Source organism: Manis javanica, chromosome 3, assembly GCF_040802235.1.
Source record: "Manis javanica isolate MJ-LG chromosome 3, MJ_LKY, whole genome shotgun sequence".
In the NCBI taxonomy this organism is placed as follows: Eukaryota; Metazoa; Chordata; class Mammalia; order Pholidota; family Manidae; genus Manis; species Manis javanica.
In genome coordinates, this window is record NC_133158.1 from 134,653,806 (window position 1) to 134,725,894 (window position 72,089).

Below are 72,089 nucleotides of genomic sequence, written 5' to 3' on the forward strand. Positions count from 1 at the left end.
AAAGTAGCCTCTGAGAAAAATGCAGTCCCCTGAGATTATTCTGAGATGTGGGCAGATAACTGAAAAACCGTAAGCAGAGTTCATTCTTTGGGATACCATATCTTGAAAAAGACTAGATAACAAGAAAGCCATATTCTTGTCTCTTGGTCTCCTGGATGTTGCTTTTGGGATCAAGCCACCATGCAGTAAGGAAGCCCAAACAATCTCAGGCAGAGAGACCACACTGGGATCCACATACAGGTATTCTGGCCCACTGAACCGAGCTGAGGCCCTAATCAACAGCATCAACTGCCAGACATGTTGAGTGGAGACACCTCAGATGATTCCAGAGCCTGACCATTGAGTCCTTCCAGCTAAGAAGCCCCAGACATGCAGGGGCAGAAACAAGCTGTCCTTGCCATGCACTGTTTGAAATAATTAGCTCATAGAATCTCTATGCATAATAAAAATGGTTGCTCTATCCTATTAAGGTTTTGTGGTTTTTTTGGGGGGGTGAGTGCAGTAAGTAATTATGCAGCAGTAGTAATTGCAATAGTCAGAATTGAAGTCCCTCAGCACAGACCATCTGTAATAGTTATAGTATCCAGAGACGAAATCTTCAGTCTTCATCGAAGATGGAGAAGAGCAAATACTAAACATTTGGATTTGGGGAGAGGATGTCAGGATCTAATTGCTTCTTTAATATACTTTCAGTCCACCTTGTTGTCTTTAATCATACTCCCACTTCTAGAGGTTATGGTGCCATCAAAACTGCCCCTCTGAGTGTTCTGCTTGGGTGTTTTTTTCTCAGCTTTTCCTTCTTCCATCTCAGGTTTCAGCTTTTTCTGGACTGCTAATGTCAGCTGTCACTCATTCCTCTACTATCCCAGTTTCCATAATTTTGTTGCTTTGGTCTTTTCTTACATTTCTTTCCCTAGTAAGTTTATACTTCTAAAAATTTCTTAAATCTTATTGACGTTTTAGTGGCATTTTCAGAGGAAATGTAATTAAACACATTATGTTCAATTTAACATCTCTAACTGGAATATTACCTAGAATTTTTATACCTTTTCTGAATATGCCAACTCCTTTTCTTTTTATTTACTTAATTAAAATAAATTACTCAAGAGTACTGAATAAAAAGGTCTTGTGCTCTATTGGAAAACAGCAATAACAATAACATCAATAACAAAACCCTCTGAGATTTGTCCAGATGCATGTTAGTCTGAAGGCTCTCCTTTCTCTAGCTCCAAGCCTCATTATCAAGGAGCTTTCCTGTATGGTCTATGTTGCATTTTCATAGGAATTATAAAAACAGAGGCTTATCCCTGCAGAAGAAGACAATCTAAGCATAGAAAACAATGTAGAGAAAACACAAAGATCGCCAAAGAACATGCCATGGTTGTAAATAAGTAGATTGGGTAAAATATTTACAGAATGAATGGGCCCGGGGTTGAGGACACCAGTAGGTGTTTGGGGCCATGAAGTCAAGAGAGTTTGATGTTTTTGCTGTGGTCATTACTTTTACCACTTATGACCACCAACATGCTCCTTCCTGCCCTGCAGATGGGGTATTGGGGATGTTGTTTCCACTGTTGGACTCTCTGGAAAAAAGAGAGCCTCCCTTTTCTATTTCTTTTTGCTCTAGCAGAAATGAAAACCCTTTCCTACAGGATGTTCTTCTCTAGCCTTTCATTTCTGAGTCACAGCTTTTTGTTCCCTGCTGCAAGTCTTCCTCAGTGTCTCTGCTGGATGGCCCCAAAGGGCTAACAGGGAAGCCATTCTCCATACACCACATTAACTAGCACCTCTGTTCCCCACTTCTTGATATCCTAGTGTTGGACAGCCATTTTGCTAGACTTCTGCCACACAGTGACCCATTCCAAACTCCAATTTTTCTCTACTATGAAACTTCTATCTCATTAAAAAATAATAACACACACACACATACACACACACACACACATACACACACACACACCTACACACACACACAGAAGCAGAAGCAGAAGCAAAACAGAGGCCTCCCAAAGATGTCTACATTATAATCTGTGCAAATGTTAGGTTATATAGCAAAGGGAAATTAAGGTTACTAATCAGATGATTTTAAAATAGAGATTATCCTTTATCTAGGTGCACCCAGTATAATTACAAGGGCCCTTACACATGGAAGAAGGAGGCAGAAGGGGTCAGTGAAATTAGATGTGAGGAAGACTCAACCTGCCATTGCTGGGTTTGAAGATGGAAGGGGGCTGGGAGCAAGGAATACAGACAGCCTTTTTAAGCTGGAAATGATAGGAAAATGAATTCTCCCTTAGAGCCTTCACAAGGGAACACAAACCTACCAACACCTTCATTTTAGCCCAGTGAGATTTATTTAGAACGTCCAGCCCCCAGAATAGTAAGATAATAAATTTGCATTGATAGGAAACTAATACACAGACATTGGGAATTCCTCAATAAATGGCCCACCCAGCTCACTCAACAGGGAAATTCAGAGTCAACAAGCCTTACACACACAGTTTCCAATCAGCTCTTTCCTCTACCCATAGTCATGAGCACATAGACAAGAATCTGCAGACATCTGATGAGCCTCACAAGGGAAGATAAGAGAACAAAACAGCTTTAAAAAATTCTTGATGTAGTCACATCTGTTCATCTTCTAGATGCTGTGAATTGCAAAGCAAAGCCTGCCCTCTTTTCCCATCAAGATGTTAAAATTCATTTCCTAAATTTTCTTCCAATTCATGTGATGTTTTAGTTTTTACAGTTTTAGTTCTTGGATTCTCTCCTTTCTACTTATAATGAGCCCAGTCTGATAGTTTTAGCCTTCTAGAGCACAGAGTATCAGTGCCATTATATCATTGTCTCCCCGTCCCTGAATAGTTCCAGCCCTCAAGGTTTTGTAAGAACAAGTGTATAAATAATTACAAAAGTAATTTGTAAAAACAACTTTTAAAAATATTTTTTAGGGGCGGAGCCAAGATGGCGGCGTGAGTAGAGCAGTGGAAATCTCCTCCCAAAAACACATAGAGCTATGAAAATATAACAAAGAAAAATCTTCCTAAAATAGAGACCACAGGACACAGGACAACATCCAGACCACATCCACACCTGCAAGAACCCAGCGCCTTGTGAAGGGGGTAAGATACAAGCCCCAGCCCGGCGGGACCCGAGCGCCTCTCCCCCCGGCTCCCGGCGGGTGGAGAGAAACCGGAGCAGTTTTTTTTTTGGCGAGCGCTTTTTGGAAGCCTTAGAGGGACGGGCCCCCGTTGCTGGGGAGGCAGGGTGGCGGGACCGCTGAGGAGGTGCCTGGGAACGGTGCCGGAGGACAAACAATATCCCGCGTTTCTCCCTGCGAGACCTGGGGGCGGGTGCCTGAGACCGGTGCCTGAGGACGGAGGAGGTCGCGCGTTTTTCCCCTTTTTTTTTTTTTTTTTCTCTTTTGGGCGAGCGCTTTTTGGAAGCCTTGAAGGGACGGGGACCCCAGTGCTAGGGAGGCACGGTGGCAGGACTGGTGAGCGGGTGGCTGGGACCGGCGCCTGAGGACAAAGATTATCCCCCGTTTTTCCCTGCGGGACCGGTGGGCAGGTGCCTGAGACCGGCACTTGAGGACAGAGGAAATCGCGCGTTTTTCCCCTTTTTTTTTTCTCTTTTCTGCGAGTGCTTTTTGGAAGCCTAAAAGGGACAGGGACCCCGGTGCTAGGGAGGCAGGGCGGCGGGACTGGTGAGCGGGTGCCTGGGACCGGCACCTGAGGACAAAGAATATCCCGCATTTTTCCCTGTGGGACCGGTGGGTGGGTGCCTGAGACCAGCACCTGAGGACGGAAGAAATCGCGCGTTTTTCCCCTTTTTTTTCTCTCTTTTTGCCGAGTGCTTTTTGGAAGCCTTGAAGGGACAGGGACCCCGGTGCTAGGGAGGCAGGGTGGCGGGACTGGTGAGCGGGTGCGTGGGACCAGTGCCTGAGGACAAAGAATATTGAGCGTTCCTTCCCTGCCGGACCGGTGGGTGGGTGCTTTTTGGAAGCCTTGAAAGGACAGGGACCCTGGTGCTAGGGAGACAGGGCAGCAGGACCAGTGAGCGGGTGCCTGGGACCGGCACCTGAGGACAAAAAAAAAAAAAAAAAAAAAATCGCTTGTTTGTTCCTTTTTTTTCCTTTTTTTTTTCTCTTTCTTTCTGTTCCCTCTCTCATTGTTGCTGTTGTTGTTTTGGTTTGGAGAGTGCTTTTTGGAAATCTTAAAGGGGCAGGACAGGTCACTTAGACCAGAAGCAGGGAATCTGGGGATCTCTGGGCACTCTAACCCCCTGGGCAGCAGGGAGCACAGAGGCCCCTTACGGAGATAAATAGTCTCCTGGCTGCTCCCCCTCCAACGGGGCTCCACCATTTTGGAGGAACAGCCCCAGCCAGGCCAAGCCCACAGCAACAGCGGAGATAAACCCCAAAGCAACTGGGCAGGAAGCAGAAGCCCTGTCTGCACACAGCTGCCCAGCACAAGCCACTAGAGGTCGCTATTCTCCCAGGAAAAGGCTACAAACCAACAAGAAGGGAAGCTCTTCCAGCGGTCACTTGTACCAGCTCTGCAAACTATCTCTATCACCATGAAAAGGCAAAACTACAGGCAGACAAAGATCACAGAGACAACACCTGAGAAGGAGACAGACCTAACTAGTCCTCCTGAAAAAGAATTCAAAATAAAAATCATGAACATGCTGACAGAGATGCAGAAAAAAATGCAAGAGCAATGGGATGAGATGCAGAGAAAAATGCAAGAGCAGTGGGATGAGATGCAGAGAAAAATGCAAGAGCAGTGGGATGAAGTCCGGAAGGAGATCACAGATGTCAGGAAAGAGATCACAGAAGTGAAACAATCCCTGGAAGGATTTATAAGCAGAATGGATAAGATGCAAGAGGCCATTGAAGGAATAGAAGCCAGAGAACAGGAACGTATAGAAGCTGACAGAGAGAGAGATAAAAGGATCTCCAGGAATGAAACAACACTAAGAGAAATATGTGACCAATACAAAAGGAAAAACATTCGTATTATAGGGATACCAGAAGAGGAAGAAAGAGGAAAAGGGATAGAAAGTGTCTTTGAAGAAATAATTGCTGAAAACTTCCCCAAACTGGGGGAGGAAATAATCGAACAGACCATGGAATTATACAGAACCCCCAACAGAAAGGATCCAAGGAGGACAACACCAAGACACATAATAATTAAAATGGCAAGGATCAAGGACAAGGAAAGAGTTTTAAAGGCAGCTAGAGAGAAAAAGGTCACCTATAAAGGAAAACCAATCAGGCTAACATCAGACTTCTCAACAGAAACCCTACAGGCCAGAAGAGAATGGCATGATATACTTAATGCAATGAAACAGAAGGGCCTTGAACCAAGGATACTGTATCCAGCACGACTATCATTTAAATATGATGGTGGGATCAAACAATTCCCAGACAAGCAAAAGCTGAGGGAATTTGCTTCCCACAAACCACCTCTACAGGGCATCCTACAGGGACTGCTCTAGATGGGAGAACCCCTAAAAAGAGCACAGAACAAAACACACAACATATGAAGAATGGAGGAGGAGGAATAAGAAGGGAGAGAAGAAAAGACTCTCCAGACAGTGTATATAACAGCTCAATAAGCGAGCTAAGTTAGGCAGTAAGATACTAAAGAAGCTAACCTTGAACCTTTGGTAACCACGAATCTAAAGCCTGCAATGGCAATAAATACATATCTTTCAATAGTCACCCTAAATGTAAATGGACTTAATGCACCAATCAAAAGACATAGAGTAATAGAATGGATAAAAAAGCAAGACCCATCTATATGCTGCTTACAAGAAACTCACCTTAAACCCAAAGATAAGCATAGACTAAAAGTCAAGGGATGGAAAAACATATTTCAGGCAAACAACAGTGAGAAGAAAGCAGGGGTTGCAGTACTAATATCAGACAAAATAGACTTCAAAACAAAGAAAGTAACAAGAGATAAAGAAGGCCACTACATAATGATAAAGGGCTTAGTCCAACAAGAGGATATAACCATTCTAAATATGTATGCACCCAATACAGGAGCACCAGCATATGTGAAGCAAATACTAACAGAACTAAAGAGGGAAATAGACTGCAATGCATTCATTGTAGGAGACTTCAACACACCACTCACCCCAAAGGATAGATCCACCGGGCAGAAAATAAGTAAAGACACACAGGCACTGAACAACACACTAGAACAGATGGACCTAATAGACATCTATAGAACTTTACATCCAAAAGCAACAGGATATACATTCTTCTCAAGTGCACATGGAACATTCTCCAGAATAGACCACATACTAGCTCACAAAAAGAGCCTCAGTAAATTCCACAATATTGAAATTCTACCAACCAATTTTTCAGACCACAAAGGTATGAAAGTAGAAATAAATTCTACAAAGAAAACGAAAAGGCTCACAAACACATGGAGGCTTAACAACATGCTACTAAATAATCAATGGATCAATGAACAAATCAAAATAGAGATCAAGGAATATATAGAAACAAATGACAACAACAACACTAAGCCCCAACTTCTGTGGGATGCAGCGAAAGCAGTCTTAAGAGGAAAGTATATAGCAATCCAGGCACACTTGAAGAAGGAAGAACAATCCCAAATGAATAGTCTAACATCACAATTATTAAAACTGGAAAAAGAAGAACAAATGAGGCCTAAAGTCAGCAGAAGGAGGGACATAATAAAGATCAGAGAAGAAATAAACAAAATTGAGAAGAATAAAACAATAGCAAAAATCAACGAAACCAAGAGCTGGTTCTTTGAGAAAATAAACAAAATAGATAAGCCTCTAGCCCAACTTATTAAGAGAAAAAGAGAGTCAACACAAATCAACATAATCAGAAATGAGAATGGAAAAATCACGACAGACTCCACAGAAATACAAAGAATTATTAAAGACTACTATGAAAACCTATATGCCAACAAGCTGGAAAACCTAGAAGAAATGGACAACTTCCTAGAAAAATACAACCTCCCAAGACTGACCAAGGAAGAAACACAAAAGTTAAACAAACCAATTACAAGCAAAGAAATTGAAACAGTAATCAAAAAACTACCCAAGAACAAAACCCCGGGGCCGGACGGATTTACCTCGGAATTTTATCAGACACACAGAGAAGACATAATACCCATTCTCCTTAAAGTGTTCCACAAAATAGAAGAAGAGGGAATACTCCCAAACTCATTCTATGAAGCCAACATCACCCTAATACCAAAACCAGGCAAAGACCCCACCAAAAAAGAAAATTACAGACCAATATCCCTGATGAATGTAGATGCAAAAATACTCAATAAAATATTAGCAAACAGAATTCAACAGTATATCAAAAGGATCATACACCATGACCAAGTGGGGTTCATCCCAGGGATGCAAGGATGGTACAACATTCGAAAATCCATCAACATCATCCACCACATCAACAAAAAGAAAGACAAAAACCACATGACCATCTCCATAGATGCTGAAAAAGCATTTGACAAAATTCAACATCCATTCATGATAAAAACTCTCAGCAAAATGGGAATAGAGGGCAAGTACCTCAACATAATAAAGGCCATCTATGATAAACCCACAGCCAGCATTATACTGAACAGCGAGAAGCTGAAAGCATTTCCACTGAGATCGGGAACCAGACAGGGATGCCCACTCTCCCCACTGTTATTTAACATAGTACTGGAGGTCCTAGCCACGGCAATCAGACAAAACAAAGAAATACAAGGAATCCAGATTGGTAAAGAAGAAGTTAAACTGTCACTATTTGCAGATGATATGATACTGTACATAAAAAACCCTAAAGACTCCACTCCAAAACTACTAGAACTGATATCGGAATACAGCAAAGTTGCAGGATACAAAATCAACACACAGAAATCTGTAGCTTTCCTATACACTAACAACGAATCAATAGAAAGAGAAATCAGGAAAACAATTCCATTCACCATTGCATCAAAAAGAATAAAATACCTAGGAATAAACCTAACCAAGGAAGTGAAAGACTTATACTCTGAAAACTACAAGTCACTCTTAAGAGAAATTAAAGGGGACACTAATAAATGGAAACTCATCCCATGCTCATGGCTAGGAAGAATTAATGTCGTCAAAATGGCCATCCTGCCGAAAGCAATATACAAATTTGATGCAATCCCTCTCAAATTACCAGCAACATTCTTCAATGAATTGGAACAAATAATTCAAAAATTCATATGGAAACACCAAAGACCCCGAATAGCCAAAGCAATCCTGAAAAAGAAGAAGAAAGTAGGGGGGATCTCACTCCCCAACTTCAAGCTCTACTACAAAGCCATAGTAATCAAGACAATTTGGTACTGGCACAAGAACAGAGCCACAGACCAGTGGAACAGATTAGAGACCCCAGAAATTAACCCAAACATATATGGTCAATTAATATTTGATAAAGGAGCCATGGACATACAATGGCAAAATGACAGTCTCTTCAACAGATGGTGCTGGCAAAACTGGACAGCTACATGTAGGAGAATGAAACTGGACCATTGTCTAACCCCATATACAAAGGTAAACTCAAAATGGATCAAAGACCTGAATGTAAGTCACGAAACCATTAAACTCTTGGAAAAAAACATAGGCAAAAACCTCTTAGACATAAACATGAGTGATCTCTTCTTGAACATATCTCCCCGGGCAAGGAAAACAACAGCAAAAATGAGCAAGTGGGACTACATTAAGCTGAAAAGCTTCTGTACAGCGAAAGACACCATCAATAGAACAAAAAGGAACCCTACAGTATGGGAGAATATATTCATAAATGACAGATCTGATAAAGGCTTGACGTCCAGAATATATAAAGAGCTCACACGCCTCAACAAACAAAAAACAAATAACCCAATTAAAAAATGGGCAGAGGAACTGAACAGTTCTCCAAAAAAGAAATACAGATGGCCAAGAGACACATGAAAAGATGCTCCACATCGCTAATTATCAGAGAAATGCAAATTAAAACTACAATGAGGTATCACCTCACACCAGTAAGGATGGCTGCCATCCAAAAGACAAACAACAACAAATGTTGGCGAGGCTGTGGAGAAAGGGGAACCCTCCTACACTGCTGGTGGGAATGTAAATTAGTTCAGCCATTGTGGAAAGCAGTATGGAGGTGCATCAAAATGCTCAAAACAGACCTACCATTTGACCCAGGAATTCCACTCCTAGGAATTTACCCTAAGAACGCAGCAATCAAGTTTGAGAAAGACAGATGCACTCCTATGTTTATCGCAGCACTATTTACAATAGCCAAGAATTGGAAGCAACCTAAATGTCCATCTGTAGATGAATGGATAAAGAAGATGTGGTACATATACACAATGGAATACTACTCAGCCATAAGAAGTGGAAAAATCCAACCATTTGCAGCAACATGGATGGAGCTGGAGAGTATTATGCTCAGTGAAATAAGCCAAGCGGAGAAAGAGAAATACCAAATGATTTCACTCATCTGAGGAGTATAGGAACAAAGGAAAAACTGAAGGAACAAAGCAGCAGCAGAATTACAGAACCCAAAAATGGACTAACAGGTACCAAAGGGAAAGGGACTGGGGAGGATGGGTGGGCAGGGAGGGATAAGGGGGGGGAAGAAGAAGGAGGGTATTAAGATTAGCATGCATGGGGGGGAGGGAGAAAGGGGAGGGTGGGCTGCACAACACAGAGAGGACAAGTAGTGACTCTACCACATTTTGCTAAGCTGATGGACAGTAACCGTAATGTGGTTGTTAGGGGGGACCTGATATAGGGGAGAGCATAGTAAACAGTATTCTTCATGTAAGGGTAGATTAAAAATTAAAAAAAAAAAAAAAAAAGAAAGAAAGAAAGAAAAGGGGGATTACTCGTTAACAGGATAAAACTATTGGTAAATCAAAGATCAACGCATGCTTTAAATATCCTTAATGTTGATCACTTAAAGGGTGTCAGATGATCAGCTATGGAGGTACTCTTTTATGATAATATTCCTTTCTCTTAATTAAAAAAAAAAAAAAAAAAAAAAAAAAAAAAGCAGTTACTGTGTGCTGACCTCCAATGAGTTCTGCACAGTGGTATAGAGGGCATGTCAAAGTGTGGGCAAAGGGTCTGTTTGTTTCTACGCAGAAGATCAAGGCCTAGCTTGGATACCCAGAAAATGAAATAAGATACGATATGAGGAGGAGCTTCCGGCATCAGCACTCTCTGGAGGACTCGTGCCGGGGGATGATCATCAAAAAGCCTCCCCAGGGATCCGGACGATGCTGCGGTTGTGGCTGCATCCAGCCCACCGTCTCCTGGACTTGCCATAAGAAGGAGGAGGGAGATGTCTAGGCTGGCATGTGCATACAGTGAGACAACGAATTTGACTGGATCTGTACTGTTGGAACTCAACCAGGAGTTGGGAGGGGTGCAAGTTGTAGCACCCCAAAATCTCATGACTATAGACTATCTATGGTTAAAAGAACATATGGGATGTGAACAGATCCCAGAAATGGGCTGCTTTAATTTGTCTGATGGTTCAAGTACAGTTGGAAAATATCCATCATATTATAGATAAATTTTCACAAATGCCTAGGGTGCCTAAATGGTTTTCTTGGCTTCACTGGAGATGGCTGGTAATTATAGATTTGCTTTGTTTATGTCACCGTATTCCTATTATGTTAATATGTGTGTGCAAATTAGTTAGTAGTTTAAAACCTATACATACTTAAGGTACTATACAAGAAGATATGTCAAAGAAATAATCAATCCTCCCAAGTTTCCTTCATATGCTACATCTATAGCTTTTCTTCTTCCTTCCTTATTACAAACCTTAAATAGAATTCGTGCCTCATATCGAATTTACCGAGTATCATAATTCCTCCAGGTGGTAAAGATACCTCGAGACAAGTGCTGGGCATAGAAGCCATAGGGCATAAATCTGCAAAGAAGTAAAAAGCTAACCTTTGCAAACAATATGGCTTCTCTCTCACTTACCAACTTTACATTTCCCTGTATGGCCCCGGAAGATGACTGGTTAGCCAGAGACGGGTAAGATTCCTCAAGGGAGGAACAACCTAAGACAGGCACAGTCGCAGGGGGGCCATCAGGTGAGAATTTGGGGATCAACAGAGGTGAGGCTCAGAACCTTACCCCCCCTGCTTTGAGAGAAATCTTCTGCATCCGTGGATGTCTTGCTGCCCTTGTCTAGCCTGGATTAATACTTAGTCCATAGGCACACACCTGATCATCTGATCATCTACATTTGCCTTCTTACAGCACTAAACTATGTTTTCTACCTTTATCTTGCATCTACCTACCACTTCAGCATTTTATTAAAAATAAAAATAATAATAATAATAGGAGAAATGTGGGATCAACATATAAATCAAGTACAAAAATCAAATGAATATTCATATTTGACCTGATGGTTTATAGGTCATATTGCATGATCAAAACCGAAAGTTTCTGTGATGAATGCCCTTGTACTGTTCACCATGTAAGAATTTATTCACTCTGTAAGAATTCGTTCACCATGTAAGAACTTGTTCGTTATGCTTCAGAAGATTGGAGACTGACGAGAATTAGGCTTGAGATGGATTAATGATTGTACATTGAGCATTGACCCCCCTATACTGAATTTTATTGTTGTTAACAACCATTTGATCAATAAATATGAGAGATGCCCTCTCAAAAAAAAAAAAAATATTTTTTAAAAAACGACTCAAATGTAAAGTTCTAGGATGATGATGATGGTCTATACTTCCAACAGCTCTAATCTTCCCCAGTTATCTGTAGGTACTTCTTCCCCATCATCCCATCTCTGTATTTCTGACTTTGCTTTTATTACCCCCTCATCTCTCAAGCCCCCAGAATCCCAGTGTAGAATTCTGCACTGCCTGGGAAGACTAACTTTGCATTATTAGAAACAGGCCTGGGCAGAAATCTTTAGATTTCCAGTCATGTCTCCAGTGTTACCATTTGGAACAACTTTGATAGAAGCAGCTGCTCCACATAGACACAAACAGTTCATCTTCTGACTCAACACTGCTGGAGTTTATATACCAGGCTAGTATTCCAAACAGAAGCTCCATTCACTTCACCTCTCTTTCAGGGTCCAGAGGGTGGCAGACACACCCTAGGCCCTGCTTGATCCTGGGTAATCAAAGTTCCTTTGCTTCATCTAACAACAGGGGCGTGTTGACTGAAACTCCCCAAGTCAAGTGTTGGCTCTGCCTCCTTGAAAGGAAAGCAGTGACACAGGAAAGGCATCCAACCGAGATAAAAGCTGAGCTAACAAATGATAGCATTTCCAAAACAAATCATTGGGCTTCAGTGCCCTGGCATGAAATAGAAAAGGAGGGAGTGTCAAGAGGAGAGCACAGGCTGAACTGAACCCTCTGATCTGCAGAAAGCAGGGGGCTGACAGATGACCTTGGTGTATGAGCGCATTTCTGACAGTTTTTCCAAGAGCCCACCCTGCCTATATTATTCTGTTCTTTCTGTTTTCCCAAAATTTCCTGTCTTCTTCACAAGGTGCATGCTGAGAGGACATGTTAGGCTGTCATTCTGTGCTTAAAATTATTTTCACTGTTTTTGTCTAAGAGAACAGTCTATTGGAGAGAAACACGGAACTGGTTGAGAAGAAATAGCCTCATCATTTTAGTACAGACAAAAAGTGGTGTGATATGTGGACCAAATATGACAATGGAAAGAGCTGTTTAATAGTAGAGCCAAAATCAAGCCCAGGCCTCTTAGGTCACACACTGTTCCTATATCCTGGTCACGCTTCCACTACAAATAAACAGATAAGATACACATATAGGTGATCTCTGAATCAGAAGAAATACAGGTGGGCCACATGGTTTGCTGCAGGAAATCATACCAACATATGATTTCTGTGCCAGGCACTGTAGTGAGTTGGAAGGAGCATAAAGATAACCAAGACACTATTGTGCCCCACAGGCACATCATCCAGCAGAAGAAATGGAAAAGCAGGAGCACATGACCCTGTCAAGGAACATTTCAACAAGATATGATGACTGTCTTCCTTAAAACTCTTTTGGTTTCACGGATGAACTTGAACTAGCCTTCAAGTGAGGACGGATTTTATTGGTGTGTATAATAGAAAAACCAAGTATTGAAGGGCAGAGATGTAGTGGAATCTCAGAGTCAACTGGAACCAGGGACTTAAGGCTGCTAAGAAATCTTTTTCCACCTCAAGCAACCGCATCCTTCTTTTGCTCTTTCTCTGTTGACCATCCTTTGCTTCTCTAGTAGAGTATTCAACGGCATTCAGCTATTGGAGAGAGACAGTTTGTGTCCTTTCTTGATTTCAAGTCTGAACATGCTGGGAAGGGTCTCACTGAGCCATCTTGCTTCGTGCTCCCCCGTCTGACCAGTCCATTGAGGTGAGAGAGCAGATCTAAATAAGAGCACAGAAGCTCCAGGGAAAACCTTACAGCTGTCCTCTTCACCTTGGTAAATAAACGCCTCTAAGCTTTGCCTCGCACACTTGCTTGGTTTCTCTTGGTTATCTAGTTTTTCTGTTTTTCTCATATAGTCTTGTACCCAGATTTTCCTTCTCTACCCAGTTCTTTCAAAATGATGAGCAATTTGAATTATCTGTGTGGTTTGAACAGCTTCTCTGCAAGACATTGTCTCATGGGTCTCCCACCTCAGCTCCATGAACACTGACCATAGGCTCATGATGTACATCCACCTCAGACTCCCAGATTTCAGACACACTTACCTAGATAGTGAAATTATAATGTCCATCAAATGACCACATGGAGCTTTCCAGAGACTGTTAAAACGTGGGTCTGGGGCTCAAAGAAGCATTAGAATTGAAGGCATTGATTTGGGGGAATCATCTGCCTGAAGATGACTTCTGAAGTTGTGGAAATGTATAAGATTACAAAAGAAGAAAATGGTGTGTGAGAAGACAGAACCTGTAGTAACCTATAGATAAGGGGTAGGCAAAGAATAAGGAGTCTTCAGGTAAGAGAAAGGCAAAATGAAGAAAAGGATGGGAATTTGACTTAGATCATCAACATGGCAAACAATTCTTAACTATCCAGTGGTTAGCATGTGGTAGACTTTCCAGGTCCATGATTTTTCCCTATTTTTCTATTTCTAGTCCTCTATTTCACTTCTGGGCAACATTACCCCTTCAGGACTGAGAAAGAAGGTGGATCAATCTCATTCTATTTCCAAGCACCAGGCCTGATAAAAAGGATTGACCGGGTAGAAATGGCTAAAGTGCAAAATAAAGATGTTTATTTTCTTATTTATGAATTTTTATTCATCCCTCAAAAAATAATAAAATTGTACGTAATTCCATAGTCGCTAGGGTTCTAAGCAACAAAGTGACAGATTTCCAAGTTTAGGAGACCAAGATATGTAAGACTGCTTATTATTCTCTAGAAAGATCCCTTTTTTATGTCTTTCTGTTGTCCTTTTATTTACACACTTGGCATTTAAACCATAGCAGGAAATCAACAATTCCACTGAAAAAATACACATCTGTGTTTGTAGCATTCATTGCCTAACTGCTTTGGTTAAATTCCAAGCTTCTGAGTATATGTCTAAGATGGTTGTGCCTAGCAACTGTGAAAAGATGTAATCATAAATTAACATAGACATTAGAGGTCATCAATGATTTATATAAGAAGTTCCTCTCTCATTAATTACATAAAATCTGCCTACAGGCTTTGAAAATCAAATCCTGTGCGTCAGATTATGGTTTTTTGCTAGACAATGTCCATGTCCATGATGTGTTTTAATGAACAGCTCGTACCAATTTTCTGCAAAAGCCATTCATTATCAACTTCCGAAATTAGCTATAAAGAATAATTTCCTGTCCCTTCTAAAGGTTCCTTTCTTTTAATACTTCTGAGACAGAGCAGAGAAATGGGACAAAGGTCATGCCATTGTAAAATCTATTTAGCCTTTGAAAAAGGCCCAGATTATTTTTTAATTTTATCTATATGCTGTTCTTCCTCTTCTTTCAACCTCTTAATCAATTAAGTAACTTTGTAACTGGACGAGAGACAGACCTCAGGAGTGTAAATGAACAGGAGTATAAATGAACCTGCTGAGATCCGATCAACACAGTCACCTAAATAAACCTATTCTTTAAATAAAACCTCAGAGGAATTAATAATCACCTGTATATATATATATGCCCTATGCCAAACCCTACCCAAAGGCCTTGTAAACCCTAAACCCTTATGCACATCCTCTCTGAGGTCACCCCCAGCCCCGTCTGTGTAAGGTCTTGTCAAACACTTTCTTATTGCATAAGCCTACTGCACTTGTCTCTGAACTCTTTTTCATGATAAAGACACGAACTAGCCAACCTCCACTTCTGGTGGTAAATGTCTTAGTCACTTTGCTATTTCACTCAGCCTTCTAGTCTCAATACAATCCTTTTTCTCTCTCTTTCTGTTTTATTTCAGACCAGTAGGGAAGTGGAAGTTCTCAGAATATACTCTCAGCTATCCAGTGCTCTGTGACTCCCCCAAACCTGGGGTGGTAGGGATATAATTCCCACACCGTGCAGATCAAGCAGACACTGGACACCAGGTGACCCTGGCTTTAGGAGTCAGCAAGGGATTTGCTCTATGCCAAAAAGAGTTCAATGAAATCCCCTTTCTCCCTCTGTTCTTCCTTGCTGTCTACTGCCTGTATGGCTGCTGACATTCACTTCTACTCTTGCTTTAATGAATTCCTTTCGTGTTGGCACTTCTTCAACCTGATAGAGAATTCTTTCTAGATCAGAGTCAACAGTCCTCCCCCATCGAGGCTGGGGTTTCACCTAGTGCACAGGGGCCTCCCCAGAAGCAACTGCCCCAGCAACACTTCGGACAACTGAATGAAATCAGCCAACTGAATGAAATTCAGAATGAACCAACTTACTGAAATCCGAAGAATCAAAGTAAGTCAAAGTAGCAATTTTACCAGAGCTCTTGTGACTGACACCTTTTTATATATTTATATTATTATAAACAAACATAATACAATTTAAAATAAATATCTAAGTATAACATATATAAAAACATTATCTTCATCTACCTCTAAAGAATCCAGGAGAAGTCACATGACCCACCTCTGGCCCTCACGCACACATGCAGTACTCCCAACACCCTCCTCACACTGCCGCTAGGGGGAGTGGGCACCTGTACTTCTTGAGGTGGGGTGTTCATTCTCTATGGAGATTTAAAACTCCCTGTTTAATCTGTTTTACACTTGTTCCACTCTCCTCCTGTCCTCTGAGCCCAGAGTAATGGGGAAATGGAGACATTCAGAAATGGCGTTCTTTCTAACATGGTGGTTCTCACTCTGCCCCCTTCCAGCCTCCCCAACCAGGGGCTCTGGCTCACTTGGTCTAGGCCAGGCCGTGATCTAGGCACCAGGAGTTTGAAAGCTCACCCACGAGATTTCAATGTGCAGCCAAAAGCAAGAATCTCCGCTCTAATAACAACTCCCCTGCTCATCCCCACACCTGGGCCAACCTTTCCCAAATTGCTCTCCCCTTGAGGCTTCATTCAGGAGAAAGACATCCTTGGGCATTGTTTCAGCAGCATTGGACAAGTCTGCACTGCTACTGCAGATGCAGTAATGGTGAACTTGGACTTAAGGCAGGGTCAAGGAGCCCATAATATGCTCTCTTTTTCCCAGTTTGCTTGTTATTAATACCATTTTGGGTACAGATTAAAAAAATAAATATAAAAATAGCTTACTATGAGGGCTGGAACTTTAATACCTAAATCATCTCACTATTTTAAAGACACAACTTCAGGCAATAGTTTAGATCAAGACTAAAAAAATATTTAAGCAAGATTTTAAGTACCAAAATTTTAATGCTTATTCTTAATAAGTATTTGTCTTTTCATTTGTACAGAAGTCTTTTGCATATGAATCTGAAGGTACTCAGCTCCTTTTTTTTCCCAGAAAGGATGTAAGGAACACTGAAGTGTGTACTGAGTTCTCTGGAATCCTCATCCTGATCGCCTGCCCTCAGGCCAAAGAGGCAAGTCCCAGAGGAGCTGTCCAACCTCTGAGAGAAACCTGGTCCTGATGCTGACAGCCTGGCATCACACACTGGCTGATGGGTTCAAGTGCCCTGTATTCTTTTGCAGGACTGTACTTTTTCTATTTGCCAGAAGACATTGAAGAAGAACCCAGAAGAGAATTTAAAAACAAAAATGAGTAGGAATGCTGCCGTTAATGGTCTTTGCCTCTACGTGCAGAACAAAGAAAGTTAACCCAAAGGACAAAAAAGGGGGAGGCAGGGTAGATGACAAGGAAGGGATCAAGAGTCATTGCAATCATAATATAAGACCATCCAAAGAGCTGTTTTTAAATTTACAATGGCATTTGCTCTTTGACTAGCCTGAGGCTGAGAAACAAGTCATTTTCCACTTCACTGGTGATAAGTCGATATTTTTACTCCAAAGAATGACCGCTTTCAACTTTTTCTTTTACCTAAGTGAATTCCTAGACTGATTAGTTTTTGGTAGTGTAAAACATTCAAACAGAGATGTTGGGAGAGCATCTCTTATTTAGCTCAGAACAGCATTTTCTCAAGAATGTGTTGGCTCAGCCTAGAAGTCCTTCCACGGCATGGGCACCTTGCTGCTGCAGTTGGAGGCCAGCCTTCACCCATTACAGATGACTCGAGAAGAGTCTCTCAGAAGCTTTCTGAAGGAGAGAAGGGAGGAAGCTTGCCAAATACTCTAAATATAACCTCAGAACAACTCTGGAAGTTGTAACTATTTCCATTTCACAGACTGGCATGGCAGGCCAATGAACAAAAGCAGGTAGAAAGGCAAAGGGCCATGAACACTGAGCACATCCCTGTCATAGGAAAATGGATGGGCTAGGCTTTCAATAGAGCTTTAATAAGTCTGTTTAAGTTTGAATTCTACTTCTCTGGAGGGTGGTTTGGAACACTCTATGGTAATGTGACTTGCCTGCCCCATGATAGGGCAGCCCCACGTCCTGGGATGTAGCACGTAGGTACACGCATGCCTGAGAAATGTGTATGTGCATAATATTTATTTCAGCCATGTTGAAATAGCAAAAGCTTGGAAGCAAGCTAAATGTTCATTGATAGAAGGCCAGTTAAATCAATTTCTGGTACATCCATCGGTAAAATATTGTGCAGTCATTAAAAGGGTGGCCACTGTTTTGGAGGTGGGAGGATTTTCAAGATTTATTAGGTCAAAAAAGAAGACACAGAACAATGTGAACGTTTGTATAGAATCATTCATATTCATATATATTACATATTTATAGGATTTCTCTGGAAGGATGCACAAGAACCTGGTAACAGGGGCTGCCTCTGTGAGGGGAGCTCAGTGGCTTCAGCAACAAGTAGGGGAGATTTACTTTTCACTCTGTACCTTTTGAATGTTGCACGATGTGCGTGAATCACCTATGAAAACAATTGGTTTTAATAATTCAAAGAGGTTCTCTAGCCCTCAGTTGAGGCTCAAGGCAGTAAGGCCACTAGCCCAAGGTCATACAAGGTTGAAAGAAATGAAGCCAAATTTGACCCAGTTTATCTCATTCTTTGTCCACTGGCTCTCCTGCCACTAGACTGCTCTTTGTCTTGTTCTCCTCTCCATCACTTCCGACGAGGAGCATTTAGGGCTGACCCAGAGCACTCATCATCTGAAGGGGCCCACTTCCCATCTTCACTAGGACTGTCTTTAACCACACCTGAAAGAGACCTGCCTAGAACAAAAACATTAAAAGAAATCCAAGGAGATTATCTTAGCTTTCTTGTTTAATATCTTATAGACAATTTTATTCAGCAATGCTCCTTTTTAATGTTTTGTAGCAAACTAAGCTTCTGAATAATTTATATGAAAAAAATCACAAACCTATATACTATGACTTTAAGTTAGAACCTTGAAATACTCATTCATTTATTTCAAGAACATTTATTGAGGGACTATTATGTACCAGAGGCTGTATAGTCTCTCAGATTACAAAAGCCAGTCAGACATGCCTCCAGCCCTCAGAGGGCTTATTGGAAGCCTGCTGGGAGATGAGGCAGGCACACGAAATCTGCCATGTGAAGCAGAATGTGATGCCGATGGATACAGAGGGGTGTGGGCCAGAGGGCTGGGAAGTCCCTCCTGTCCTGTTCCTCAGAGCCCTGGTCACACACCACAGGTCCAGAGGTCCCAGCGGCCACTGTCAATAAGCCATGGGGCCTGGGGCACCGGGAAGCTCAGGCCCCATCTCAAGGGACAGCCACCGCTCTCCTCCCTGCTATTGATGCCTCATCAATAGGCCCAGGTTAGGGCCCAGCATTGCCATATCTTCCTGTTTGATGTGAAATGCCTTAAAATTTAGGGAGCAGATTGTATTTCTAAAAAACCATCAATCTTCTCAAACAAAATGTATCTGTGGGAAAGTTCTGCCCACAGATCACCAATCTGAAACCCCCGTTCCTGTGTTTTCATGCTCTTCCTACAGTTCCCCCATAGACCAAATAGGTAGTATGATTTCTGGCTCAAAAACAAAGGCCTTTAACTTTCTTTCCTCAGAGGGAGTTCCAGCAGAGTAGCTTGTCCTCTCAGCCAGCTGTACATTTAATAATAGCTCCCCCCTTATACCATCATCCCTTCATTAGAATGTCCTTAAGGACAAATGTCCAATTCTGCATCTCCAGGACAGATTTTCCCAAAGGGTGTTGTGCAGCCCACCACTCCGGAGAGTAACTCTACCCACAATAAGAACACTGCTCCCCTGCTGGGTGCTCCCACTATGTCCTCACTAGGGACATTACCGCAGGCCTTGGCTCACAGAACTACCTCAGCACTGGAAGGATAAGGGAGCAGGTACCAAGCTCTAGAGCTCTGGGAAATTCTCCAAAGATGACTTGAATGTGGGGGCAGCCTGGGCTTGGAGCCAGGAAACTTGGATTTGAGTCCTGTTTCTGTCACTCACTATGTGGCCCTGGGAAAGTCATTGCCAGTTAAATACCCATTTGTTCATCTTTACAATGTAGTCTGATGAGAATATTCCTAATGTCTCCCCAGCCCTTATTTCAAGCTTCTTTCATCTTGATCTGAATGGACATAAAGGAAGTCACTCTTAGAGAGAACTCTGTGGGTTGACACATGGCAGATTTAAATAACAACTGCAGGGCAGGGTGAGAGGAGGAGGCATCCTCCAGCACCACCATATTCTTTATTAAGCAATCAGAGAATCATGCACAGATTTTTGTCAAAGTAAGAACTTGTCCTCAAGTGCTTGAACCAGAGGTCATGTAGCATGGGGCCAAGCGGAATGAACTGCTGGTCTTCCTTGTCTCCCCTTGTGAGTCCAGCTGGCAGCTCCAGGTGATAGGCATTCTGAGGCAAAGGACAGGAGGCCGTGACAGCACAAAGGATAGGCATCTCAGCCAGGGTTAAGAGGGGTCCAGGAAGTCTTCCAGGGAGAAATTATCTAAGTAGAGGCCTGAAAGGTGAGTAGGAATTAGCAAGGCATATAGAAAAGGTAAATGCATTCTAATCAAGAACAGGGAAGGTTAAGGGCCCAGAATTGCAAGAGTCACCACATTAGAAGAACTGGCTGAAATTCAGTATGGCTGGAGCATGGACATATGTGTCTGGACATTTAAATAAGTGCCATTTTGTGGCAATCATATTAAGGTATGGACTTTTATGACAATTCCTCGGTTCATTCCTTTATACATCTATGCATCCCATCCATCCAGTCTACAATGATGTCTGCAGTTTGACTAGAAAATCCTTATATGTGGCAGCCTTGTACAGTGCCCAACCTGTACAGCCATATATGATGACCCTCACTTAGTGAGAGAAGTTGTGTGATAATAGCTCCCTAACTCTCCAATCTAAGCCTAGCCAAGTTACTCATTGGCTCCTTTCTTGCAGGATGATCCACAAATAAAGGGAATATATTTCCAAAACCTAAATACATACCCTTGGCACTGAGAAGGCTTTTGTTTTTCTGATTAGTGGATTTATTTAAATGAAAAAGCCTGTAAAAGGCATAGAAATTAAATCACGTTTACTTATTTAATGAGTCATCTTTATTAAAAATAATTATGTGACATGAAATTGGAACTGTTCTGGAAAATCTGACAAGGATGGCTGCCAAGCTCTAACTTCCAGATGAAATTCTGCATCTCTGATCCCCAGTGCCCCAAGATAAGCCATTTGTGCCCCACTGAGCTCTCCATGCCTAGAAGGTTCCTTGCAGTTGGGAGACCAGTGGTGACTGGGAAAGAGAGATGCATGGAGTACTGCCTTGCTGTGCTATCCATCCATGTCCTCCCATGCACAGAGATGGCTGCTTGAGAAGGAATAAAGAAGCCTGCAATCTCTACCTTTACTAACCCTTGGTGGGCACACCACAGTGGTGTGGCCATGGGCAGCCTGGGCTCACTGATGACCCAGGAAGATACTGGTCCCAGAGACCCACATGCTGGGGCATCTTGCCCCCTCCCCACACTGATGTCTCCCACATCATTCTTACTACCATGTAGAGAATTTTGAGGTAGTATGAGATAAGAACAAAACATGTAAATTACCAGAAAGAGTAGTTAGTTGCTGTGACAGACTGCCCTTTCCAAAAATGGCTACAATATTTTCAGTCCTACATCTTCTCCCAGAACCTTGCCACTTCCTGACCAAGAAGTGGAGTTGAGGTGCCCTCTGCTTGAACACGAACAGGTCTTTTGATTGCCTTGACTAATAGAGTATGCTGAATGTGACACTATGTGATTTTTCAAGGCTAAGTCCATGTAAAGTCATACAGCTTCTGCCAAGCTCTCTCTTTCTTGAAATACTCAACTTGGGACACTGAGCTGTCATGTAAAAAGACCAAGGTGGCCATGCTGTAGGGAAGCCCAACCTAGTCCACGTAAAGACCCCACAGAAAAGCCGTAAGGCCACCTGAAGAGAAAGATGCTGCCCCAGCACCCCACCCCACAGTCCAGCCTCAGCTGGGACTGAGCGACCATCACTGCATGAGAGACCCTGAGCCAGAACCACCCAGCTGAGTTGTCCCCCTGTTCCTGACCCACAGAAACTGTGAGAAAAAGTACATGTTCTTGTTTTAAGCCACTGATTTGGAGTGACTTTTTCTGCAGCAATAAATTGGACAAACTGCTTGGCAAAGCATAACAAGCAAGTCTGGTTTATTCAAATCCACTTCTCTCAAGCTCCAAATGGCTACTCAGTCCTTAAGAATGTTGAGTCTTTTCAGGCAAGAATACAAACACAGCTTTACCCAATTCACCTGGGAATTTTCCTCCTGACAATATATCAAAACCCTGAGCTCCCGCTTCTACGGTCCCAAACCAAAGCCCCATGGGTTCCCCAAGCCTCAGCCCTGACCTGCTGGCCATCATCAGGTCACACGGAGACCTACACTCTTCAGCAGGGACCCTGTTTTCTCTCTTTGCTTTCAATAACTCTTGGGTACCTCAAAAATCCTTTCTCCCTGGCTCTTTCTTGAGAGGTTTCACATTTCCTGCCTTTCCCCACCATTCACCATCATTTTCCTCAGGTCTCCAGATGACAGGAACTCGAATGTCTTTCATCATTAACACTTGACTGATTGTGAAATTGAACACCTACAAATCCTATATCCATACTATATCCACAAGCATAATAAAGAGCTGATCCTAGGAGGATTAGTTACATTTATCATGATGAGGTGGGAACTATTTGTCATAATGGCAATCAGGGTGTATATTTACACTTTTTAAAAAACTACCTATACTTTGGGTGATGCTTTAGAATAAAATGAAATCCAGTTGCTCTTTACACAAATCTCCTTCTCTGATACATTAAAGGCTTGGCCACTCTTCTGGGAAGAGAAGTCGAAGAGAGAACAAGCTCTGTCTTGGATGCCTGAAAAGTTCCCCAAAGTTGAGAACAGAAAAAACAGAAAAGTGTAACTCCAGAATTGCCTTAGGGGTCAAGTCAGGTCTGACCTCTCAGAGAAGCTCAAAGTGCCTTGGAGGCAGCCCAGAAGCTGGACAGCCAATAAGGTAAAAACTATCCAGATGTCCACCAACCGGTGAATGGATAAGCAAACTGCAGTGTATCCATACACATGGAATATTTTTCAGCCATAAAAAGGAAGCACTGATACATACTGCAACATGGATGAACCATGAAAACATGTTGAGTGAAAGAAGCCAAACACAAAGGCCACGTAGTGTATGATTCCATTTATAAAGCGACCAGGACAGGGAAATGCAGAGGCAGAGCAAGATCAGTGGCTTCCAGGCCGGGGAGCAGGGAGGAATGCGGAGTGGCTTCCTTATGAGCATTGGGCTTCCCTTCTGGGTGATGAAATGTCCTGGAACCAGATAGTGGCGATGGCTGCACGATATTGTGAATGTTGTAAACACCATTGAATTGTACAGCATAAAATGGTGATTTTATGTTATGTATGTTCACAACAAAATGTAGTATGTGAAGTGCTTAGAGCATGTGCCTTCCCTGTGATAATTAGACTGAAAGGAAATGAGCAGCAGCCCAGTAAAAAGTCAGTACAGGAGAAAGAATAACAGAAGTCCAAAATTCTACTTCATTTGCTTTGGATGTGAGAGAGGCATGTAAATTTTGCAAAATCTCCCCTGGGGATTTTCATGTACGCCCTACATAGGAATTTCATTACTAGGTCAGACAGCCTCCCACCAATAGGTCCTGGCCAAAAACTCCACTTCATACTGAGGATCCTGTTTGCCACCTGAGTTCACCCACAGTGAAGTTCTGTCTACCAAAGACTCATGGCTCACAAGACATTCTATTCGAGGACCCTTTTGGGAGGACAGATAAGCCTCCTGCTGGCCCAGTTAAGTGGAGCCACCTATCTCAAGTGGGCTGGACTGTCATCAGAATTCCGTCCTTGGCTTTTGTTACTGTGAAAAATAGCCATTTAAAAAACCTTCTAGTTATTTTTCAGAATTGTTATTGAATACTCTGCATAGTGAATTGAAGAGTTACCCCAAAAATGATTTGTCTGAGCCCTAAATCTGATACCTGTGAATGTGCCCTGACTTGGAAATAGTGTCTTTGCAGACATAATTAAGTAAGGATCTCGATATGGGACCTTCCTAGATTGAGGGTGGGCTGGTGTCCTTACAAAGGAAAGGAGGAGATTTGAGACACACAGGGAGAACACCATGTGAGGCCCAAAACAGAGATGAGGTGTTGCATCTACAAACCAAGGAACACTGAGGATTGCCTGCAGCCACCAGGAGACAAGAGAGAGGCATAGGCTCTCTCTCAGACCCTCCAGCAGGAACCCACCCTGCTGACACCTTGGTTTTGGACTTCCAGCCTCCAGAACTGTGAGAAAATTGAATTTTTGTTGTTTGAAGCCACACATTGCAGTAATTTGTTATAGCAGTCCTAAGAAACTAATATCCTTAGTATCTTAGATGACACTTACTATCAGAGATTAGATAAGTTTCCATTTACATGTCAAGGAAGCAGTGTGTCTCTCCAGATAAATGTGCATGTTCTCCCATACCCGGTATGGAGGAAGAGGGCTGCATCCTGACACATTTTGCACTTTTCTTGTCAGAAAGCTCAGACGTTAGGGCTCAAGTTCCATGATTATACAGCCTGGATTCATCCTATAAACATCTCGTTTCTATATTTCTGTTCTCTCTTCCATTTTGAATTTTATCTACAAATCACTTACAATCCTTTTTGAAAAGAGATGGCTATAAAATTATAAGTAATAGCAGAGAGGCTAAGAGAGTGGTCTCAGGAACAAAACATCTTAGGTTCAAATCTCAGCTCCATAAGTTAGGAGCCATGTGACTGGGGGCACTCCCTGACTCAATTTCCTCAGCTGTGAAGTGAGAACAGTACTAGTATGTGCTCTATTGGCACTGTTGTAAGGATTAAGTAAGTTAATACATACACGCAAGTGCTTAGGACAATGCCTGATATATCAAAAGTATTTATTCAGTAAATGTTGACTATTACTATTACTTGTATTACTTGTCCATTTTACTGCTTTAGTTAAAACTCTCTGCTGGTGTTTCATTGCCTACAGGATGAAGCTCAAGCTCCTATCACAGCACACCAGGCTTTCCATGACCAGTTTCCTGGGGTTGCAGCTTGTCTCCTGCCAGATGTGTCCTGTCTGACCCTCCACAACACTCACTTGGCTGTCTGCTCCAGGGGGATGCCCTGGCCAGCTCCTATTCACTTCTCCAAACTCGGCTCTGGGTGCCTTATCCAGGAGCCCAGCCCCTGCCTCCCCCTCCGTGGCAGATGGTCCTGACCCCGGCTTCCTGAGCAGCCTGCCTCCATGTCCAGCCCACCCCTTCCATGACCTGGTAGTGATTTGCATTGTGTCTCTTCGGCCCAGGATGTATCTGCATCTCCTGATTTCAGTTGTCTCTGTGGATGGAGAATGAAAGCACTGAAGCCCTTCAGAAGACTGAACGTTTAGGCTGTGCTGAGGGAGGACCTGTCTGGTCTGTTAACTGACTGAGCAGGATGTCCCTGGAAGAGATAGGTAGCACTGGACACTTTAAAGCTCCACAAACCACTTCCAGTCTGCTAATGCTTGGCTAAAAGTCCTTTCCCATCAAGGCCTTTAGTGTTAGTCACATGATTAAATGTCATTTGTCACTTAGCACCACCACCCCTGCTTTTGAGGGAGTTAAACAGTAACAGCCTCTGGGAAAAAAAGAGTTTCCAGATGGCTTTGTTTAATCAAGTTTGTAAGTGTGACATTAAATCTGAGAGGTTTTCCTTCATGCCCTTTTTTTTCTTGCTTATTGAGGTATAATTGACAAATAAAATCTGTAAGCTACTGAAAATGCACATTGTGGAGATATAATACACATATGCACTGCGAAAGGACTCCTCCCCTCTAGTTAATTAGCGCATCCATCATTGCATACATTTGTCTTTCATGTGTGAGAGCATTTAAGTTGTAGCATCTTAACAAATACCAGTTACACATACAGTGTTATCAGCTATAGTCACCAAGGTTTATATTAGGTCCTCAGGCCTTATTCATCTTACAGTTGAAAGTTTGTACCCTTTTACCAACCTCTCCCTACCTTCCCCACTCCCAGCCCCTGGCAGCCACTTTCTGCTGTCTGTTATGAATTTGACTATGTTTTTTACATTCCACATGTGACACCATGCAGTATGTGTCTTTCTCTGTCTGACCTAACTCACTTATCACAATGCCCTCAAGGTCAGTCTATGTCGTCACAAATGGCAGGACTTCCTTCTTTCTCATGGCTGAGTAATATTCCTCATGCTCTTTTTGAGAATCTCAGATACAGGGCTTGGTATGGAAGGAGAGAGAGAGAGAGACAGAAAGAAAATTGGTCAAACACTGCCCTGTGGTGTTATGGAAAGATCCTCATCTGAGACACAAGGGACATGGAACTCAAGGGGAACACCTGCACATGGGCCTTGGTTTTGCTGGCCCTGCGCCCCACCCCAACCCATAGCCCAGATCTCTTCTCCCCACAAGGTTCAAGGCATGCTCTCTGGAGACCCCTTATTTCTCCCAAGAGCAGGACCTGTGGGTGTGAAGGCCCCAGATCAGGTTTGTGGGCCTAAGCACCCTCAGAACAAGACGCACATCCACCCAGGTGGAGAGGTGCAGCTACCAGGCTGCCAGTTCTCATTCCACAAGGGGCCTCCTCCCTCCCAGCCCTCCCAAGACTCCAACACTGTCCACCAGGGAAGCCATTAGTGGTCTCCCTGCCCACTATCCAGATGCAGAAAATGAGGTGCTGGTGGGTGAATAGAAAGGGAGGACAGGATGATTTCTCTCTGAATGGGCCCACAGCCATCAGCCAGCATGGAAACAAAATCAGCCTAGAGTCAGGCAGACCCGAATGAGGGCCTGTGGTGGGAGGAGAAAGAAAATGAGAAACTGCTACACCCAGGTTAGATTCTACAGGCCTGTGGTGGGTGGCAGGCCCTCCTATGCAGGCTGGCACTGTGCACATTTGCTAGCACACAGAAATCATGGCACATCAGCCCCTCCCCATCCCCACCTCCCAACTCCTCATGCCTCCAATCCCACCCTGCCAAGACTAAAGGGGTAGGAAGCTTGGTACTCCTTGGAGATCATCTGTGCCATGCTCATCATTCAGCAGGTGGGAAAATGGGACTCAATTGTGTTCATGCCAGTATTAGGCTTGTCTTGAGCCTGAGTTGTAAGTGAACACATCCCTGGCTTTATGGCAGGGCTCAAATCATACACAGGAAGGCCACAGACAAAAGTCAAATGCAACCCAGGAGGCAAGGCATGAGGTCAAAGTGGGTTCAAGTACAGCACAAAAGGTGCTGAGTAGAACAACCATCTGCCTGAATTGTAGTCTGGAGCCAGCAGCAAACAGGTGGCTGTCCGTCAATCAACAGGTATTTATTGAGCACCTAGTGAGTGTCGTGCACCCTTCTGGCACTGAGGACAGGCTTACATTCCCTACTGAGAAAACAGCATTGGTGGGCCAACCCAAGTCAAAAGGTGCTCTGTGGTGTGGTGAGGAGCATGAACTTTGTCTGGCTTGACTCCTTTCAGCCTCATACATCTGTGCCCTTAGGCAAACCATGTAGCACTCCATGACTCCATGACTCAGTTTCCTCATCTGTAAAATGGGGGTAATAATTTTCACAGGCACTGTGAAGATTAATTCAGTTAAGTAAAGCACTAAGCATAATGAGAATTTAGTTATCATCCTGGACACTGCTTTTATAAAATTCTGGGAATGGGTAATGCTTGCATTACAGAGCATTTTAAAGAGGCCACCCAGGGGTCTGAACAGCTTGTGCTCCATCAGGGTGACAAATCACTGCCTGGCCTCAGACAGGTCACTAACTGTGCTCAGCCTTCATTCCATGCCCCAGTCTGCAGATGGCAGAGGACGGATGATGCCAGCTTGCTCGAGAGGCATTGGGAGGTAGATGAGGTCATCTCCAGCAGAGCCAGGGCAAGTGGCTCTGTTTGCCAAGCAAAGAGACGGCCAGACAGCCTGATCACAGAGGGGACACTCAGGGCCTCATCTGGGTGGGACCTGGGGGCTTCCAGAGGTTGTCTGTGTGCTCGTGAGCTGCCTGGAGGGCAGCATCTGGAGTTGTCATGAACTGATTTATTGAAAGCTACACTCAAGTTCAATCAAGGGTGAAAAGGTTAATTACTGAACTCATAGTTTTAAAAATATATAATTGGCTTCTTTTGATGAAGGTGGGATAGGAGCAAGCAAGGAGAGGATTCAATGTCCTGCAGATAGAACACAGGAAGACTTTCTCTATTTGCTCTGGTTTGCTATCTCCAGGGCACAGTCTGAAATAACATGAGTGTCCAGACACTGGAAAAAAAGTCCCTTTTCTGTGTTTAAAATAACTACTGTCCAGTATGGTAGCAACAAGCACATGTGGCTCTGAAGCGTGGCTGGTCCAAGTGAGATGCGTTATATGGGTACAACCTACACTTCCAACGTGTAGGATGAAAAACTATAAATAGCTCATTAATATTTTTTATTGATTACATACTAAAATATGAACACTTTTGATATATATATAACAAAATAATTATCAAAATTAATTCTACCTGTTTCCTTTTACCTTTTTAAATGTGGCCACTAGAAAATCTACTGTTACATATATGTCTTGTGTGATATTTCTATTGGATGATTCTTCTTGCTCAAATACTAAGAAGACTTTGAGGTGGAGAAAACACCGGGCCAGGAGAGTGCAGATCCAAATTTTCATTTCAAGTGGACAATCAAGGTATTGCTGGCCTTGCTAATGACAGTGATGGTAGCAGACATTTCTGTAGTGTTTTTTATAGTTCAGGCTCCATTCTAAGCATTGGGCACATGTCACAGACTCGCAACAAACCTATGAGATGGGAACTGCTCCCTTATTCCACAGGAGGACACTGAGGTGTGAAGAGGTGAAGAAACAAGCCCACAGCTCCCATGTGGAAAGTGGCAGGTCCAGGATCCAAACCCAGCTCAGCTGGTTCCAGGGTCTGTGCTGCACTGTGAGCCACCCTATTGCCTCCTAAGTTATCCAAACTAGCTTGGATTCAGTTACTTTATCTAGAGAATAAAATCAACAGTATCTGTCCTAACTGCCTTATGAGATTGTGGTGAAGACCAGATGACCTGGGTGACCATAGGCTGTACTTACGTAAGGTGGCAGAGGTTTAGGAAAGGAAATCACATTGAAAGAGCTTCTAAACTTCAAAGCCATTAAAATCCAGAGCCGGTTCCTTCATACAGTGTCATCCCAAATGCCCACAAGTGGAATTGATTCTTTCTCTTCCTGGGCTCCATTGCACCCTGTGATACATCACAGTCCCTCACACCTCTTGTCCTTCCTGCATGTTTATGTCCACTTCTTTCATTATACTTCAAGTTTCTTAAAGGCTGACTGTCTTGAAGATCAGTGCTTCTCAACTGGAGGTGATTTTGCCCCTGGGGGACATTTGGCAATATCTAGAGACATTTTAAACTGTTACAACTTGGGGAGGGTTCCTGGCATCTGGTGGGTAAAAGTTAAGGATTCTGCTTAATATCCAGCAAGGCAAGGGACAGCCCCTCCAACGGAGGCTCGTGTGGCCCAAATATCAGGAATGCCAAAAGCACTGCATGACCCACTAGTGCCTCAGACACACGCAACACAATAGGTGCTCAATAAATGATGAAAGATTGAGTGGATGAATCATAAATATCATAATCACCAATCTGCTGTGGACATAATTTCCACACTTTCAGTTACACTCAACAGAAACACACTGAATACTCACTGCATGCCAGGCGCACCCCAGGGTCAGGGACACGGAGGGATGCAAAGACCCGAGAGGGCCTGTGCTCAGAGACCTGGCTATTGCCTAGAGAAGCTGGTCACAGCAAAGATACTGGCAAATAGTGTGGCATATGATGAGCACCACAGTCCTCACCAGATCTGGGCAGGAGCATCATTCAGGGGCTTTGAAAAAGAGAGGTGGCCATGTCAATCTGGGGGAACTAATAAATTCTCCATTTTTTATTTTGAAAAATTGCAAACACCAAAAAGGCAGAATAACAGTATAATAAACACTTATTTATATATATTCAGAGGTAGATATAGATAGATGATTGATACATAAACAGATAGAGAAATATAAATAGACTCATACACACTTTTTCTCTGAACCATTAGGAAATAAGATGCAAACATCATAACTGCAGCTAAAATGCCAGCTTGCCTAGGACAGACCTGCTAATTTAATAGGCCTGGAGAGGGGCTTGGCATCAGTAATTTAAAAAATTATACATACAGTTAAAATTAAGAATCCCTGAGATGGAGGGATCATGAGGAGCAGGCCATTCTTGGGGGAGCTGGAGTGCTCCCATCTACAAGCTTATTTCTCCAAGTCTCTAGAGCTACTCATGAACTGACAAAGTGATACAAGCAGCTACTGCTCAAAAACCAAATCACTCTTGCTGGCATCTCAGTTTTGACAGTTGCACTCTGCCCTCTCCCCACGGGGTGCCTCAGTCTAGGAACCTGGGTCCTTGCCTCATCCATACCCTTATGCTTGCCTCCACTGCTTGACAGCCTGCCCAGGGACACACGGGCATCTAGATCAGAGCCTTCACTAACCCCCCTCTCATTATCATAAAGCCTTTTGCTTGACCTCTGAGTCCCACCTGCTCCCTTACTAATCACTCCACTTTCTGTGCACTGTCGGGCCCCTCCCCCATGCTGGTCGTGCTACTGGGAAGTGAAATTCTGTTGCTATGCCTTCCAAATATCTTGCTCTACCTGCCATAATAGATGTTCCACTGCTCCACACACTCACCAACCCACTGAGTGGCTGGGTCTGCTTCCAGGGCTCTTTCCCAATCAGTTACCACAGCCCTGGTGTACTTCCCCATTTCTGGTTTCCATTTCCTCACCTGTAAACAAACAAGAGGCTTGCTTGAGTGATCCAAGGGCATCTTGCAGGTCAAATGTTGATTCCCAAATCTGGTTGGTGATAACAGTGCGCTCAGAGCCCAGGCGGCAAACCCATACTTTAGCTGTGGCCATGAGACAGCCCAGCAGCCATACAATTTCAATATTTAGTGAGGACAAGGCCATCAGTGAGGCTTGTTTTCAGTCAGTGTATCAACAAACGTGCACTGGCTGGCTGACTGCATTGCTGAGTCATCTTCTGCTAAATATCTCATTAATGCCCACCTATCTCCAGTATTCTGGCTAATGCTTCATTTGGTCCATCTTAGGTACATTTATCTCCTTCATTTCCCTCAATTCTGTAAATTCTGCAAAACACCTCTGATTTCCAGAGTCTGACGAAGCAGCTGCCTTTCAAGAGGTCAAAGCAGAAGAGAGAAGTCACTTGAGGACAAATGAGGTCGGCCCTGGTCTTTGAACTTGTTTCTTCAAGTTCTGCTCTGTTGGCCGAGTGCACAATGAATTTTGGCTCCCAGTCGGCTGAGGTGGTCTTGACCCAGGGACACTGTGTCTGTGGGCAGATCACACGGGCTGCAGCAGCCTTCCTTGCCAAGCTCCTCCCAGGGTGGGAGGCTCGGAATCCCAGGAACTTTCAAGGCAGAAAGGACCTGCAGGTCATCGAGGCCAACCCTCCTGTTTTAGTACAAATAAAAAAAGCAAGGCCCAGAAATAGCAAGGGACTTCTCCAGGGTCGAACATCAAATTAGTCTGCATTTGCTGTCTATCTTTCTATCTGACCCAGAAATTCCACTTCCTGGACTTTATTTCAGAGATCTGCTCACACACAGGCACAATGATGTATAAGCAAGATTATTCATTGCAGCATGCAGCACAGAAAAGACTAGAAGCAGCCTTACTGTCCACCAGTAGAAGACCAATGGAAGATAAATGGGATTCTAAGTCGCTGGAAGAAAGAGGCAGCTCTCTCTGTACTGATGTGGTAAGTTCCCTAAAGTACATTAAATGGAAAAAAAAGAAAAAGAATAGTACAGGATGCCAAACTGTATGTGTGGTGTGTTATTATATGTATAAAAATTGAGCAAAAGAACCTTAATCTGTGTGTGTGTGTGTGTATTTGTTTACCTTTATGGGAGGTAACACTATGACCCTGTTTGCCCATAGAGAAGGGATGGGAGATGAGAGACAAAATTTTCACTACATAATTTTTAAGTTTTTGAACCATATTATTATGTATTCAAAAACTTAATACACATATAGGCCACATGGCAGGCTGGAGGCCCGTAACTTGTCCGAGGTGATACAGCTGGCTAAATGGCAGAGCTTCTCCTGGGGGCCAGGCCTTCTTAAACTTGACCCACACATACAAGTTAAGTTTTCAAAAGCACTTCTTAAAGTCCAGAAGGAGAAACGTGGTCAATTCAGAAGAGGAGGAAAAAATTGAAAATGAGGGAGGGGCATTGAATGGGATCAGATGGAGTGAATAGACAAAGGGCAGAGGGGATGGGGCGGGAGGGGGTGATGAACAGGCAGGAGCCCTGAGGAGTGGGCGGAGGGCTTGGAGCCATGGGTCAGGAGGCCCTAGAATGACACAGGCACCATAACCAAGGCTCCTCTGGGAGTGGCGACAACAAGCCCGTCAGGAAGGGGCGGGAGGCTGCTGGCGCACTGGCACCTCTGTGAAAGGCTCATCAAACACCCCAGGCCATGTCCAGGCCAAGAAACCATCTCCACACACTGCACCCATGTTCCTCAGGCATTGACCCGCCTCCACCCAAGCCCCACAGCGTACACACTTGCAGGACCCTGGCACCCGCCTTGCTGTGTGGATTTCAACATCACCAACAGCCTTGACCCAGGTGGCTGGGTGCCACTCCCTGCAGCCCTGACAGCCTCTGTGGGGCACTTGTTTCTCCACTCAAGGTCTGACAGAACCTTCTGGAGGCCTTGGCTGGGGCAGCCTGGGGCTGTGCCAGCTCGGCCCTGGGCAGGGCTTACTGCTGACTCAGCCATTCCCTCTTTCCCATTTTCTAAATGTGCCTCTACAGTGAGGAGGACTCCTCAGCCAGGGCACCACTTAAGCTCTCTCCCTCCTCAGCCTGACCTTCTCAGGGGCAGAAGAGAAAAGGCCTGGGCGAGTCGGGCACTGTACCATCCTCACTCTCATCATGAGGCTGAAGCTACAGTCCCCAAGCACTAAAGCACAGCCCCTAAGGCCTTCCCTCCTCTCCACACCCTTTGGGGTCACGGCTCCATTGTTTGGTATTTCTAAACCACAGAAGCAATTTTCTGATTCTGTTTAGACAAGCTAATGCAAACAAAATGAGAATCTTAGAAAAGAACTTGGCCCTCCCATAGCCCAGCCCTGATTTTGCACCCAAAGCACCAAGGCTGAAGGGTCCCAGGTGACGCCAGGGAGGGGTGCTGTGTGGCTGCCTTGAAGTTCACTGTGTTCTGGGTCCCATGGGCTTGTGTGCCCCACCCCTCCTACCGCCCCACTACCCTCCCCCCGCCAAACTGAGTCATATTGACGGCAGCAAAGTCCCTCTCACTGGAGGGGAGGCAACAGCAGAGGTTTCAAACAGCTTGCCTTACTGAAAGTATTGTCAGAAAGGAGGTAAGAAGGCACCAAAGAAGGTATCGGTCTGACAGAGGAAATCCCTGTGTGCAGAGGAGGTACAGTAATACTTCAGTGATCAAGTAGTTGGGAACCAAGGGCCTTTTACTGAATCCACTGGGTACAGGGGTTGTGATGTCCCAGACCCTTCCATCCAGGTTGGTGCTAAAGCTGCTGAGAGGAGGCAGGAGCATGGTCTCAGTGCGTGTGTGGCCTCTAGAAGGTGAACTGGGTGTGTCTGAGAAGGGAGAGCTTGAAGGCAAATTCTGGTGTGCTAAGACCCCCACCCCTTACGATCCAATCACCACCAACCAGATGGCACCCACCCCTTAAGATCCAATCACCAACGCAGAACACACCCTACCCCTACTCCCTAAAAACGTGCTTCTTCACCCACGAGCTGCTGCTCCCTCTCTCTGGGGGCAGCCATTTTCTCTTTCAGATAATAAAATCTCTTGCGTGGTCCCGTGTCTCCTGAGTTGTTCTAGGGTAAGGAGGGTCGCGGCGAGATACCTTTCAGAGCTAGCACAGCCATCCCCAACAGCGCCTCATGGGTCTTGGAAAGTTGCATTCCCTCTGTCTCAGCAGGACGGGAAGGAGAAAAGGGGTCCAACAGGGCCATGGGCAGGGAATGCTTACCCAGGTTTCAGCCAGAGACTGTGGTATGTTCTTCTGATTATAATATTTTTTCTAGTAAAGATGGCCACTGGACTCTTCCATGGTAAAAATTTTATCCAGGAATAAATATGGAAAGGAGCGGGAAGCACTGGCTGGCTAATAGGATGCAGTCTAATTGTGAAAAAAATAGAAATGATGTCTACCAATTTTCAATGGCACAACAGGTTGGTCTTAACTGCAAACTAACTCTGTCCCCTGACAACATTTCCACATTCTAAGTTTTATCCCATCCTATAAACAAAGCCCATTCTTGCCCCATTATTTTTTGGGTCTTGATTGAGCCCTAAATTGTCAATCCCTGGCCTAATACCAGTCCTGGGAGAGTGGGCTGGCATTGTTGGGTTCTTTTTGTTGTAGTCCAACCCCAGAGGCAAGACTAGTTCTAGAAAAAATGTAAGAAGGGGTTTCTCTGCCTTTGTCAAACTCCCATGTAATCTAGGCTCAGCCACTATCCCCAAGAAAACCTTTGAGATTCTCTCCATCTCAGACCCATTGCTGGGATCTGGCTTGGGCTATCATGGTGCTCCAGGGGACATTCATTTCCCATATGTTTTGGTGTCCAGCTGATAGCAAGGCATTTCTACATTTCACTTAATCATACTAAAGGCTTTCTTGTGGGAACATGAAGAAACTGGAGTCACTGAACTAAGATAGGTGACAGATGCCTCTATATACTGGTGGCCAACTTGTTGACTTTTCTGAAGCCAAGCCAAGACCTAAGCTCCTTAGGAAGAGAAGGTCTACATCTAATTTTGCAAGGAGATGAGGTGCCAGCTCATCAGCACTGCATCTCCAAGTCCCCTATTTCTGTCTGCCAACATCTGCAACTTTTGGCTTCAATGTTATAATGGTGTCCATCAATAACAGCAATGAAGTTACTCCTGAGGCTCCAAGTTTAGACAGGCTTGTGTTTATTCATTTCATTTCCCTTCATTATGAACAGGTTTGATGATAATTAGTGCATTCCATGGAGTACTATTAGATTTCAGAATCTTTATACATATGGGGTAAAAATATTCCCTTTTCATACCAAGGTATTTGATCAACTGGTATTAGTTGAAGTATATAATCAGCCTCATAAATAAATACAGTTTGCTCACAGATAGCTGGCCGAGTTCTAGGCCTCTTCTCAGAGTGGAAGCCTGGGGCTGGAGGATGAAAGGTGAGACACGCTTTGGGCTCTTCCCTTGTTGCTGTTGGTTATGGTTTAGTAAAGCACCTTTGACCTTGGACTCATGTTCTCCCATAACAAGCGGGAAAGAGTCACCAGCTTATTAGTTAAGTAGCTTTGCCCTAAACTTTTGGCCATGTGCACAGTTAATCGAGAGGCCATGCAAATGAGATGGTAATTAATTCTTGGTAGAAGAACTTTTCTGTTTAAACTGCTGCTCTAGCTGCTTATGCTGTGCAGTGACTGGTTTCAGGATCAGGGAAACCTTGGGTCCTTATCCTGATGTTTGAGAGTTAGACTTGTGGAAAGAGGGCAGGGCCTTTGGAAATACCAAACTCTTTACTCAGTCCCACAGAGAGGCAGTGTGAGACTATATACCCTAGAGACCTCAAGCTGTGTCCCTCCTACCTTATCTAATGTGTTCTCCCCACCCCACCCCACCCAATCCTCTATGTGGTGGCAATGTCAATCTTCCTAAAGTTTTGCCATGTCACTTATCTGCCAAGAAGCTGTGATGGCCTCCTGTTTGAACTAGGGAGTGATGTCTAAACTCCTTAGTGATAGACTTACTTAAAATACTAGGTTGTAAGAGAAATTTCCCATTTTCTTATGGTTGTGAAGCTGAGGTCTGCCCCTGGACTCTGGCTGGGAGCTTTCTCCATTCCTGATGGACCATTCTTCCAACATGTGCCCTCTAGAGTCTGCTCCTTAAGGCAAGGCATGGCACCATGAAGCTAGGGTTTCATCTTGCTTGGCAATTACCATTGGCTGCTAGGACCATCATAATCATCAGTTATGAAAATATGACCTGACAAAGGTATGAAAAAGGGAACTGATTAGCACCTGTCTGTCCCTAGTATCTGCCATTTATAGTTATAAACCCGAGAAAAACAAGTGTGTGTGTGTGTGTGTGTGTGTGTGTGTGTGGTTGTATACCACATAATCACAAACTATAGAGAGCCCTCTTCATCACTAGCAGTATCCTAACCGTTGGGCCAAGAAGATATTAGTTGGCCCCAAATTGCAAACAGGGCCTGAAGACCCAGATGCAGACCCTGCAGTCAGAAGTTCTTAGTGCAGGCTGGGAATGCCTACTAGGAAGGGGCTCCAGGCCAGGGAGTTCAAAGGACTGGAGTCAGGAAGGGGTAGAGCACCAAAGCTGCCCCCATCAGGAGGCTGAGAAAACGACGACAGAACAGAGCAGAGGAGGTAAATGTGAGCTGAGCAATTAAGTAATAGAGGCAGACAGAGGGAACTTTGGAGCCCAAGAAAGCCCAGACCTAACCCTCCTCTAGCCACCTGCTGCAGAGGCTCCCAGGCTGAGCCCTGCCCCGGCCCACGCTCCGCACTGGTCCCCACACCTGGCCGGCGAGGCCAGCCTGCGTCCTCTGCAGCAGCACGCTGCCTCCCTCCACCACGCCTGTTCTCTATGTCCAAATCCTCCCTACCTAGACCAAATGCAACTATTTTCTTCCTACAGGAAGAAACCGCTATGTGCCTCCCAACATCACTTCTACACTGATTTTTGTTTTTGCCCCAGAGGTCACCTAAACCAAAGGTTCTCAACTCTGGCCACACATCAGCATCACCTGGTGAGCTTTTATAAAATTCTGATGACTTCACACCAAAGGTTCTGCTTTCACTTGGTCCTGAGTGGAAGCTGTGCATGGATAAGTTTTAGAAGCAGCCTAGGTGACTCCGATGTGCAGCCAGCGCTGAGGAGAACTGACATGAGCGGTCCCTCAGCCAGCGAGTCTGAGCCGTAGAAGGCGCTCCTCTAACCCATGGGTTTACTCACAACTTCCCAAAGGTTCCCTCTCACGCCTAGAACGAAGCACAGAGTCCTTGTCACCCCTCACCCCTCTGAGGACACGGAGCACACCCTCACCTCAGGAACTCTGCCTTGCTGTCCTACCTGAGCGTCCTCTCCCTGAAGCGTCCCCTTCTCAGAGCGGCCCGCCCTGATGCTCCTGCCTAAAGGAAGCTCTCCTCTGACCCGCCCTCCTTACGTTGCTTATTATTATTTGTAGCGCTTCTCTCTGCCTGATAATATATTAAATTTCTATTTAATTATGTCTTTATTGTTTTATTCCCCATCAGAATGTAAGCTAACTATGGGCGGGGCAATGTCTTTGTTTGCTGTGGTATCCCCAACGCCAGGACAGCTCCAAGAACATAGAAACGTTTCCACAGATATTTGTTGACCAAATAATAAACTGATTAAACAGATGAGGAAACTGAGGCTCAAAAGTAAAGAGTGGCTTACAGAAGTCAGGGAAGCTCCTAACCACCCTGGAACACACAGGACACCCCTCCACAGCAAAGCCATGATGTCCACGGTGCCCGGTTCAGAAACACCGGGCTAGAGCCTGGGTGGGCAGAGTGGGCGTGAAGTGGAGGTGCCAGAGCAGGACCCAGAATGACAGCGCCACCGGCACTGCCACCCAGGCTGGAGCTCCGTGACCTGGTTTCCCCACGTTCTGGGAGGGCACGTGGCCTCTGCAGTCACACCCTCATTTTGAGATTAGTGCCCACTCCCCAAGTCATGCCGACCAAACAGATCCCCAGACATGGACAAAGACGCCTCGGGAACCAAATCACCCTGGCTGCGAACCACGCGAGCAGTGCCCTGAGTGGCTCACCGCAGAGAACCGCCCTTTTCTTCCTCTGAACTTCAGCACTGCTTGGCGGGAACCCTTCTTAAAGCCCCGGGTTCCACCTCAGAGTCAAGACCACTTCTCTAATTTGCATATCTTCTCGCCTGCTGGCTTGTGAGCTCTTCATTCACCATCTTTGGGCCTCTATGCTTCCTGACCCTAAGCTCACTCCTTCCTCTGCCCTGTTCCTGTGTGTCACACACAGGAAAAAGGGTCACAGGGGAGTTGGTTTCTAAAGCACCTGGCAACCTTTGAAGGAAAAATGGCCTCACTTAAGGGCCAAGCACAAATAAGCAAAAGCCTATAGTCTCTGGACATCCCTGGCTGCCATATGGGTGTGATGATTCTAAGCCGTTATGCTGGACTGATTTATAAATAAGTAATATAGGCTCTGATATGATAGCGTAGGCTTTTGAAATAGAAGACCGACAAGTCTCTTAATCACAGCAGGACATCTGGATGAAAGCTGGGAAAGGAAGGAAGCACTGGAGGGCAGAAAACTAAGTGATCTAACTGGCAGTTCAGACAACAGTCCCTGAGGGCACCAGAGAGGGCTCAGGACTGCATCATTTAGCACTTAAAGATGTTGCTATCTGTTCATTCAAAGGGAAAAACAACCTATTTTTTGTTTGGCTTAGCTTCCTTTCTTTCTGGTTTAAAATTCGGCACATCACCCAGGTTGACGATTTCATTGAAATATTTTCTCCAAATGACCTACAGTTCCATTTTCTAATATGCTGCTATCCACCCACAGCAAAGAAGTTGGTGATTGATATTCTGTAATTTTCAGCAACTAGCTGAAGCTTTCCTATGTGCTTGAGTAGTACGGCTGCTCGGTTACAGGTAAAAATAAAGCAAGTGATAATTATGTGGTGAAAAACTCAGTGGCAGATCAAAGATGATATAACGCTCCATTGTAGAAGGATTAGGAATCCACGGCTGGATTGAACAAGTACAAGTTAGCAATTTCACATTAAATTGCTTATTGCAAGGTTGGGCTGAAAAATACTGCAAAGCAAATTCAATTTACCTTGAAAATAATTAGTGAGATGCAAAGGCCTGGAGATGGAAAATTTCTTTGGAATTAATTATTGCTATTCAGATCTAGTCAGTCTCTTTCAACAGTCTGCAGTCTGCAGCTAGAAATTTCATCTCTGTGTATTGCTGAAAAGATCTGTCAGATTCTGATCTAAAATCAGCTTGAGTCTAGCATTAGAGGGGGAAGCCCATGCTGTACCAGGAGCTGAATAGTCAGACGGTCAGATGAGCTTCAAAGTGCACAGGGAAGAGAAAAATTGGAAGCAATATCTGAACTGAACAGTCCAGTCAGATTCAGATACCTTAGCCTAGTCTAGTAACCCAGGTAACTGCCTATTCCTTTGTGTGGATGAGAAGAGACGAATGTCTTCTTCAGTGTCTGTACCTAGACACCCTTGGTCGCTGAAGACATAAAAATCAAACGGAGTGACACATCTTATTTCTAATGTACCATTCACAGCAGCCTTACTTGGGAGTGTTCCAGGCACAGAGACTGAAGTTGTGAAACCAATTAAAATCATCAGTGATGATTGGCAAGGAAATCTGAATAATAAAAGAGGTGGGAGTTTAAGCACAGCCCACAGGACTGGAAGGGAGGGGGCATGAGGTAAGGGCAGATCATTCCCTGGCACTGAGGCATCTTTGCCCTTTAGATCTGTTCCCATGGGCCATGCTGGAGACAGGAATGATAAAAACAGGTCCTGCCAGCCTTGCTGCTGGTCCTGTGTTACACAGGCCTGCTGTGAGTTGGGAGAGGGTGAGCCTGCAGGAAAACACAACGAAGAAACAGGTACAATGACCACCCAGAGCTGCTTTGCCCACAAAACACCCAACCACCAGAGGAATTGTTACCACTGGTTTATGGCCTTCCTGCTCCTGTAGGAATGGCCAAAATGGTCAAACTTGGAGAGCAGCCAGAGTCCCTTGTTACTGCTTGTGTGGCTGCAGCTGTGGATAGAGATGACTCACTCTGGCTGCAGGACAAAGTGGGAGGGAGGAACAACAGAAAAAAATGGATCTATCAGCAAATTGTATTTTATAGTAGGTTGACGCTCATATAATAATACATTCAGCCCAAGGTGGCACCCTCCCATACTCTCAGTAGGAGCACTTCTTTCCTGTGCTCAGGAAAAAGCACCTCTTCTTCCAGAGCACACAGCTTGCTGAGCAGATTGCAGGCTGACTTTTAGGGTGCAGCCACTAAACCAACATGCATACACCCACGACCATCTGTATGGGTCATATGCCAGCAATAAATCAATGGCACCTTCACATTAGGATAATCCAAGCAGAGTCTAATAAAGGGACATTTACTAAGGTGGGGGCAGAGCGTAGGGAAGGAATCACAAGGGAGAGCACAGAACTCCTAGGCTGGAGGGATAACGGTCAGAGTGTCATGGAACCTAGAAAGAGAGGATGGGGTAGAGGGCCACCGGCAGGTGCCCTGAATTCTGGAAAGAAGCCAGCAGTAAACAATCCTTCAGGGAAGAAGTTGTGGGAATAAATACCCCAACCTCAGTCTGCTCCATCCCTCCAAACTCCTGGGACTCCTCCAGGGCTGAACTTACCTGGAAAGCCAGAGGAGAAGGGAGCCCGTTGATATGGCCTGTGTGGGCCAGCCTCCTGGGCAGAGAAGAGGTAGAGGGCAGACGGCAGATCCGGAGGCACACATGGGAGGTATCCACCATCAAAGGCAGGGCAGCCCTAATACTCACGTCTCTTCAAACCTGTTCAGGGCCACCTCCTATGTATGCTGTCAGGCCCACTGACATGTTGGTTATGGATTCCTAACCTCAAGCAGCTTTTTTCCAGGCGGCAGGGATGGCTTTTTTTTTGCCTGTGAATGAGAGATCTCTTCCAAATAATTGATCTAACAATCTTGGGAAACTGGAATCCTTTTCTCTTTGTTTCTAGCCATGTGGCTTCCACTTGAGGTGACTAGAGGGGACTGATGTTATCTTGAAGGCTCCTGACAGCTTACATTTTATGAGTTTGTCTGCTTTATAAAATATTAACCAGAAAAATATTAAAGTTTGCAAATGCAGCAACAGACCCAGAGGGACATTAGAGTGATATAATTTTTGATATGTTTTTAAATACACAAAAAGAGTATCTGACAACAAAAGGGAAAAAAAGCAAGGGGAGTTTTTTTCTCCTTTCAGTGTATGCAGGGTGGTATATGTTTGTTTTCTGTGCATGGTGCTGATTCACCAATGATTTAAGGATTACTAATGAGTGTTTTCACTTCTCATTTACAAATGGAGTAGATTAAGACATTACTCAGCCACTCTGTGTGGCTTTTAATTGAAACCTACCTCTCTGTATGGATGAGAAGAATTTGTTTTTCACTGCATATAGGAGTTGTTGACCTTTTCAGTTTCAGAGAGCCTGAAATGTGGTGGGCACATTTCCTCTTGTCACAGAAACAACCCACAAAATCTTCTTCAGTAAAGTCACCGAATTGTTTGACTCGTCCCTGAATTCAGAACTCATTGCCTTAGGAGTCTCTCCTCTCTCTCTCTTCATTTCCCACCCCTCCCTTTTAAGTAGAAAAAATACAACAGAAATGGCATATTTATTAGCCCAACTTTTACTCTCTATTTTAAAATATGGAACAAACCATAGACTGGAAGGAATGATCAGCCCAAATGTGACAGGCAAAGAAAAATCACATCTACTGAATAAAAACTGAGGAGGTGGGGGTGGTGAGGGTGTTCGTGTTCAACCTCATTTACTCATTCATTCATTCACTCACTTGTTTAATAACATTTATTGAGCACCCATTGTGTGATAGGCAGTACACAAGAACCTGGGAGCCTACAGATGAATAAAACACAGACCTCATCCTCAAGGGTTCCTACTTTAGCAAGAGAGCCCTGCAAACAAGATCCACGAAACAGGCTGTTGTGCTTAGGGACTATAAGTAATTAAGAAAACTAAACTGCTTAGGCTAGGAGCAGGAAAGATGTCCAAGGGAGGACTCAGCAGCCATGAAAAGAAAGAACTCAAGCAAGTGCCATTTGTAATGAGGAAATTTGCAAATATTTTTAATGATAATACTTAATGTTGTAAAGCAATAGTGAATCGGGCTGACCCTGTGACCATTTAAATAGTAATAACCATGGCTCTCTAATTCTATTTCTGGAGTTCCATATTAAAGGTATAATCTATCAGAAATGCCAGATGTCATAAGATGTTTATGCATCATATAATAGTGTTACACACAGTAGCAAAAAACTGAGTCATCCTAAATGGCTAACAACCAGAGAAACATTCAGTGAATCATAGTATCTGTTTGCCTGAATATTCTTCATCTATTAGAAGTGTTTTTGACTTATTAACAGGAAAAAATAAAAATTATGTGCACACTAAGTTATAATTATTTAAAAATATACACAGGAAAAAACAACCCTGGGAAGAAATACATTAAAATGTTAACAGTGATCACATGCATGCTTTTTTTCTTTTTCCTATGTTCTAAATTTTTGTAATAGGATAGGAAGTCAAACTTGTATAAAATGCTAGTTGACAAGGAAAATAAATCCTACCCATGTCATATGACCAGCAGTTCTTCCCTCGCTTGAGTTCAGACAGTGGGAAAAGCAGTGCTGTCTGTCATGAGTCCTGGATGGTGGGCTTATTGCTAATCACTGTGTAATTTCCGCCAACCCCTTTACCTCTCCCATTCAGTTTTCAGGAAGTAGGAGAGATGCACTGAATTATTTCCTTGAGGCCCCAAAATCTATGAATCTTGACATTCTAGAAAGAAGAGTAGACTGAAATCACAAACAGGCATTGAGACACCTCACATAAACCAGGTACAAAATGTCAGGCAGAGAAGAGACAGAATCAGAAAATAATGTGTATTTGTCTCATCAGACATCTCTCTGAAGAGATTAAACAATGTCTTTTCCCACTTTAATTCATTACATTCTCTAGTTTTTGTTTTTAAACCCAGTCTTTATGAAAGAGCCAGCTTTATCAATTATTTAACACACGCCGGTCTATTATTCGGCTATGTGGAGGTGGTGCCTTTTATGTAGGATTTGGGTTTCTTGATGCCAGTACAAAACCCATCTCTCTAATTTATAGGTCCACCTGCCTTTTTTTATGGTCATTCACAACATAGCCTGCTCTGAGCCTCGACAGGTGCAGTGCCTTCAACTAGAGGTGATCCTAGATAATATCATCTACTTCATTTCTTCAGGGCAAGGGAAAGCGTTGCATTAGTAAGATATACACAGCATGCTTCAGGCTGAGAAATACTCTGTTTCTCGAATTAGAGAGGTTTTAAACATTGGATTTGGCTTTTCTTAGGGGCCAAAGTAAACAACTCATTCCCTGGATTAAAGTGCTTTTCTTGATCAAAGAAGTTGATCAGTGGTTAGTGAAATGAAGCCTGAAATACTTTTTATTTCATGGGTGGCCATACCTGAGTCAGTTCCCTCAGCTGTAATATGGGATACATGGCTTTTATGCTTTCAGAGCTGCCTTCCAGCTCCTCAGTCTACAGTCTCACTGTAGAGCATCAATATAGCTGCCAAGTGCTGACAGGCTATTGGAAGATGCAGAGGAAAGAGCCTGCAGAGTTCTGCCTCTCAGGGAAGACCCACAATAGGTATTTGCACCCATGAAAACAGAAAACAAATGGCAAAATAGTCTCAGCTGGGCAGAGCTTCCAAAATACAACTGCTTAAGGCAACGGTCTCCTCGGTCACTGAGTATGGAAACTCACCCACACTTGCTCTCTTTTTTCCTCATAGGAGGAGCTGTAGGGTCCAGGGGATACCAGGGTTACAGAGACAGGTAGGAAGGAAACTAAAAGACCTGAAAGAAAAAAAAGTTCCTTATAATTTCTCTGACCATTTAAAGTCAGTTAATTATGAATGACTGGGATTTCCTCCTTGGTCGTTACTGGGCATCCCTGAGAAGGTGACAGGTTCAGTCCTGGGCCCCTTTCTCTTCCCCAGCCACGCATTCTCCTTCAGTGTCTGATCTAGTCTTCAGGCTTTAAACACCATCAGGCTGCTGATACTTCTCAAACGGCTCTCAGACTCACGTCTCTTAGTGCCTAGCTGACAACTCCACTTGGGTGCCTCATAGGACATCTGCAACTTAACTATCCAAAGAGAACTCTTGATTTCCTGTGTTCCACTTCTAAATTGGGTGCTCCTCCAGAAACCTCGGAGCCATTAGGGACATCTTCCTTCTCCTGCACCTACCTTCATGATCTTTTTACCTGTCAGCTCCATCTCCAATTGGGATCCACCCTGCCCTCCATTAGCCTCCATCCCTACTGCCACCACTGAGGTCCCAGCCATTGTCCCTCATTATGGTGGTGACCCTAACAACCTCCTAATTACTCTACTTTTTAAAAGCAACATACTTGCACAATAAAATTAGAAGGTTCATGGGCTATAAATATGATTGCTGGTGCATACCTGCAGTTTTTGTATCGACTAGAAACACGTAAAAGGTATAAAGCCTTACTGTTTATATTCCTGCTTATTTGGACTGCCTAAAAACTGGGCCTTTCTCTTTAATGCCTAGGGCTTTAATGCCTGATTAAATCCTTCATTCAAATATTCCTATCAGGGAATGGCAGCAAGAACGAGCCTCTTTAAAAGTTTGTGCAAGTATGTTGTACCAAGAAATAATACTTTTAAAAAGAATCAATGCATAAATCCACTACACTAGAAAACCAAGGTGCTATTTCCTGTTCCTTACTAGTACTTGTTCATTTGTATCCAATCTTTGATTATTTTAATTACAAATCAGAGCAATTAAAATGAATCATAAACATTGCTATTTGATACTATGTTTACATCATAATTTTATATGGTTACATACTAGTTCATCCAGTTGATATATTGTTTCCTCTAATTTAAAAATGGGTATGTTGGAAATGTTATATGGGTATCCACGTGGAAGTATATGGTTAGGGAGGAGGAAGCAGGAGGACCACACACTTAAAGTAAGCACAACAAAATAAATTATAAAGAATGAGATGGATTTGTATGTCCTACACGGAACAATTCCCAAGATATATTGCTAAGCTGATTCTCTTTAAAAAGTAGAACCTTGTGCATATTATGATATCATTGTTAAAAACAAAAGAAAATCAGAGAGGAGGATATATATTTATATCTATACATACCTGTAGATTTTTATTAAGCATGTATTTGTATAAATATATATGCAATATATCTATAATACAGATGTGTATATTTTACGCATACACACACATATGTTTTGAAGCAAAAATGTATCTGGAAAGCTAAACACCACACTGGTAATAATCATTGCCTTGAAGGAAGAGAACTGAGGGACTGAGGTGTGAGTAAGATTTACCTTTTACCATACAATCTTCCATGTTTTTAAAAATATTTGGAATAAACATACTATCTATTCAAACAAACAATTAATCTTTTATTAATGAAGATGGAGAGCTGTTCACCAACAAACCAAAAAACCACAAGTGAAATGAATTATCTTAACTATGTTTCATGAATAGATTTCTTTAATACAGAAAAGATAAGAAGTATAATAAATGCAACTGGAATTATTAAGTGCTGTCCGAATTATGAACTGAGCATTTTGTGAGGCATGAGGGGGCAGAGATATATCAGAGAAGTATCAGATATCATAATCTGCATTTATCTGCTGTGGCTGCTGTAACAAAATACCACCAACTAGGTGACTTAAACAACAGAAATTTATTTTCTCACAGTTGTGGAGTCTGGAAGACCAACGTGTCAGCAGATTTGGTTTCTTCTGAAGCCTCTCCTCCTGGCTTACAGATAGCCGCCTACTCATATGCCTTCGCACGGCCTCTTCTCTCTGTATGCTCTTTCTTGCTCTTCCTTTGTGTGTCCTCAACTCCTCTGCTTATAGGGACACAGTCAGATTGGCGTGGGGCACAGCCACAGCCTCATTTTAACTTTACAACCTCTTTGAAAGGCGCTCTCTCCAAATACAGTCACATTTTGAAGGCTTCAGTCTATGAACTTTGGGAGACACTATTCAGTCCACAACACTCTCCTTGAGGAGTTTTCAGTGTAGTCAGTGAGCTAAGCCATATATGATTGGTAAAAAAAAGAAAATAATAATAGAAGACAATGAACAATTAAATATCAAAATGAATAACACTATAGAAGCTAAAGAGGTGAGACTTTTCTAAAGATTCCCAGGCATAATCTCCTAGTATAAAAACATGAAAATCAGAAACACATGAGGAAGAAAACAGCAGTTAGTCCTTGCCATAATCACTGTGCAAGGCCCAGTGTGCAAGAGTCTGGGAAAACAATTAGTTCACCAAATTATAATATGATAGGTACATTACTAAGGTAACTCAATTAATTCAATCAATTTAGTGGAAAAATATTATCCCTAATGCTATTTGAAATTGTCTAGGCACGAGAAAATTAGATTGTTGGAATGTTTTATTTGTTACCAGTTCTTTTATAACAAGAACAGGTGAGTGGGACTCATACACATAAAAATACAAGAATTTCTCCATCCAGAAGATGTCATAAATCATCCTTGTTAATCAATTCAGGCAGCAGGTACTGAAGTGAGTGCCCCTACAAGGTGCTTGGGCCATTATAGGCCCTGTGATACATCAGGGAGGGGAACCACTGTACGTGCCTGATGGAGCACTCAATCCAGCCAGCTGGAGCTGCCAGCTGGCTAAATGCTTTACCTGTTGTTTTAACACCCTGATGTATCTTCCTTCCTTGCTTCATCTTACTCAATTTCCTTTTTTCTTCCTTTCCTCACTGTCTTTGCATTCTGTGCACCATTTTTACAGGTAAAAAAGCACATGATCCAGAATCATATCACAGAAAGTGATGTAGTCCCTAACCTCCCCGATCCACACCATATGTTGGGGAAACCATTAGATGACCCATTATTTACAGGAGCCCCTAATAATACTATGTTCAAACTGCTCTGTAAGAACTGTGGGGCCTAGATTAGGCAATGCATATAAAAGCATTGTAGGAGTAGGGAAGCTCTCCAAATGCTCATTATTACTACAGTGGATAACTAAACAAAACGAAGAGCTAAAGAAAAGCCAGTCCATCAGAGCTGGCCAGCTGGCCAAGCCCACTGCAGCCATGGTGTGGTGCTCTTGAGAGTACTGTTTATATAAGCATCATATAGTGGCGCTTGGTATTCCTAGAGCTAAGAGGATGCTTTTCTTTCCTCAAATGGTGAAATGAGGGAAAGCCATACTGGTAAACGTATCAGGAACTGACATACATATATATTGTGGAACCAAGGGAATTTTGGTATCCCCTTGCTGTTTGTAAAGTGTTTATAGACGAGTGTTGAACCTTAGGTTTTCTAAAAAATGCCTATTTCATGGAACTTTCAAAAGGACATATTATAAAACAAAGCAAAATGGTGTTTTTATCATCTGAATTCCAGGAAAACAAAAAGACACCCAAGAAACTCAAGTGACAACAAACTGTTCGATATGATCAACCACATGAGGCAGATTATGGAGTGGCTCAAAGGCAGTTTAAAAGCAACAGAAATGATGGAGCTGGCAACCTGCAGGTTGACTACACAATCTCCTTTCCCTGAACACGGAAGCTGTGTCGCAGCATGACAGCGGGCTCAGTCTGCCACACTTTGCCCTGCGGCTGCTCGCGGGCTGCCTGCTCCCTGTGGCAGATGCCAGGAAGGTGACTCTTCAGGACAGCTCTCCACTGACCCGGCTGGGTTTTCCCTGCAACCCAGAATCCTAGGGGGAAATTCACACAAACAAAGGTGTTATCAACTCCACTTTCTCAGTCCGAATCCCTGAAGAAAAAAATGCCATAGGTGTTTGAGAAAAAAGCAGCGAAGTGGGACCCCTTTTTTGTTCAGCTGAGTTCTTTGCACAGGTTGTTGGTTTGTCTGTCTCTTACTTTCTCTCCACTGACCTGATGTAACCAGTCAGTCTAAGAAGCAAAATCCCATTTTGCCTGAAGGTCCAGTCTGGTTTTCATTAGAACAATATGTGTTTTATATGAGAAGCGCGTGGACGATTCCCCTTCCTACAGGGCACTGTCACATCCCACCTGGATGGGCTTCCCAGTTACTCTAGCAGTGGGGAGGAAGGGGGAATGGAATGCTGGCCCATTACTCTGGTCAGTGCCTGTCTACCAGACCGCACTGGCCCCGGCGCAGCTGAGCCAGAGAGAGCATCTGCAGAGCACTCTGGTCGGAGCACAGGGCCCCTCGCTGTCAGCACCTGTTCTTCCCTCTCCTGCTGTAGTGATTCCAGGAAGTAGGAAGCTGGCTTGAAGCTGGGGCATCAGATCAACTGTGAGCTACATTACATTAACATGTGGGGGGCTCCTTGGTAGAAGGCCATGCTCTCCTCAGTCTCAGGCTTCAACCAGGCATATGGAGAAGGAGGTGGAAGGAGAGACAAGGAGACACCATGTGCTGCACAGGTGTGTTGGGTAAGCCTGGTGTTTTCCCAAGGCAGAGGCTTTGGAGTCAGAGGTTCAAATCCTGCCTCAGTCACTGTGTTAATCAGTTTAGGCTAAGTTATGCTGCAATAACAAACAACTTGGGAATCTCGGTGCCTTGCAATAATAAAGTATATTTTGCACTCAGGTTTCTCTCAAGTGTAGGTCGGCCGCAGCTCTGTTTTACGTTGTCTTCATCTTGAGACCCAGGCTACAGGAGCAGCCTCTATCTGGAAACTGATCTTGTGGAGGAAGGAGAAGATACAGTGAAATCATACACTAACTTTTAAATCTTCTGCTCTCATCACTTCCAATCATATTTTACTAACCAAACTAGTTTTATGGCCAAGTCTGACACCAACAGAGCAGGAAAGTTAAACTCACCCCCAGGGAGGGACAGCAAATGTACTGAACAATAATACATCTTTCTGTGGTGGCTTACAAACTGTGTGTCCTTTGGTAAATCACTCTGAGGTTAGAATGATGACATAAACCTAGAGTTCATGACAGAACGAGTAAATAAAAATACGGATTTTAAAATTAGTAAATATAGTAGGAACTAGATAAATTAGCTTCCTCTCACATTTCATATATAAGTCTTATCAAAGAAATTTTCATCCTCTCAGAATTAGAGTATTGTGAGACTCTAATAGGCAGGCGTGCTGATGTTAATTACTTCTCTTGGGAAATACTTGCATTTTAATAATTCCCTTAAATGCTATTTTAATCTAAAGTCTTAGGTGTAATGGTGGCAATTGCAGGCACCAAAAGGTGCCAGTCTGCTTGACTACTTGCCTCCCTGGACCTATTTGCTCTCTCAGCTTTCCAGTTTGGACTATTTAACCTTTACCTGTGCATTCTGGGCCAGCCTCTAGGACATTCCTCTCTCCCACCAGAGAGGACTACATAGCCCTAGAACAGGCATTTGGTGACTCAGTACCAAGGCGACCTTGAAAATAGTTCCATGACCCTTTTCCTGTAGTTCCTATGGGCTCCAATAGGACCCATCCTGGTTCCCTTCCCTGCACCTGAAAACCCCCTATGAGGGTCTCCTTCTAGAACCTGGAGCCCTTTTGCTGACCCCCATCCTAGGATTTCTGATCTTCTATCTTCTTATATAAATTAAGCAATGTCACAGTTCACCCACCTGCCAGGACATTCACATTTGCTCCATAGGACCCCTCTGAGACCCACTGCCCACGGGTCTGGATCGCTACCTGCTGCCACTTGATTGTACCTCCCGCAGCCACTGATATCTTGGCCCCAGTCTGCCACATTCTGATGGTCCTGACACCAACCACACTGCAGCTCAGCAGCAAGTAGTAGAGGAGGCATCTGTGGAGGGTGTGCTCTCTTCCACCAAAGCCAGGCCTGGATGGTATTCCATCAGTAATTCCTCCAGCTATTAAAGCACAGGACATTTTCCTCAGCCATTGGGTCACTACTGCTGCCTCTCCATGAAGTCTCAACACCAACTTGGCAGCAACAGGGAACAGAGGCAACAATAAACAAAAGCAAGAAGTCCACGTCTGTGGTCACTGATCTGGGGCTTCTGCCTCCCTCAAGGCTTTGTGATGATGATAATGAGGAGTGATGAACACATTTTCATATTTTCAAAAATTCCTGTCACAAGATGCTGAGTGAAACATTTTCTATTGTCCTAATGAGAGAACTTTACTTTCTAATTCAGTTGTCAATGGTTGGACCACACACTGCGCCCAGAGCGAACTGAGAGCTGACAAAATACCCTCTCCTACTCCCAACCTGCAGCGCAGCCCCCATTTGACATCAGACTGGAGGCTGGGGAGGTGTGATGCAGCCCATGAAGGGAGTCCCGTATTCTTGGTGCGATGCTTCCTTACCCCTTCACCAGGGGAGTGGACAGGTACTCCCTTCTCACATGGAATAGTCCGTGTGACTGTAGTTGCCATAGCTAATGAACCCCAACTCTATTTAATAGCTTGAACACAACAGTTTATTTCTCACATACCAGTTCAAGGGAGGTATTCCTGTTCAGCACAGATTTTTCATCTGTAAGTGACTCAGGAATTCTGCTTTCCTCCATCTTGTGGTTTGCCATCATTTTCTCACCACCATCTGCAACCAGCTGATGTGGAAAGAGTGCCTGGTGGAGGCACGTCTGCTTCTTAAATGCTTTGGCCTGGCAGTGTATCCTATAACTTCTGCCCACATTCCAGTCACCCAGGCAGACCTAAACACACGGGGGGCTGGGAAGTGTAGTCCCTTGTTGGGAAGCTCTTTCCTAGAGACCTGTCTTGATTATGAAAGGGGAACACCGTTTTGTTGGACCACCACATCACCTAGTACATGATGGAGAGAAGGCTCCAAGGGAATCATCTGAAAACACTGGAGGTGCCCACAAGCAGTGGCACCTATCATCTTACTGACTCCATGGAGGCCTGCTGAGCTGCAGAATCTAAATCTGCTCTGATTTGCCTTCCATAGAAGGCAGTGTGTGGTGACAGAATTCTTAGGACATCTTGACATATGTCCACTGATGGGAGAAGAGATGCTCCTAAATCTAGAGACCAGTGCTTGCTTCTTGTCTGGGTATTTCTAAAGGAGGATAATCAGAATGAGAAGGAATACAGTGTATCATGCCATTCAAGAAAGTGATAGTTGGTACTCGGCCCAGTCTCCCAGGACTCTCAGAGGCTGCAGAACCTACCTTAATGGCTCTGATGGCACTATGCAAAGGAACATTGAAGGAGGAGTTATAGGGTTGCCAGGACAGCCCTGGGTCAGGTGCGGTGATACCCTGCTGGTAGATAAGGGTAGAGACATGAACCACTGGCTAGGACAAAATGGACCAACTCTCTTTCTCTGAGGGATCCTCAGTACCAAGGGTGGGTTGGGGAGAGAATCAGACAAAATTTTGACCCCACCCTCAAAGAAAGCTTGATTGTATCTATGCAGAACCACCCCAATAGCAAAGGCCACCAGCATCAAGCAAAACCAGATCAAGACAGAGCTTAGGAGGGATATCTCCCTGCCACATACATGTGGCCAGCTATATAAGATGACCCCTGCCTGCACTATCTCTCCCTCCAGCCCTGTACTACCCCAGAGGATGGAGACCTAGAAGAGGAGAGGGCAGGGTGTGTGCATCTCTCTCCTCTGCTTCCAGCATCCAGAGGTCACTGCTCAGGCCTTTCTGCAAGAGAGTAGAAGACGTGCTTTAATAGACTTTGAAACTGAACTGGACTCTTAAGTAGCAAAAGTGACAAGAAAGTTATGGAATCAGCTGAAGATGGTGTTGAGAAAGAGAAATAGAGGACTTATCAGGGTGTAGTTTAAAGTGGTAATTGGAAAAATTAAACTGTTACACTTCACTGAGATAAATTTCCTCAATAAATTGTTAAACCTATTTCTGAATCATTACCTGTTTGTATTTGCTTAAATAAGGACTAACTTTCTAATTTCAAGGGGTAGGGGCTAAAAGCAGGTTCTTTTTCCTTTACATAGTGGGCACTGATTCAGGGAACAGAGACTGGAATGCACAGGCAAAACCTAACCAGGTTTTCATTCTGCCTTCCAATGTCCCTTGTCCCAAAGACGTTCCAAAAGGGGGCGAGGCTCCCAGCTAGAGAAAAGTGTCTCCTCATTACCAGCAGGAATTCACACTTGCAGATGGAGAAGAGGGGATGGAGTGGTTCCAACTGCCTGTGATTTCCTAAGGAAACTAGGTCTGCTTCCTCCAATCAGGGTAAAGGGCAAAGGTTAACCTAGACTGATGTGCCCCATTGCCTGAGACTATCCTGGATAAAGTGGGCATAGCTCTGAATCTTAACAAGAGTGTCAAGGCCATTTCTCCACTAATTAAGCAGATACATTCACTCAGCAGATACTTACTGGACACCACAGTAGGTCAGACATTCTTCTGCTTTACTGTTGGGATACATGAGAGAACAAACAGAAAAATCCTTGTGCTTGGAGGGCTCAGGTTGCAGTGTGGGGAGACTGATAATAAACAGTGATCATACAATATATGTTTTTTGATCAAGTAAAGAAGTAGGCTGTGCAGTTCTCTACAGCAAGAGCATTCGTGACAGGGGTTCTCAGGGACAAGCTTTTCTTGGGGATTTTGTTTCTTTGTTTTTGAAGATCAATGAAGAGATCAGTGTGATGGGAGTAGACTTTGAGGGATGGAGAATTTAGTAGCAGATGTGGTCAGAGAGGACAACCTTTCAATGCTGAGTCCATTGGTTATTTGAATTGTTTTTTAAAAAAGAAATGACCCCTACTTCACCTTATATAAAAATCAGTGTCAAGAGGACTGAGGATCTATTTGTTGAAGGCAAAACACTAAAACTCAATGATGATAATATAGACTTATATCATCATGTCAGAGTTAGAGATAGAGAAAGATTAAACAGATACAAGAGCACTAATGACAAAGGAAAATTGCTAAATTGGATTATAAAAGCAAAAAAATTCTACTCATCAAAAGATGCCTCTAAGAAAATGAAAAGAGCAAGCTATGGAGTGGGAAAATATATTTGCAATTCATCTGATGAACAATTTATTTAAAAATTCCCATAAGCCAATAAGAAAAAGATAAATGACACCATAGAAAAGTTGGCAAGAGACTTGAAGAGACAATTTACAAGAGAAGTTACCCAAATGCTCAACAAAATGAAAAGGAGCTCAATATCATTGATCATGAAAATACAGATTAAAACTACAATGAGATGTTGCTATACATTTCCTAGAATGGCTAGAATTAAAAAGAGTGATAATACCTAAGCTAACAAAAATGTGGAGTAACTGGAACTCTCATACATTGCTGGGGGCATGTAATTTGATACAACCACTTTGAAAAACTTTCTGGCATCATTTACTTAAGTTGAATATATGCATCTCTATGACCCAGCAATTCATTCCAAGTATATACCTGTCAGAAATACATATTTATATGCACCAAAAGTTATGTTCAAGAATCATTCATGCAGTATTACTTGTAATAGCTCCAAACTAGAATCAACCCATATCCATGAGTAAACCAACTGTAATATATTCATATAATGATATATACTATCCAGAAACTGAAATGAACAAAAATCTGCTATGCTTGAAAATGAACCCCACAAATGTAATTCTACATGAGAGAAACCAGATAGAACAAAATATATATTGTATAATTCTATTTCTATAAAATTCACAAGGAAGAAAAACTAAAAGATGGTAGAAGTAAAGGGTCTTTTAGTGTTGGTTTTAAAAACATGTCCACAAATTCTCTGAAATTCTTTCCTTTAAGAAGAGGAGTCTATTTCTCCTCCCTTGAGTGTGGGCTGGACTTACAGACTAGCTTCTAACAAATAGAATAAAGGGAAAATGATAGTGTGTGACCTCAGAGACTAGCTCAGAAAAAGGCACTGTAACTCCTCCTCCCTCCTGCCCTCCTCTCCTCCGTCCTCCGCACCCACCCCTTGCTCTGGGAAAGTTAGCTAACGCTGCTCTGAGCAGCCCTGGGGAGAGGCCCAGTGGAGAAGGCTGAGGCTTCTTTCATCAGCCAGCCAGGAGGAACAGAGGGCTCCAGCCAGCAGTCGCGAGTGAGACCTCTTGGAAGTAGATCCTCTAGTCTTAGTCAAACCTTCAGACGGCCACAAGCCCTGGGCCACATCTTGACTGCAGTCTCCTGAAAGCCAGTTTAGACCATCCAGCCAAGCTGCCCCTGGCGTCCTGCCACTGAGAAAAGGTGTGAGATAATAAATGTTTATCTTTCAAGTCACTAAATTTGGGATGATTTGTCATTTAGAAATAGATAACTAAGACAATTGTTAAGTTTAGGGGAAGAAAGAGGGGTTAGTAAAGAAGAGAGAGCAAAAGGGAGACATAGTCATAATGTTCCATTTCTTGTCTTAAAAGGTAAACATAGGAAGTTTCACTTTGTGATAAGTCATTAAGTTGTACACTTAGGATTTGTGCAAAATTTTATATCTATGTTATATTCCAATTACAGCCCAGTCTGAAAATTCTACTGAATTCAACTTTGCCATTCAGAAGATTTTTGTTCATTAAGAAGACATTACAGACAAATTAACAGGTGACTGGGAAGAGATGTTTATAATGTCCATGACTGACAATAGATTAATATCTAAAATATACAAAGAATTCTGCAATACAAAGACAGGTAAGCAAATAGGAAAGTGATCATATAATAGTAATTAATGGTAAAGGAGACACAATTACTTAGTAACTATGTAAAGAAATGTAAAAACCTCACCAGTAATGAGAGAAATTCAAATAAAACAGTAGAAAGATATCACTTTACACACATGAGATTGGCCAAACATAGAAAATCAGATAATATGAGGATGTGTGAAAACAGAAACTCTCTTGCACGGCTAATGGAAATGTAAGTTAGAGCAGCTGTTTTGTAAAGCATTCAGGCCTACAGAGCATGCTTATATTTGACAACTCTGTAATTCCACTCCTAGATGTATACAGAAATTCTGATACATATGCATAAGGAAGCATATAAATGAATATTAATTGAAGTGTGGGTTCAAACAGTAAAGAGTAATAAGGTCAACCACCAGAGGATTTCATAAGTAAAATGCAGCAGATGTGTAAGAGGGAAATCTATGCAGGCATCTGATAGAATGAACTAGATCTGCATATTTCAGTAAAAATAAAGCTCAAAACATAATCCTGAGCTTTAAAATAGGAAACAAAATGAGACTTCTGACAAAATGCCATTTCTGTACATTTAAAACCACACACACAGCATATTTTTCAATTATTTACATATGTATAGACAAGTGAATAGTGACATAAAAAGACATTCATAAAATAAGCAAGAATGTGTACCTTTGGGTGAAGGAGGAAAGAGGAGGCAGGGATCAAAGAAGAGGGGAGGAATTACTGAGATAAAATATAAACAAAGGAAGGGCTTTCTATGGATTAATGATGATGAGCATAAACTTAGGAGATAATGAGGCATGAACATTGGAGTAGGTATGATGAACTCAATTTTACACTCCAGAGTGCAAATGAAGGAAAATAAACCTGTTCCTAGACTACCGAGATAGGAAATTCAGGTTCTAAGCCATGGAAGGCTCATTCCTGACTGTCCCAGCCTCCACCACAGGCCTACCCGTCAGCCCCTGTCAACAAAAGAGAACTGAAGGTGTGCTGGGTCCACCTACAATGAGACTATTGGCTCCTATCAAAAGGTAATATTTTCTGCATCTCTGCCCACACACCCACTGCCAAGAGAAAAAAAAACCCTTTCTGGAAATAGTAATATTTAAGTTTAATAACTATTTATGGGGCACCTATTTGTTAAGAACTGTGCTGGCACTTTACAGGTGTTATGCCTGTAAAGCCTCCCTGCAATTCTGCAGGTTTCTTAGCCCATTTTATAGATTAGCAAACCGATGCTTAAAGAATTAATTTGCCCAAAGTTCATAGCTAGCAGATAAATAAACTGAGCTTCAAATCTGTCTGGCTTCCTACTACTCTGTACTGCCTCCACATTGGACTTTTAGAAAAGAAAGAGATACGAGCTCTTTGGGACAGAAAAATCTAGATATCACATGACTAAGGAATCAAAAGCAGCTTCGTGTTTAAACTTTTAAAAAAAATCGTGTGCCCAGAATTGGTTCACTTATAAAGACAGTCTTGGCCGCCACGCGGACAATAGCTGCTGGGAAAGCAGGACCTGGAGCAGGCACCGTGAGTTTCCACACACACACACCCTGCTGCCTACACAGACCAATGGGGTCTGCTGCAGCAGGACCTGGGGGAGAGAGCCCCTCCACTCACTGTGCTTCCCCCAGTCTAGTGAGGTGAGCCTTCCTTGGAGCCAGGGAATGACAAGGGAGTGAGGCTGCGAAGCACCTGTGCTCTCAGAGGGCTGCTCCTGAACGCTTCCTTCTGTGTTAGCCACGGCACAGCCCGCCCACTCTCTGCCCAGCCTGCCCTCTAGATAAATTTCTTGAGCATGCCCCATTTTATTTTTAATTGTTTTTATCACTTAGAATTTTTATTTAACATTTTTTGAAAGCTCTTTCAGGTTTACTTAGCCATAGATTTTAATCCTATTGCTTTCATATGTACATAAAAAGAAAAATGTAAGTGAAATAAATTGATATTCCTACAACTTCTTCACATTCAGATTCAAACTCTTCTGAATTACTTCTTGTTTTAAAGTCATTATTGTCTGTGTAGTTTCATGTAATGTTGTCCTCTGTACTCTGTTTATGCAATGCTTTACCTACACAGAAATATGTTTCAGCATCAAGGACAGAGACCTGCGGTTTTTTAGGTGTATGGGTGGGGGACCGTACCATTCTAAGAACCACACTGAGTTTAAGGAAAATGTCTTCATCCAGTGAAAGGGACTTATAAATATTGTCTGATCATTCCCACTTAACTGCCCAGCCCCTAATTTATTTCCAGGCCAGCTCATTAAATTAAAGCCATAATCACTAATGATTGCTTTAGGCAACCCCTGACTCTCTTAAAGTTTTCCAATAACACCACCAAAATGTACTGCAATTTTCAGAGTTCTTCTCTGTCTCCTTAATTAGATAGTAAACTCCTGGAAAACAGAAGTAATATCTTGTACCTGTTTATTCCTAGTAACTAGCATGATGTTGGGTACATAAATGGTTAATTAATTGAGATCTAGAGCCTGATGAAATAAAATTTTCATAAAATAAAATGTCTCCATTAGAAGAGAACATTTTTCATAGGCCTACAGAATCTTTAAGAGATCGTCCACCTGAGTGGCTATGATCTATATTGATATCAACTGAAAAAATATTATACACTGATGATTGGAGCTCCAAGATCACTGAGTAATGTGTTTTACTACTAGTAACAAGTATTTCAAATAAGAGTGGCTTAAAATATTCAGAAGTTAATTTTTCTCTCATATAAAAGAAGGGTCTAGGTAGGAAGTCCAGAGCTGAACTGGCAATTCTGCTGTCATAAAAGGCCCAGGGTCCTTCTATCTTTCTGCTCCACCATCCCCAATGCACGGTCTCCATTCTCAAAATCACCTCCTGGTCCAAAATGGCTGGCTGGGCTCTGATGATTATATCCTGATTCAATGTAAGGAGCAAGATAAAACAGAAAAAGATAAGAAAATCACATATCAGCTTTCATTTCACCTTTTAAGGAGATTTCCCAAAAGCCTTAGAGGCAGAGTAGACTAAGAAATACAGACTGAAGCTGGCAATTTTCTAACCGAAGCAAAAAGAAGTTATTGTTACTAAGGAAAGAGAAGAATGGATATCAAGTATGTGAAGGTCTCCACTATTTGGATAAGGAAAATAAAGCTCAAAATGGCTAGCTGGCTTGCCCAGTCTCATCCAGATAGTAAGGACAGACCCTAGAGTCTGGATATCCATTCTCTTCTGCTTTCCTAACAGAACCCTGATTTTCCTCAAGTATCTACTCCTCCCTCACACTGTGCCCTTGTACTGACAGAGGCTTCCCATACATCTAGCCCCAGAGGTGGGCTTGATTTGCTTAAAGGCCATCTCATCATCCTTGCAATAACTAGCTCCAGACTAGTCACATGATGTCAACTAGGTCAATTAGATACATAAAGAAGTTTTCTCATGGCTTCTGGAAAAGTTATTTCTTGCTCTTCTGGGAGAAGTCCCCAGATGCTATACTTAATCACCTTTTGTATTCTCTTAATAGTAGATGAGGTCTAATTCTTGGGCAACACCTCACTACCAGCACAAAGCTACCATACAGGGTAGAGAGAAGAACCAAGAAAATAGCAGGAAAAAAAGATGGGGTAAATGGACTAAGTTGACATAGATTGTACCTACACTTAGGTTATTGGTAAATTTCCTCATGCTTTACAGTGATTCGAGTTTGGTGGTTCTTCTTTTTATCAGTTTGTCAGACACAACTGTTCTGACACTGGTCCCAACTTGTCTGCCCCATTCTGAAAGACTCTTCCTGAAACGGAAGCCATACTATTAACACGTTAGGGCTTGACAGCACTTCAAATAGCATACAAAAGACCATTTGAGCAATAATAAATGTGTTCTTGAATTTAGGATAACACTACAGATATTTCCATATTTAGCTATTCACCACAGTAACTATAATTAAAGTTTCCTTTTTTTTCCTCCTTTCACAAAAAGCCTTGTTTCTTTCTCCAGCAAAGCCTGGTGTCAAAATAAGGGTCACAGCATGTCTTCTCAACTGCCAACAATCATGTCAGTTTTGCTGTTTGACACAAATCAGGCATCTTTTGACTTCCCATTGCTTAGGTGTGAATTCATTCCTTATTGTGTCTGATCTCCAGCTCCTGCAGCATGTCAGCTGTCTCCTCAAATTGTTACTTGCTGGTGCATATTTAAAGCAGCAATCTAATCTGCTGAAATTGATGCTGTTACATTTTCTCTTAGGGGAGTTTCTGTCACATATGCTACTGCAGCTTGAGTGAACATGCCATGTCCAAAGTCCACCAACAGGTTAACATCTATCAATGCTGGCCTTTTAGAATTGCACACAAGCTGTCTTTACTGATGGCTGTTTACACATCCATCAATGTTTGTTGATCTTGGTGTTTATCATAATTGGACACTCTAAAGGTTTTTTGTTGTTGTGCTAAGTATTTTTATGATTAGTAATTAAATAAGAAATAGACCATTAGAGAATATAAACAGATGTGTCAACAAATGCATGCATATTGATTAGAGGATTTTAATTAATTTTAGCCAGTTGGTGGACATTTGCTGTAAAAGCACATACGTAAATGGATAACAATGTCTATATTTGAAGTTATGCATTTATATTAAGGTTGAAGAAAGCATTTGATGCATATCTGTTAATAAGGAAAGAATATTAGAAAATTTGCTTGAAACTGACCTGTTTATATCCCAATAATCAATGTAGATTACTATATTCATAAATGTCTATAAAATGATGTACTTCAATCTCAGAATTAATAATGAATTATACATTTGGAGCTTGCTTCCTGAAGACTGTCCTTACTTAATAGCTTTAAACTGTGATTGTTTTAATAAAGACACAATGTCTTACTTAAGATTAAAAATAGTAACATCTGGGTAGTAACTGTTAATAAATTTGTTACAAGTTATTCCCAGTTTTCCAACTATGGCCTAATTTGGTTTTTATTTTTTATTAAAAACACATACTATATATTTAATCTAAATGCTTACTTTACAGATCGAGAAGTTAAAGCCAGGGAAGTTAAGTGATTTGCCCAACGTTGTGAAGATACTCCAGGTTTAGAACCTACACTTTCTAATTTTTAGCCTCTGATCTTTCTACTGTCTCACAGTATTGGGTGATTTTTACTGTTGATAAATGTTTGCAGTCATCCTTAAACATAAACTTCCATTCATTTGCAGAATAGCTACAGCTTTTATTAGAGTGCAAAGTCTACTTGGAATTCCCAGTTGCATTGAGATTTCTCTATTTTTTCCAGGTCCAGAAACAATGTTATAGTGCAACCTATTAAAACATCTGGTGATAGATAGAATTTGTGCCATGAACACAGATTTTAAAGAATTCAAGTAGAACAAGATGCATTTAATACTAAAGCTATTTTAAACATTACTTGACCTATGTATGATGATTTAGATGTACTAGCATTGTCTTGAGAGTCATCCTTACAAACATTAACCAACACTGAACTATTAATTTGTAAATATACTGTCCAGCAGAAATTCCCAGACATAAAGGCCAAAACTGATTTTTCAAATTTCTGAGAACCATTAAATTTTCTTGAATTTTGAAGATGAAGGATAGTTACTTCCTAAAAAGAAGGCCTAAACTTTTCAAAAGGTAAAAACTAGATCTCCAGGCAGAGCCAAGATGGTGGCATGAGTAGAGCAGCAGAAATCTCCTCCCAAAACCACATATATCTATGAAAATATAACAAAGACAACTCTTCCTAGAATAAAGACCAGATGACACAGGACAACATCCAGACCACATCCACACCTGTGAGAACCCAGCACCTCACAAAGGGGGTAGGATACAAGCCCAAGCCTGGCGGGACCAGAGCGCCCCTCCCCCCAGCTCCCAGTGGGAGGAGAGGAGTCAGCGGGAAGGGAGAAGGAGCGCAGGACTGCTGAACACCCAGGCCCAGCCATCCGGACCAGAGCACAGGCACAGTGCATGCGCAGGGCCCTGGATACTAGGGAAACAGGCCAGCAAGACTGGAGAGCAGGTACAGGAGGCCAGCACCGGAGGACAAAAGAAAAGCAAGCGGCCATTTTGTTGTTGTTGTTGTTGTTGTTGTTGTTTTGTTTAGGTGAGTGCTTTTTGGAAGTTTTAAAGGGACAGGGACTCCAATACTAAGGAAACAGGGTAGCAAGACCGGCGAACAGGTATCCGAGGCCGGCACTGGAGAACGAAAGAAAAGCGAGCAGCCATTTTAGTTTTGTTTTGTGTTTTGTTTTGTTTTGTTGTTGTTGTTTTGTTTTGGTGAGTGCTTTTTGGAAGTCTCAAAGGGACAGGGACCCCAATACTAGAGAAACAGGGCAGCAAGACCAGTGAGCGGGTGCCTGAGGCTGGCGCCGGAGAATAAAGAAAAATGAGTGGCCATTTGTTTGTTTGTTTGTTTGTTTGTTCTTTTTTTTTTGTTGTCATTTTGTTTTGGCGGGTGCTTTTTGGAAGTCTTAAAGGGGCAGGGCGAGACACTTAGTCCAGAGGCAGGGAATCCGAGGATCTCTGGGCACTCTAATCCCCTGGGCAGCAGGGAGCACAGAGGCCCCTTACAGGGATAAATAGCCTCCCAGCCGCTCCCCCTCCAACGCGACTCCACCATTTTTGGAGCAGCCCCAGCTAGGCCACGCCCACAGCAACAGCAGAGATAATCTCCATAGCAGCCGGGCAGGAAGCAGAAGACCTGTCTGCGCACAGCTACCCAGCACAAGCCACTAGAGGTCGCTGTTCTCCCAGGAGAGGAAGGCCAAAAACCAACAAGAAGGGAAGTTCTTTCAGGCGTCACTCGTCCCAGCTCTGCAAACTATTCCTATCACCATGAAAAAACAAATTACAGGCAAACCAAGATCACAGAGATACCAGAGAAGGAGACAGACCTAACCAGTCTTCCTGACAAAGAATTCAAAATAAAATCATACACATGCTGACAGAGATGCAGAGAAATATTCAAGAGAAATGGGATGAAGTCCAGAGAGAGATCACAGATGCCAGGAAGGAGATTACAGAAATGAAACAAACTCTGGAAGAATTTATAAGCAGAATGGATACGATGCAAGAGGCCATTGATGGAATAGAAACCAGAGAACAGGAACGCATAGAAGCTGACATAGAGAGAGATAGCAGGATCTCCAGGAATGAAACAATATTAAGACAACTGTGTGACCAATCCAAAAGGAACAAAATCCATATTATAAGGGTACCAGAAGAAGAAGACAGAGGAAAAGGGATGGAAAGTATCTTAGAAGAAATAATTGCTGAAAACTTCCCCAAAATGGTGGAGGAAATAATCAAACAGACCAAGGAAATACACAGAACCCCCAACAGAAATGATCCAAGGAGGACAACACCAAGACACATAATAATTAAAGTGGCAAGGATGAAGGACAAGGAAAGAGTTTTAAAGGCAGCTAGAGAGAAAAAGGTCACCTATAAAGGTAAACCCATCAGGCTAACATCAGACTTCTCGACAGAAACCCTACAGGCCAGAAGAGAATGGCATGATATATTTAATGCAATGAAACAGAAGGGCCTTGAACCAAGGATACTGTATCCAGCACGATTATCATTTAAATATGATGGCGGGATTAAACAATTCACAGACAAGCAAAAGCTTGCTTCCCACAAACCACCTCTACAGGACATCTTACAGGGACTGCTCTAGATGGGAGCACTCCTAAAAAGAGCACAGAACAAAACACCCAACATATGAAGAAAGGAGGAGGAGGAATAAGAAGGGAGAGAAGAAAAGAATCTCCAGACAGTGTATATAACAGCTCAATAAGCGAACTAAGTTAGGCAGTAACATACTAAAGAAGCTAACCTTGAACCTTTGGTAACCACAAATTTAAAGCCTGCAATGGCAATAAGTACATATCTCTCAATAGTCACCCTAAATGTAAATGGACTTAATGCACCAATCAAAAGACACAGAGTAATAGAATGGATAAAAAAGCAAGACCCATCTATATGCTGCTTACAAGAAACTCACCTCAAATCCAAAGACATGCACAGACTAAAAGTCAAGGGATGGAAAAACATATTTCAGGCAAAAAACAGGGGGAAGAAAGCAGGGGTTACAGTACTAATATCAGACAAAATAGACTTCAAAACAAAGAAAGTAACAAGAGATAAAGAAGGACACTACATAATGATAAAGGGCTCAGTCCAACAAGAGGATATAACCATTCTAAATATATATGCACCTAACAGGAGCACCAGCATATGTGAAACAAATACTAACAGAACTAAAAAGGGAAATAGACTGCAATGCACTCATTTTAGGAGACTTCAACACACTACTCACCCCAAAGGATAGATCCACCGGGCAGAAAATAAGTAAGGACACAGAGGCACTGAAAAACACACTAGAACAGATGGACCTAATAGACATCTATAGAACTCTACATCCAAAAGCAACAGGATATACATTCTTCTCAAGTGCACATGGAACATTCTCCAGAATAGACCACACACTAGCCCACAAAAAGAGCCTCAGCAAAATCCAAAATATTGAAATTCTACCAACCAATTTTTCAGACCTCAAAGGTATAAAACTAGAAATAAATTCTACAAAGAAAACAAAAAGGCTCACAAACACATGGAGGTTTAATAGCATGCTCCTAAATAATCAATGGATCAACGAACAAATTAAAATAGAGATCAAGGAATATATAGAAACAAATGACAACAACAACACAAAGCCCCAACTTCTGTGGGACACAGCGAAAGCAGTCGTAAGAGGAAAGTATATAGCGATCCAGGCACACTTGAAGAAGGAAGAACAATCCCAAATGAATAGTCTAACATCACATTATCAAAACTGGAAAAAGAAGAACAAATGAGGCCTAAAGTCAGCAGAAGGAGGGACATAATAAAGATCAGAGAAGAAATAAACAAAATTGAGAAGAATAAAACAATAGCAAAAATCAATGAAAGCAAGAGCTGGTTCTTCGAGAAAATAAACAAAATAGATAAGCCTCTAGCCCAACTTATGAAGAGAAAAAGAGAATCAACACAAATCAACAGAATCAGAAATGAGAACGGAAAAATCACGACAGACTCCACAGAAATACAAAGAATTATTAAAGACTACTATGAAAACCTACATGCCAATAATCTGGAAAACCTAGAAGAAATGGACAACTTCCTAGAAAAATACAACCTTCCAAGACTGACCAAGGAAGAAACACAAAAGTTAAACAAACCAATTACGAGCAAAGAAATTGAAACAGTAATCAAAAAACTACCCAAGAACAAAAGCCCCAGGCCGAACAGATTTACGTCGCAATTTTATCAGACACACAGAGAAGACATAATACCCATTCTCCTTAAAGTTTTCCAAAAAATAGAAGAGGAGGGAATACTCCCAAACTCATTCTATGAAGCCAACATCACCCTAATACCAAAACCAGGCAAAGACCCCACCAAAAATAGAAAATTACAGACCAATATCCCTGATGAATGTAGATGCAAAAATACTTAATAAACTATTAGCAAACCGAATTCAAAAGTACATCAAAAGGATCATACACCATGACCAAGTGGGATTTATCCCAGGGATGCAAGGATGGCACAACATTCGAAAATCCATCAACATCATCCACCACATCAACAAAAAGAAAGACAAAAACCACATGATCATCTCCATAGATGCTGAAAAAGCATTTGACAAAATTCAACATCCATTCATGATAAAAACCCTCAGAAAAATGGGAATAGAGGGAAAGTACCTCAACATAATAAAGGCCATATATCATAAACCCACAGTCAACATTATACTGAACAGTGAGAAGCTGAAAGCTTTTCCTCTGAGATAGGGAACTAGACAGGGATGCCCACTGTCCCCACTGCTAATTAACATAGTACTGGAGGTCCTAGCCACGGCAATCAGACAAAACAAAGAAATACAAGGAATCCAGATTGGTAAAGAAGAAGTTAAACTGTCACTATTTGCAGATGATATGATATTGTACATAAAAAACCCTAAAGACTCCACTCCAAAACTACTAGAACTGATCGGAATACATCAAAGTTGCAGGATACAAAATTAACACACAGAAATCTGTAGCTTTCCTATACACTAACAATGAACCAATAGAAAGAAAAATCAGGAAAACAATTCCATTCACAATTGCATCAAAAAGAATAAAATACCTAGGAATAAATCTAACCAAAGAAGTGAAAGACCTATACTCTGAAAACTACAAGTCACTCTTAAGAGAAATTAAAGGGGATACTAACAAATGGAAACTCATCCCATGCTCGTGGCTAGGAAGAATGAATATCGTCAAAAGGGCCATCCTGCCCAAAGCAATATATAGATTTGATGCAATCCCTATCAAATTACCAGCAACATTCTTCAATGAACTGGAACAAATAATTCAAACATTCATATGGAAACACCAAAGACCCCGAATAGCCAAAGCAATCCTGAGAAAGAAGAATAAAGTAGAGGGGATCTCACTCCCCAACTTCAAGCTCTACTACAAAGCCATAATAATCAAGATAATGTGGTACTGGCACAAGAACCACAGACCAGTGGAACAGACTAGAGACTCCAGACATTAACCCAAACATATATGGTCAATTAATATTTGATAAAGGAGCCATGGACATACAATGGTGAAATGACATTCTCTTCAACAGATGGTGCTGGCAAAACTGGACAGTTACATGCAGGAGAATAAAACTGGACCATTGTCTAACCCCATATGCAAAAGTAAATTCAAAATGGATCAAAGAGACCTGAATGTAAGTCATGAAACCATTAAACTCTTGGAAAAAAACAGGCAAAAACCTCTTAGACATAAACATGAGTGACCTCTTCTTGAACATATCTCCCCAGGCAAGGAAAACAACAGCAAAAATGAACAAGTGGGACTATATTAAGCTGAAAAGCTTCTGTACAGCAAAAGACACCATCAATAGAACAAAAAGGAACCCTACAGTATGGGAGAATATATTTGAAAATGACAGATCCGATAAAGGCTTGACGTCCAAAATATATAAAGAGCTCACACGCCGCAACAAACAAAAAACAAATAATCCAATTAAAAAATGGGCAGAGGAACTGAACAGACAGTTCTCCAAAAAAGAATTACAGATGGCCAACAGACACATGAAAAGATGCTCCACATCACTAATTATCAGAGAAATGCTAATTGAAACTACAATGAGGTATCACCTCACACCAGTAAGGATGGCTGCCATCCAAAAGACAAACAACAACAAATGTTGGTGAGGCTGTGGAGAGGCGGGAACCCTCCTACACTGCTGGTGGGAATGTAAATTAGTTCAACCATTGTGGAAAGCAGTATGGAGGTTCATCAAAATGCTCAAAACAGACTTACCATTTGACCCAGGAATTCCACTCCTAGGAATTTACCCTAAGAACGCAGCAATCAAGTTTGAGAAAGACAGATGCACCCCTTTGTTTATTGCAGCACTATTTACAATAGCCAAGAATTGGAAGCAACCTAAATGTCCATTGGTAGATGAATGGATAAAGAAGATGTGGTACATATACAGAATGGAATAATACTCAGCCATAAGAAGAGGGCAAATTCTACCATTTGCAGCAACAGATGGAGCTGGAGGGTATTATGCTCAGTGAAACAAGCCAAGCGGAGAAAGAGAAATACCAAATGATTTCACTCATCTGTGGAGTATAAAAACAAAGGAAAAACTGAAGGAACAAAACAGCAGCAGAATCACAGAACCCAAGAATGTACTAACAGGTACCAAAGGGAAAGGGACTGGGGAGGATGGGTGGGTAGGGAGGGATAATGGGGGGTGAAGAAAAAGGGGGGTATTAAGATTAGCTTGCATGGGGGGGTGGGAGAAAGGGGAGGGCTGTACAACACAGAGAAGACAAGTAGTGATTCTACAGCATTTTGCTATGCTGATGGACAGTGACTATAAAGGGGTTTATAGGGGGGACCTGGTATAGGGGAGAGCCTAGATAATATTCTTCATGTAAGTGTAGATTAATGATAACAAAAAAAAAGAAAAAAGAAAAGGGAGATTACTCCCTGATAGGATAAAACTAACTGTAAATCAATGATTAATGCATGCTTTAAATATCCTTAATTTTGATCACTTAAAAGGTGTCAGATGATCGGCTATGGAGGTACACTTTTCTGATAATATTCCTTTCTCTTAAAAAAAAAAAGCAGTTCCTGTGTGGTGACCTCCAATGAGTTCTACACAATGGTATAAAGGGCATATCAAAGTGTGGGCAAAGGGTCTGTTTGTGTTTATACAGAGGATCACAACCTAATTTGGCTACCCAGAAAATGAACTAAGATACGATATGAAGAAGAACTTCCAACATCAGCACTCTCTGGAAGAGTCATACCAGAAGATGATCATCAAAAAACATCAACAAAGATCCAGGCAGTGCTGCAGTTGTAACTGCATTCATCCCACCAGTTCTGGACTTGCCATTGGAATGAAGAAGGAGATATCTAAGCTGGCCTGTGCATACAGTAAAACAACAAATTTGACTGGATCTATACTGTTGGAACTCAACCAAGTATTAGGAGAAGTGCAAGTTGTAGCACTCCAAAATCTTACAACTACAGACTATCTACTGTTAAAAGAACATATGGGATGTGAACAGTCCCCAAGAATGGGTTGTTTTAATTTGTCTGATTTCTTTCAGACTGTTCAAGTTCAGTTGGACAATATCCACCATATCATAGATAAGTTTTCACAAATGCCTAGGGTGCCTAACTGGTTTTCTTGGTTTCACTGGAGATGGCTGGTAATTATAGGTATGCTTTGGTTATGTAACTGTATTCCTATTATGTTAATGTGTGTATGCAATTTAATTAGTAGTTTAAAATCTATACATGCTTAAGTTACTCTACAAGAAGATATGTCAAGTAAATAATCAATCTTCCCATGTTTTCTTCCGTCTGCTACTCCTATAGCTTTTCTTCTTCCTTCCTAATTACAACCCTTAAATAGAATTCGTGCCTCATATTGAATTTACCAAGTATCATAATTCCTCCAAGTGGTAAAGATACCTCAAGACAAATGCTGGGCATAGAAGCCACAGGGCATAAATCTGCAAAGAAGTAAAAAGCTAACCTTTTCAAACAATATTGCCTCTCTCTCACTTACCAACTTTACATTTCTCTGTATGGCCCCGGAAGATGACTGGTTAGCCAGAGACGGGTAAGATTCCTCAAGGGAGGAACAACCTAAGACAGGCACAGTCGCAGGGGGGCCATCAGGTGAGAAATTGGGGATCAACAGAGGTGAGGCTTAGAACCTCACCCCCCTGTTTTGAGAGAAATCTGCTGCATCCGTGGATGTTTTATTGCCCTTGTCTAGCTTGGATTAACACATAGTCTACAGGCACACACCTGATCATCTACATTTGCTCTCTTACAACACTAAACTATGTTTTCTACCTTTATCTTGCATCTACCTACCACCTCAGCATCTTATTAAAAATAATAATATTAATAATAATAAAGGGAGAAATGTGGGATCCACATATAAATCAAGTATAAAAATCAAACAAATATTCATGTTTGACCTGATTGTTTATATTTCATAATGCGTGATCAAAACCGAAAGTTTCTGTGATGACTGCCCTTGTACTGTTCACCATGTAAGAACTTATTCACTATGTAAGAACTTGTTCACCATGTAAGAACTTGTTCGTTATGCTTCAGAAGATTGGAGACTGATGAAAATTAGGCTTGGGGTGGATTAATGATTGTGCATTGAGCACTGAGTCCCCTATACAGAATTTTATTGTTGTTAACAATCATTTGATCAATAAATATGAGAGATGCTCTCTCAAAAAAAAAAAACTAGATCTATAAAGTGACATACTAATAACTAAATGGATGGCTATCTATACGTTATATCCAAATTACTCCAGCAATAGAAATCAACTTAGAAACAAACATACTAAGACCCTTTAAAAGGTTCAGATATCAGTCTCATTTTAAATATCTTAATGTCATTTCTAAATCAATTTTCCTAGGATTACAAATATAAAGAATTCTATTCAAAATGTTTATGAACATCTGTGATTTACAAAAGAAAGCTTCAGATATAAGGTCCTCCTGTTATTTATTGTTCATGTCTAACTTTACTGATTACTAAAGGCAGCCAGAGGGGTTACCATTTAGTAAGCAGCTACTATGTGTCAGGCACCATTTGGCACAGTCGCCAACTTATATAATTATTCCTCAGATATTATGAGGTCAGTGTTATTATCTCTTTTGTCATACAAGAAACCTGAGGATGGATTAAAGAGGTTAATGACTGGTTCACAGTTACGTGATAATTTGGTGTCTGCCTGTTCCAAAACCCATGTATTTTACCTCTGGATGTTCCAAAGGGAATAACTAGTACAGCACTTTATACTGCAGAGCGTAATTTCTCCCCACATGACACTGTCCCAAGATAATGAACATATTTCTAAAAATAACTTGTTTGATCATAGAAGCATCCATCTGGTCTTTCTCCAGCTATTCCAAAGTCATTGTTTTTTGGGCTCAGCACCATGTATATAAAAGCCACTGCTGCTGCTTTTTTCTGCAACTGAAGATTTGGTATAGAACATTTTCCAAGGCAAATCCGCTGCTCTGGGTGATTGCTCTGAAATCTTTATCCCTCATTAAATGATGACAGCCATGAAAAAAATAGCAATAATTTACATTTGCATTGTAAACTAGAAAATGCTACTAAATTCATAAACTTTTCTTTGATCACAACAACCTTGTGCAGTGGATAAGGTAAATATTATTCTCATCTATCCGGTGAGAGAGACTGAGTTTCAGATGTGATATGGGACTTGTCCAAGTTGATAGAGACAGAATGTGGCATCACTGAACTCCAAATCCAGTGATCTTTCTGTTATCCCCAGCCCCCTCCTATAGATGGCCCCTGTCTGCCTGAAATCCTCTGTAGAATGAAGATAAAAATATATCCTAAAGAACAAAGAGAGAGAATACAATACAATCCTACTCTAATGGGCTTTGTTTGAAGTTGCCTCTCCCATGTCCCATTCCCATTCTTTGGTAACCACCCAGTTCACTCAGCCCCCATATGACTGAAGGGGAAACTAATTCAAGTCTGGCTTCAGGTGAAATTAGCCTAATCCAAACATCTGGTTAGGGCATTTGACCTAATCTAAGCCAGTGAGACTGGAGAGAGTGTTTCCTGGGGGCTCATGGGAAAGAAAGGCATGCTTTCTCCTTCTAGAAGGTATATGTGAAGGTAGGTGTGAAGCCTGGAACTATTGCAGCCATTTTGACACCATGCAGAGAAACTCTTTTGATGATTGTGTTAAGCCACTGAATCAAACAAATTCTGAATTCTTCCCTACATATGCTCTGTCTATCTATCTATCTATCTAGTCATCCTTCCTTGTCCTAAAAAGGATCTAAGACAGATATAGGATTATAAAAACCAATAAATTCCCTTTATTTTCAAGTCAGTTGGAGTTGGACTTTCCTTTACTTGCAACCAAACACATCCTCACTGATACATGCATACATATACATTTATACATCCTTGGGTAAAAATGAATTACCCACTGCTCTTGAATATAAATAACTTGGAACCTGGGCCATTGTTTTCTGTTACTTTTCATATTGACAACTGGGAGCAATTTGCCAGTCTGCTTCCTTCAAACAGTCCTTTCCTCTGCTAATTTTTTATGGCACTAAAATAAAAGGTATTTTTACCAGAGCAAAGTTAATTAGCACACTTAGCATCTTCATTAGGAGTTTTTGAGTCCAGCAAGGTGACAGTAGAGCTAAAGGAAGCTGGGAATCAGGTATGATATTTTGACAACTAATGACAAGAAGACTGATGTCTGGTAATGAGGTCATTGAATAATTAACTACAGTTGATATTTAAGAACTAATGAGACAGTATATAAGGAAAGACTTGGTAAAGTTTAAAGCACTGAACAAAGGCAGAATGTTACTTTAAAGAAGAAATTTAATCACTATTATCATTGTCAGTATGTCAGTTCCTAGGGGTGTAAAAATCAGGCAATGCATTTTTCATCCTTATTTACAAACAACTTTAATGAGGTCAGATAAAAATCTCTAGACAAAAGACCATGATTCTTACGAGATATTTTTTAGAGATAAGACCATTTAGACTACATTTCCCTCAATGAATAGTAATCTCAAGAGGAAAAGATTCTATGAGCAATGAGGTTTGGAAAATGCCCCACTGATCCCACCTGCCTAGAATCTATTTCTTTCTCTTGATAACAGCATCTTACCCCCATTTCCAGTCCATGTGGTTTAGGGAGTACTAACTGTTCCTGCCAAAATAAGGTGAGCACAGGGCATAAACCAGCTAATTCCATAATTCATTTCCATAAACTAAGTGGTTAATTAAGAAACAGGCAAATGACTTCTGTCAGTCCAGTGACAGTCAGCCCTGGGACTTGTACTGCAGCTAGTGGAATGGAGACACTCTCCTTCCACAGGGGGCATTAACCTAGGGAAAAAGTGAGCCTGGGTCTATGGTGACCCTTTGCCACTCTTGAGAAGAGCTTGACTGATGATGAAGCTAACTCAGAAACAAACAGAACTAGAAATATAATGACAAGCACCTTGTAATGTCCTTTCAGCACCTGGACCCAGCTACAAAACTGAAGTCCCTAACTCTTCAGTTACATGAGCCTTCCATAGAAGGTTGTTCACAAGGAAGACTGAAGAGACCAGGTCACAGCCACATTCTCCTTATTGCATGTTCAATTTCACATCACAGCAAGGTTCACCAAAATGCTGGACAACAATTGCACTCACCTCTACCTCCTCCCATTCACACATACCATCCTAGGTTATACATCAAAAAAAAAAATTCTCAAATCTACTAAGCAACCCAATTTTAGGCAATTCTGTTTTTCCCTCTTTTATTTCATCACAAAGTCCCACCTTGGTCACTGTGCACATAGTAGGCTCTTGAGAACTACCTATTTGATGTCCTTTGAATGAATTTTCCATAGAGCAACTGTTCTGAAGTTCTCCTTGAAAATTCACACTTCAGATCCCGCCTCTACTTTGGCCATTCAGAGTTGCTTTTGTCTAACTTAGTCAATGAATGACTTATATCGTGACATACTTAAACCCCATCTAGTCAGCACCTAATAAATATTAGCTACTATAATTTTTATTTTTAAAAGTTTTCTGGATTTCTTGACCAGGTTGAAATCATCCCAGAAGATGCTTTTTACTTTCAACTTCCCCATTTTGTTCAAACAAGTACCTCTTACAATAACTGTCCTACACCAGCCCAAGTCTCCTCAGGTGAGGC